This window comes from Lontra canadensis, unplaced genomic scaffold, assembly GCF_010015895.1.
Source record: "Lontra canadensis isolate GAN:19392208 unplaced genomic scaffold, GSC_riverotter_1.0 scaffold135, whole genome shotgun sequence".
Taxonomy (NCBI): Eukaryota; Metazoa; Chordata; class Mammalia; order Carnivora; family Mustelidae; genus Lontra; species Lontra canadensis.
In genome coordinates, this window is record NW_022631129.1 from 2,602,343 (window position 1) to 2,674,431 (window position 72,089).

Below are 72,089 nucleotides of genomic sequence, written 5' to 3' on the forward strand. Positions count from 1 at the left end.
TGATCACAGCTTTGTAGTAAAGCTTGAAATCAGGAAATGTGATGCCCCCAGTTTTGTTTTTCTTTTTTGACATTTCCTTAACAATTCCGGATCTCTTCTGGTTCCATACAAATTTTAGGATTGTTTGGTCCAGTACTTTGAAAAATGTTGGTGGAGTTTTGATCAGGATGACATTGAAAGTTGATATTGCTCTGGACAGTATAGACATTTTAACAATGTTTTTCTTCCGATCCATGAGCATGGAATGCTTTCCCATCTTTTTGTGTCTTCTTCAATTTCTTTCATGAGTGTCCGGTAGTTCCTCAAATATAGATCTTTTACCTGTTTGGTTAGGTTTATTCCCAGGCATCTTATGTTTCTTGGTGCTATAGTAAATGGAATCAATTCTCTAATTTCCCTTTCCATATTTTCATTATTAGTGTATAAGAAAGCAACTGATTTCTGTGCATTAATTTTGTATCCTGCCACGTTATTGAATTGTTGTATGAGTTTTAGTAGTTTGGGGGTGGAGTCTTTTGGGTTTTCCATATAAAGTATCATGTCATCTTAAAAGAGAGAGAGTTTGACTTCTTCTTTGCCAATTTTAATACCTTTTATTTTTTTGTTGTCTGAATGATATTGCTAGGACTTCTAGTATGTTGACAACATACTTCTAGTATGTTGTCCATTCTTTCCACTTCTAGTAGTGGAAAGAATGGACAACCTTGCTGTGTTCCTGATCTCAAAGAGGAGGCTGTCAGCTTTTTCCCATTAAGGATGATATTCACTGTGGGTTTTTGATAGATAGATTTTATGAAGTTGAGGAATGTTCCCTCTATCCCTATACTTTGAAGTATTTTAATCAGGAACCAATGCTATATTCTGTCAAATGCTATTTCTGCACCAATTGAGAGGAGTATGTGGTTCTTCTCTTTTCTCTTATTGATTTGTCCTATCACATTGATTGATTGACAAATATTGAACAACACTTGCATCACAGGGATAAATCCCACCTGGTCATGGTGGATAATCTTTTTAATGTACTGTTGGATCCTATTAGCTAGGATCTTGTTGAGAATCTTGGCATCCATATTCATCAGGGATATTGGTCTGAAATTCTCCTTTTTGGTGGGGTCTTTACCTGGTTTGGGGATCAAGGTAATGCTGGCTTCATAGAAAGAGTCTGGAAGTTTTCCTTCTGTTTCTATTTTTTTTTTAAGATTTTATTTATTTATTTGACAGAAAGAAATCACAAGTAGGCAGAGAGGCAGGCAGAGAGAAAGGAGGAAGCAGGCTCCCTGCTGAGCAGACAGCCCGATGTGGGGCTTGATCCCAGGACCCTGGGATCATGACCTGAGCTGAAGGCAGAGGCCTTAACCCACTGAGCCACCCAGGTGCCCCTGTTTCTATTTTTTGAAGCAGCTTCAGGAGAATAGGTATTATTTCTTCTTTGAATATTTGGTAGACTTCCCCAGGGAATCTGTCAAGTCCTGGGCTCTTGTTTTTTGTGAGGTTTCTGATCATTGCTTCAATCTCCTTACTAGATGTTGGTCTATTCAGGTCGTCAATTTCTTTCTGATTCAGTTTTGGCTATTTATATGTTTCCAGAAATGTGTCCATTTCTTCTAGGTTGTTTAATTTATTGGCATATAACTGTTGATAATAATTTCTGATGATTGTTTCTATTTCCTTGGTGTTAGTTGTGATCTCTCCCCTTTCATTCATAATTTTATTAATTTGGGTCCTCTCTCTATTCTTTTGGATTAGTTTGGCCAGTGGTTTATCAGTCTTATTGATTCTTTCAAAGAACTAGTTTCTAGGTTTGTTGATGTGTTCTACTCTATCTCTAGTTTCTAACTCATTGGTCTCTGCTCTAATCTTGATTATTTCTCTTCTTGTGCAGTTGTGAAGTTGGCTTAATTTGTTGTTGATTTTCGAGTTCTTTAAAGTGTAAAGAGAGTTGGTGTATACTGGATTTTTCCCTTTTTTTTTTTTTTTTTTTTTTTTTTTGAGGGAGTCTTGGATGGCTATGTATTTCCCCCTTAGGACTGCCTTTACTGTATCCCAAAGGTTTTGAACTAATATGTCTTCATTCTCATTGGTTTCCATTAATTGGTTAGGTTCTTCTTTGATTTCCTGGTTGATCCAACCATTCTTGAGCAGGATGGCCTTTAGCTTCCAAGTGTTTGAATTCCTTCCACACTTTTCTTGTGGTTGAGTTCCAGTTTCAAAGCATTGTGGTCTGAGAATATGCAGGGAATAATCTCAATCTTTTGGTATTGGTTGAGCCCTGATTTGTGACCCAGTATGTGGTCTATTCTGGAGAACGTTCCATGTGCACTAGAGAAGAAGGAGTATTCCATTATTTTAGAGTGGAATGTTCTGTATATATCTTTGAGGTCCATCTTGTCCAACGTGTCATTCAAAGGTCTTGTTTCTTTATTGATTTTCTGCTTGGATGATCTGTCTGTTGTTGAGAGTGGCATGTTAAGATCCCCTACAATTAATGTATTCATATCAATATGACTCTTTATTTTGATTAACAGTTCACTTCTATAGGTGGCTTCTCCCATATTGGAGTCATAAATATTTAGAATTGTTATATCTTCTTGGTGGATAGACACTTTAAGAATGATGTAGTGTCATTCTGTATCTCTGACTACAGTTTTTCACTTACAATCTAATTTATCTGATATAAGAATCACTACCCCAGCTTTCTTTTGAGGCCCATTGGCATGAAGGATGGCTCTCTATCCCTTTATTTTCAGTCTTGATTTATCTTTATGTTCCAAAAGTGTCTCTAGTAGACAGAATATGGATGGGTCCTGTCATTTTATCCAGTCTTCAACCCTGTGCCATTTTATGGGAGTATTTAGGCCATTCACATTGAGAATGATTATTGAAAGATAAGTTTTTATTGACATCATGCTGCCTGTGAAGTCCTTGTTTCTATAGATTGTCTCTGTAAATTTCTGTTCTATGTCACTCTTGGGTTCTTTCTTTTTTATAGAACCCCGCTTAATATTTCTTTTACTGCCAGCTTGTGATCACATACTCTTTTAAGCCTTGCTGGTCTTGGAAGCTCTTTATCTCTCCATCCATTTTAAATGTCAGCCTTGTTGGATAAAATATTCTTGGCTGCACGTTCTTCTCATTTAGTGCCCTGAATATGTCTTGCCAGCCCTTTCTGGCTTGCCAGGTTTCTGTGGACAGGTCTGACATTATTCTGATGGACCTTCCTCTGTACTTAAGGAATCTCTTCCCCCTAGCTGCCTTCAGGACCTCTTGTCTAAAATTATGATTTGGAAACTTCACAATAAACTCTGGAGGTCTTTCTAGATTAATTGGTCTTGAGGAGTATCCTTTCTGCCTCTAGGACATGAACACTTGTTCCATTCCCCAGACTGGGGAAATTTTCATCCAGAATTTCTTCAACTATATCTTCTAGTCTTCTCTCTTTCTCCACTCCCTTAGGGATCCCAATAATTCTGACATTGGAATGTTTCATGGCATCATTTATTTCCCTAATTCTGTTTTCATGGCTTCTAAGCTGTTTGTTACAGGACTCCTCCTGATCCTTCTTTTCTATCAGTTTGTTTTCTAGATCACTAATTCTATCCTCTGTCTCGATTGTCTTAACTGTTAGAGTATTTATATTAGATTGGATCTCATTGATAGCATTTTTAACTTCTGGCAGATTGGCTCTCATTTCCACACTTAGAGATTCTATGTTGTCACTAAGGTTTTCTCCAACCTAGCCATTACCTGAATAATTCTTACCCTGGAGTCCCTTTCTGATATGTCCATATCCAATAGTTCTGTGACAGAGAGCACAGTCTCTGAATTTTTCCTCCATTGAATATTCCTCCTCCTAGTCATTTTGGTGAGAGGTGGTTGAAGGGATATATATAGCTGAATATATCAACCATGACCCATGACCCAGGTGCACCCTCTCCACTGATGTCTTCTGCCCCCATAGAGATCCAGAAGTGTATAATCTTACATCTCAGGCTGATTTCATGGGTGTTGAAAGTGTTCTGATAGGTATTTAGCTTACTTTAGGGGACCAGCTGAAACAGGGTCTCCTACTTCTCCTCCATCTTGCCCCTCTCTCATTATTTCTTTTCGTTGTGCAAAGAATTTCTAAGATTCCTGCCCACTGCAACAGCAAGTATGTGAACTCACTTTACTTCCTACTTTCTCTACTTGTCAGCTATCCTGGCACAAGAAATTGGCAAAATCAGTCAAATGCAAGTGCTCTTCACTCAAAATGTTGATGACTGATATGTATTACCTTCATAGGACAGAATTATGTTACTAAGTCAGAGTTTCTGATATAAATACATAGATAGACATTGTGCTTTTAATGATTCAAGCTCGTATTTACCTATCACTCACTAACAGGTAAAAACAAACAAGAAAACACCAGAAACGTTTATACAATGATGGCTAATTTTATGTGTTAAGTTGACTAGATCATAGGGTGTTCAGATATTCAGCTAGTCATTATTTCTGGGTGTGCCTGTGAGTGTGTTTCTGGATGATATTAGCATTTGAATCAGTGTACTTAGTAAAGAAGACTGCCCTCCCCAGTGTACATGGGCATCCTCCAATCTGTTGCGGCATGAACAGAACAGAATGTGGAGGAAAGGAGAATTCACTTGTTCTCCTAACTGAGCTGGGACATCTCATCCTCTGCCTTCAGACTGAGACTTAACAGGGTCAACTGCCTTGGTTCTTAGACCTTCAGGCTTGGACTGAATCATGCCACTGACTTTCCCAGGTCTCAGCTTGCATATGGTAGATCTTTTCAGTTTCCATAATTGCATGAGCCAATTCCTCATAATAAATTTCTCTGTCTCTCTGAATATATATATATATATATATATATATATATATACATACACACACACACACACACACACACACACACACACACGTTCAAAACTGTTTTTCTTTTTAAAGCCTGCAGCTGTTGGTTAGTGATTCTAACTAAAATGTTACAAGCTGAGGGCTATGTCACCTTTCTCTTCAGGCATTCAATCAACAGAATCCCTACAAACAAGATTAGAGAGGGACTGGTACATTTCAGTGTGGGTAGGAGAAGAAACCTTCTTTCTTTCTTCCCCTGTTCCCCTATTCTGACATACTTTTTCTGACATGATTGTTTTATAGCTAAATACAACCCATACTCATAACACAGCAACTAATCATCTCCAAAATCAGATTCTCTTGCCACCCCCACAATAGGAAGCCAAGGTAAGAAGGATATATATGTATGTATATATTTACACCCCATTGGTTCTGTTTCTCTAGAGAACTCTGACTAACACAATACCATCTGTTTAACTTCATGTCAGTTTTTTAAAGGAAAGATACATATTATCACATTGCCTTTTATTTTTCTTCTTAAAAAAAAAAGATTTATTTATTTATTTGAGAGAGAGAGAGAGCAGAGGAAGGGGCAGAAGGAGAGAGAGAATCTTGAGCAGACACCCTGCTGAGCATAGAGCCTGACTCTGGGCTCAATCTCAGGACCTTGAGATCACCACCCAAGTTGAAAGCAAGAGTCAGACACTAAACCATCTGAGCCACCCAGGTTCCTTTCTTCTCTCTCTCTTATATTTATTCTTATATTGTGCATGATTGTGTGGTTTTTGTCAAGATTGCCTGTTTCAATATTCTATAATATAAGAAGTACAACTTCATGATAATTATTTTTCCTTACTGACTTTAATCACTTGAATGAGGAAGATCATCTTAAATTAAACAGTGTGGGTAAAGAATACTCAAGAATTTGAGGATTTAGATTGACTGTATACAGTTACAGAGGATATTTCCTGAAGAACCTTAAAATTATCACTTGGCTGCTCATAAATTTCTTCATAAGTTAACAAGTTTGTGCCTACTGAGTTATAAATCCTAAAAAATACACAGTGTTATATGAATAGCCAGACCCACTTATAATGAAAAGTGTGCTGGAGTTTTGTGGAAATTCAAATTATTGAACATTCTAAGAAATAGTCAAATGGAAATGGAAATTCTGAAGATATTAATATTTTAAGGAAATATTAATATTTTAAAGAAAACGTTTTTACCTTAGGGAGATGTTCAGCATCACACCAAAAAATAAGTAAGAATTTAGCAGATGTGTCACTGGCAATCTGGAGTATTCAAAAATGCCCGAAGTTCGGCAGAACCAAATAAACGTGTATCATGTCTTCTCAGTCTGGCTCTTATGGTATATGTGAAATGTAGAAGGAATGCTTTTCTCATTTCACTTCATAGGATTTTTAATTCAGTAGTCACATCATGATTCAAGTCCAACTCACTGTAACTTGTAGAAGAGTAGACCTCTTCCCTCCCGCACATCTGAGCCACCTTCAAGCTTCAGAAAGTGAAAATTATGTGTAGTTTTTATAGAATTCTTTCTTTACCAATTAATATTTTTAGAGCCATCAAACTATGTGTATTTAGTTTTATACATATATATGTATAATATGTAAAATATATATATGTAAAATATATATATGTAATATATATGTAAAATATATATATGCTTAGAATATATATATAGTTTCTAGTTCAATATTATTTTATAAAGGTTTGTACATTCATAATGTGTTTTCCTTCTTTATCTAGGCATTTAACTAATACTTTGCTTAGCCACCAACTTATTCCATTTATTCATCTATTTGGTGACAAAATATCTGTTCTTCTCAGTCTAATCAATCAGAAATGCTGTCTAACCTGTAAAATTATTTTGATAAGTTGTCAATAACTGACTCTATTTTAGACTGACAGTGATAACAGATTTACCCCAGGTTGAGTCTCTTAAAATTTCTTTATAGAATGTAATGTTTTCACACTTTTTCATGGATTTATTAAAAAGTTGAAAGAATTAGGGGTGCCTGGGTGGCTCATTCAGTTGTGTCTGCCTTCAGCTCAGGTCATGATCCCGGGGGGACTGAGCCCTGCATCGGGCTCCCTGATCAGGGGAGAGTCTGCTCTCTCTGCCTCTGCCTTTGCTGCTCCCCCTGCTTGTGCTCTCTCTCTCTCTCTCTCTCTCTCAAATAAATAAAATCTTTAAAAATAAATGAGAGAGGAGCGAAGGGGTGGCTCAGTGGGTTAAGCCTCTGCCTTCAGCTCAGGTCATGATCTCAGGGTCCTGGGATCAAGCCCTGTGTTTGACTCTCTGCTCAGCTGGGAGCCTGCTTCCCCCCTCTCTCTGCCTGCCTCTCTGCCTATTTGCGATCTCTGTCTGTCATCAGGTAAATGAATGGAATCTTTAAAATAAATAAATGAGAAAATAAATAAATGAGAGACTTCATTCAACTTCTTAATTTTAAAGATAAAATATTTTCATTTCAGTAATAACTTATGCATCTATTTTTAAAATGTTATTTTGAAATAATTTTAGACTTACAGAAAACTGCAAAGATAATACAGTGTGTTCCTGTATATCCTTCCCACAGCTTCCCTAAGTGTTATTCTATATGACAATAATAAATTTATCAAAACTAATATAGTATATCACTAATTTACTAAAATCTATACTTGATTCATGTTTCACCACTTTTGCACTAGCGTCCTTTTTCTGTTCTAAGATTAACCCAGGGCTTCACATCTGATCTGGCATTTAGTTGCCATGTCTCATTAGAGTCTTCTTCAGTCTGGGATAGTTTCTCAGACTTCCCTTGTCTTTCATGACCTCAGCAGTTTTAAAGAGTACTGATCACAATTTGGGTTTATCTGATGTTTTTCACTATTCAATTGAGGTCATCTTTTTTTGTTCAGTACATCATATTGTTGGGTCTGTTATCAATGGGTCCATTATCAAAGGAACGAGACTGAGACAAAGTGAAAGTTATGCAAAGCCTTATTCTATGCCAAGCATTAGAAGTTAGACTGACTGGCCAGGAGAACGAGGCTGAGACAAAGTGAAAGTTATGTAAAGCTTTATTCTATGCCAAGCATTAAAGGTCAGACTGACCAGCCAGGGCCACCTCCGAAGAGAGCAACCCCCCCTTTGGTCTTACAGGCTAGTTTTATAGGGCACAACCTCAGACCTCTACGTATGTGGCTTTGGCTGATTGGATGTCTCCTACCTGTGTGTTTTAGTAATGGTTACCCGGAACCGATATTAGTAACTGCTGAGGTGTTTATTAAACAACAAAATGGCCTTGTTTTAGGTATGTGTTTTAGCAACGGTTACCCAGAACTGGTATCAGTAACTGCTGAGGCATTTATTAAACAACAAAATGGCTACCTAGGCAACATGGAGTCACTATGGCTAAGTAGGCCCAGGCAGGCCGTAGGGGTTCAACAGGTTTTTAACGTGTAATCGGCCCCAACAATATCAGGTGATGTATGATGCCTTATTACATCTTGATCATTTTGTTAAGATGGTATCTTCTGGTTTCTTTACTAGAGAATTACTATTTTTCCCTTTGTAGTTAATAAATATTCTGGGAGAGATACTTCGAGATTATATAAATGTTAGGTCCATTATTAAATGAAACGAGACTGAGACAAAGTGAAAGTTATTTAAAGCTTTATTTTATGATAAGTATTAGAAATCAGATTGATTGGCCAGGGGAACAAGACTGAAACAAAGTTAAAGTTATGCAAAGCTCTATTCTATGCCAAGCATTAGAAGTCAGACTGACTGGCCAGGGCCGTCTCTGAAGACAGTGACCACCCCCAGCTTACAGGCTCAAGAATCAACTGACTGACCGGTCAGGGCGACCTTCAAAGAGGGCGACCCCTCCCAATCTTATAGGCTACCTTTTATTGGGTGAAACTGCAACCCATATCTTGGTATCTCAACCCGCCAGGTTTGTGTGTCTCTTGTTGATTGGCTAGTTCCATCTGGTCTGGTGATTCAAGATTACCCCATACCAGGAACCATTACAAACAGTACTTTTTGGGAAGGCTTAGTCAGTTAACATAGTCAGTGTGAATGGTAAGATTGTCGTCCTTCCCAAGATGGAGTCATTTAGGTTTGGGCAAGACCTTCTCACTGTTACAAACAGTACTTCATACTGATTAGATGTTTCCGTCTGGCCTGACTCGTCCTTGTATTCTGGGCTCTGTTATCAGGAACTAGCCGACTACAATTTACTGGTTTCCCGGACTTGTTTCTAAATAAGTTTCTCGGTGCGGGGGGGTGGGGGGAGTCAGTTTAAGTTTACTGCACAAACAACAAAGTGGCTTATTTACCCAAGATGGAGTCGCTCTGGCTAAATAGGTCCCTACACAAATATTTCTTTTTCCCACTGATTTTAGCTTCTATTAGTGGACATTGCCTGTAGTAATTTTACTGTAGTGTTTGCTTCATTCTATATGTCCTTCATTCCTTCTACATTCACTAATTGGAATTCTTCTGCAACAAAGAGCTGGTCTCTTGTTTATTTATTTGTTTGTTTCCTTGTTTAATCATTTGTGTATATCATAAATTAGCATATGTATTTATTTTATCTTATGACTTACTATTACTGTTTATTTTTTTAAGATTTTATGTATTTATTTGATAGAGAGAGAGAGACAGTGAGAGAGGGAACACAAGCAGGGGGAGTGGGAGAGGGAGAAAGAGGCTTCCTGCTGAGCAAGGAGCTCGATGCGAGGCTCAATCCCAGGACCCTATGATCATGACCTAAACTGAAGGCAGATGCTTAATGACCCAGGCACCTCTATTGTTTATTTTTGATCAAAATGTTTCAGCTTTGGCTACTGTGTGTTCCTTCAAATTGGCTTCTGTATCCAACATGTCACCATCACTTAAATATATTTTTTATTGAAATATAGTTGATATACAACATTACCTTAGTTTCAGGTGTACAGTCAACATCATTTTGTAAGCTCTTCCTTCTTTTCTGACACCACAAGATCCTCCAGTTTTACCTTGCATTTTATTGCCCCAGACTGCTTCAGGGAGCTCTCCAGTTCCTTCTATTAGAAAATAGTATTAGAAACCAAGATATAGATGCTAGAAGTGAGCACCTATTAGAAACTTGTTTTAGAAACTTAAAGAGTAATAGTAAACAAACAGATCAAAAATCTTAGCCCATTTGGGGTTTGCATTCCAATTGGGGAGCATAAATAGAAATCTTCTGAAAGAACATGCTAAATGCTAAGGGTAAAATTCAACAGGGAGAAAGGAAACAGAAGTGCTAGAGACAGTGGGGATTTGATAGAGATCAGAATGCCATATGAAATAGAATATTAGAATGACCCTTTACTGAAAAAGTGACATTTGAGCAAAGACTTGAGGAGGTAAGGAGGTTGTTTTAGTTGCTTTTCAGCTGCTATAATAAAACACCACAGACTGGATGACTTAAAATCCAGACATTTATTTCCCACAATTCTGGAGGCTGGGAAGTCCAAGATCAAGGTGCAAACAGATTCGGTTCTTGGTAAGGGCCCACTTCCTGGCTTGTAGATAGTTGCCATCTTGTTGTTTACCTGCATGGCCTTTCTCACCCAGTGCAGCTGAAGAGTTCTGTATTCCCTTTTTTATAAGGCACAAATCCTGTCAAGAGGATCCTATCTTCATGACCTATCTAAGCCTAATTAGCTCTCAAAGACCCTCTGCCCAATGTCACCCATTAGAGGTTATGGCTTCAATACATAAATTTTGGGAAGACACAAACCTTCAGTCCAAAACAGAAATTGACTACCAAGTATCTGGATAAGGTGCATTCAAGGAAGAGAAAGTCAGTGGAATGTTCTTAAGCATGAGGAAGACTGTTTTATCTAAGAATACCAGAAAGGCCAATGTAACTGAAGGGAAGGAACAGGAGAAGAATCCTAAGAGGAAAGCCAAGAGGATCACAAAACGCCAAATAACTTAGGGCTGTCTAGGTCACTGTAGGTCCAGAGGTTTTGAGCAGAGGGATGGCCAGATTAAGTGCAAAATTAAATAAAAAGGTTTGTTAGGTATGACATTGGTTGCTGCATTGAGAATGAGCTGTTAAGTGGTAGGAATAGAGGTATGTAGACCCTGCAGTTACTGAGGTGAAAGACGAGAGCAGCTTGGGTCAAGATGGTATCATGGGAGGTAATCGGAAGCAGCTGGATATTTTATACATTTTGATATAGAGTCAACACTTTCCTGTTGGGTTATATGTGTGATATATGAAAAAGAGAGTTAAGATTTTGGTTTGAGCAATTAGAAAGGTAGGACTGTCATCAGCTGAAATGCCAGGAGACTTTATGTAGAACAGGTTTAACAAAAGATCAGAGCCTCTATTTCCTTACCTTTTTTTTTTTTTTTTCTTAAATAGGCTCATGCTCAGCATGAAGCCCAACATGGAGCTTCAAACCTGAGATTAAGACAGTTGCCCCTATTTCCTTATTTCTTAAGAGTATTCACCTCACAATGTCACCTTCATGAGTAAGTGGCAAAAAGTTCTCCAAGGCACATAGTACAGTGTCTGGCATATGGTAAGAGCTAAATAGATTGTTAGAATTAATTCAATATTAATTGGTGACATGTTCATCATCACCATCAATTTCATCACCTATGAGATGTCCCAATCTATGGTAAAAGAAGAGGGGTTGATGAAAAGGCCTGGGTGTTTTTGGAAACCAGTCATCCCCTGATTTTGCAAAAGAGAAAATGTTTAACTGAAGTAATGAAAAACTTTCGTGATTCTCTAGTTTCTCTGTTTCCTTAGAGTAAACTCAGAGAAAAATAACATGTATGTGTTAAGGCCACTGAGATTGTGGGATAGTTTGTTAACAGCAGTGTAAACTTAACTCCTTTTGACTAACACAGTAAGCCATCATAGAAAGTGCTGTTCTCTAGATTTCTAGCTCAGAACACCTTCTACTAGTCCATGACATATGTAGTCTAAAATATCTCTTAATAACATGACATATGTAATCTAAAATATCTCTCAATAAGTTACGTGAAAATTAATAATATGGTGTAAATGAGAGAAGACAGAAGCTTGGGAGAAATGGGCATTGGAACCATTAATTTATTTTTGGTTGGGAGTAAAAAAAATTTGTCTGTGGCAGTCATAATTCATTACCCATGCAGTGGGTGTCCATTGTGAAAAATTACATGGGTAGAGCCATTTTTAAAGTAGAGTCAGAGAAGTCAAATGGAATTGCCTTGCAAGTCCTGTTTTCTAAACCTTTGAACTGGACCACACCTCCACATTCCAAGAGGTCAGCAAGAACAAGAAAATCGTGTTTGAAGAAACTGATCAAAGTAAACTTTTGCCTAGTGACCCCTTCACCTGACCAATCAATGAAGTACATACAAACCTAGCCCTCCTTGTCAGTACCAATGAACTCTTCTTAAAAACAACTTACCTAATCTTCCCTTTTTTCCCATGAAAACCCTGAATCTACCTCCAGTAATTGGAATACTGTTTGGGTTTCTACCTAAATCTGTGTGCCCCAAATTGCAGTTCCTTAAACCCAAATAAATGCTTTGCCTCTTGAACTGTTTTCTTATCTTTAGGTTGATACCACCCAGGAATTAAGATTTGGGATAACATTAAATATAAATACATAAGATTTGGGATAAACATTAAATATAAAACCTGGACTTCAGGTGGATTACTTCCGGGAAACCCAGCTTCATCTTTGCTTTGGACAACTGCAATTCTGGAGTGAGAAAATAAATAGGAACATTGTCTAAGAAATGTTACAAGAAGGGGAACCTGGGTGGCTCTGTCAGTCAGTTTAGTTTCTGAATCTTGGTTTCCACTCAGGTCCAGGATCTCGTGGTCCTGAGATCAAGCCCCACATTGGGCTCAGTGCCTAGCCTGGAGTCTGCTAGAGATTCTCTCTCTCTACATCTCCTTCCTCTTCTGCTCCCCCCTCCCCACCAAATAAATAAATAAACAAATTTTTTTTTTTTTTTTTTTTAAAGAAGGGTTGTCCTATTCCACGACCCCTTACCATTTTTTAAGTGTTTCTTCTGGTCTTTTATTTTTACAACTCTATATAGCATGGTTATACTGCCATTTCTTGATTTTTTAATTTTTGACAATATCTACGAGAACTCCTCCTGCTACCAACATACTCTCTCAGTCTCTCTTTCTCTCCATTTCTTCAGCTCCAATGCTCCTGATATGACTGTGACATATTGCAGTTAAATCAGTATTTATTGTTTACACCATTACTATTATGTAAATGCTATTCATAGATGAACCACCTGGCACAATACAATTACTTTTTCCTTTTTTGCATTTATTCTTGCCCTCAAAGTTAATTGTCTTATTTTCATTTGCTTAGTTTCCTATGAATTTATCACCATTCCAGCCCCAAATGTCTAAAAATCTGTAAAAACATCAATTCCATATTCTTAAAGAAAGCTTTCTAAGAGATTTCAGCCCCCACCACCCCCCGCAGCACCCTGAGGGCCTACAGAGCTGAGCCTGTGATCTCCCATCCTCAGTGTCCTTGGCTCTTTGCTGACATGTGTTCCTTATGTCCTGGAAGCTGATGCCTCACTACTGAATTATTCTGCTGGTTTGGTACAGCCTTGTTCAAGGAGCTTTCTGAGAAAATGGATGTACTTGGATTCCATTCTTATGCTTAATAGATAATTTTTCTAGGTTTAAGGTCAGAAACAGTTTCCCTTCCAAATTTTATTATTTTTTATTTTTTAAAGATATTTCTTAATTATTATTTTTTTTAATTTGAGAGAGAAAGAGCACAAGCAGAGGGAGTGGCAGAGGGAAGGGAAGAAGCAGGCTCCCCATTGAGCAGGAAGCTGAGCATGGGGCTGGATCGCAGGACCCTGGGATCATGTCCTGAGCCAAAGGCAGCTGCTTAACTAACTGAGCTACCCTGGTGCCCCACTTCTGAATTTTAAAAGGTTGGCTCCATTGTTTTCAATTTTCAGTTTCACTATTGATAAGACCAGACATTTTTAGTCTTAATCTTTTGTATCTGATGAAATTTTACCTCTAAAAACATATTTCCCAGGATTGTGATATATCATAATGTCAGGCTTGATTTTTTTTTTTTTTAATCTATTTCCTTGAGTACTTTATCAGTCTTTTCAATTTGAAATTCACATCTCTTAATTTTGGGAAATTTCCTTGAAAATTTAAAAACAATATTCTACTCTCTTTTAAAGGGTTTTGCTCTTTCTGAAACTCTTATTTGAGTGTTAGGTCTCCTTTTGTTTTTTTTTAAGATTTTATTTATTTATTTATTTATTTGACAGACAGAGAGAGAGAGCACAGGTAGGCAGAGCGGCAAGCAGAGGCAGTGGAAGAAGCAGGCTCTCTGCTGAGCTGGGAGTCCAATGAGGGGCTCGATCCCATGGTCCTGGAATCATGACCTGAGCTGAAGACAGCTGCTTAACTGACTGAGCCACTCAGGTGCCTCGAGTATTAGATCTTCTGAACTGATCCTCTAATTTTCTTTTCTCTCCTAATATCCATATATTTGACTTTTTGTACCACATTCAGGGAAATTTCCTCACATTATCTTCCAACATATATTTAATTTCCATTTATTTAATTTTAATTTATCAGAGTTCTCTCTTGCCTCTAAAAAATAATATATTTTAATCAACATTCTATTCTTATTTCATGGATGCAACTTCTTCCCTTTTCTTCCTAGGGATACTATAAAAGTATAGGATAGAGATTCTATAATAGTGGTTGTATTATTAAGACTTTATTGTCCTGTGTGGTTTCTGTTTTCTTTGAGTAGCTTTTCCCCTATTGATTGGTTTTCATAGTTGTCTTTGATATAAAAGGTTTCCATCAGATATCTAGTCATTTTTGCTGTTGGTTCATATTTAAGGATGGACCACCAAAATAATGATTGGAATATCTGCATTTAGAATGATCAACAGTGGACTTTACAAAGTACAAAATGGAATGGGCAATTTCATAGGGAAACCTCTGATCTTATGGTTTATAGGTTTCTCTCTTCAGGCTGTTCAGATTCCTTGCTGAAGACTTTTTAATCTCCTGCCTGGAGTTATTAGCCTATCTTATAAATTTTAAGGCAACAGTAGGGATGAGGGTTAGGGAACTCATTGTTCAAGTATATAATGATTACTTAATGCCCCTGTTTTCAGAACTATACCCTTCTCTCCCTGCTTCATCTGTTCCAGATGGCTTGGGGCAAGCAAGTATTCTGTGTTATTTTCCTGAGAGGGTAAACTGCTGGACTTCTGCTGGTATCATCTAGCTCGCGTGTGTGCGTGTGCGTGCGTGCGTGTGTGGGCAGGAGCACATGCATACACATGTACTCTATTATGGTATATGGAAGGGATATCTGGTAATATAACCCTTGTTTGTTTGTTTCTTAAAGTAGGCTCCATGCTGAGCATGGAGCCCAAGGCAGGGCTTGAACTCACCACCTTAAATCAAGACCTGAGCTGAGATCAAGAGTGGGATGCTTAACCAGCTGAGCCACCCAAGTCACCTTAGATGGGCTTTTTACCAATCTTTTGTATTATCTTCTTTCATTTCCAAAACCATTTATTAGTTAAGTGATTCTGAGCATACTTTGAGCCAGATATTTTTCTATTATCAAATGAAAATATTTCTCATTTCATGTAAAAGTTTCTAGCACAGAGTAAACACACAGTACCCACACTTAGTAAATACCCGAATGTTGCTTAATTTAAATGTAAGTCTAATACAAAATGGTATTCATTGACATTGGATCCCTATAGTCACAAAATGCTCCATATGAGTATGTATTTTAATTATCTCTTTATTTTCTTAGGGACTTAATGTCAATAAAGTCTCCTCAAACTTAGGAAAGTAAAACAAAGTACTCTAGGCATGTATACATGAAGCCTTTCAAGAGTGTGTACATTTGAGAATTATTCCCATTATGCAATGAGTGTCTCCTATTGGCTCACACACCAGTCTCTTCAGTACCTGCAAGGCAAACTATTCTAAACATGTTATTTGCTTTCTATCATTCCAAGCTTACCAAAGTCCTTTTGGAGAGTTATAATACCCCTGTTATAATGAGTGCTTAAAAGTAACCTAAACCAGGAATATTTACTCTACAAATGCCGGTAAATTACTCTGCAAAGTTATGCATAGTTGAAGGTTTTTCTCCTCAAATTCATTAGAATAAATATAATTATATGATTAGCATGAAGTGGATGCCAAGAATGAACTTAAGAAATTTATGAGGTGGGCATCTGGGTGGCTCGGTGGGTTAAAGCCTCTGCCTTCAGCTCAGGTCATAATCCCAGGGTCCTGGGATGGAGCCCCACATTGGGCTCTCTGCTCAGCAGGGAGCCTGCTTCCTCCTCTCTCTCTGCCTGCCTCTCTGCCTACTTATGATCTCTGTCAAATAAATAAATAAAATCTTAAAAAAAAAAAAAAGAAAAGAAATTTATGAGGCAAAAGCATTCTGAGGGGTGGCTAGGAAATGCTGGCCTAATGTCTCAGCTCCACTGAAAAGTGTCCATATTTTATTACACACATTCATTTTAAAGCATTATATTAAACCTGCATTGATGGTCTTTTATGTACCAAACATGGAGCTGTTTGTTGATTTAAAGCAGAAAGTTGGATAAAAATGGGCTTAAAGTATATTCTAGGAGGTTCAACTTCCTACCATACCATGGCTTGTCACATGAAAATTCCTAGGGAAGGCAAGCAAATGGGCTAAGCTACACCCACCTCTCTGCACCACTTACAAATTTATATAAATCCCTAGAAATTATATAACTGGCACCAAGAAAGACCATTTAGTCTTCTTTGAAGTATTAACTGAGTCAAAATGATCCAACCATTGTGTTCAGAATTTACTAGTTAGAATGGAACCCTCATTTACTGAAGCCCCAAGATGGGGCTCAGGCAGGTTCCACATCTTGATTCTCCATGCCCTTCAGGGTTGTGCCTACATTTGATAGCTTCAGTCAAGACTTGTCTATAAATACTGTGCACTCCAGCCTCTACCATTCCTGAAATCTTGAAAAAAATATGGCAATTTGAGTTGTTAAACATGTAGCATATGCAGCTTGTTCGGTAAACTGGCCCGCGGCCCCTCAGGCTCCCTAAGTGAGAGGTCTGAGAAAGGACCTGCTGTGTCAAGTGTCAGAAAGATGATTGACTGACTGAGTGGATATGTGACACCATTTATTTCCCATTATCTAGCACAGAATATACTCCAAAAATATTTGGCAATGATGATGATGATCATTGGTGTTAGCTTGACCCAGGCCCTAGAAAGGTGATTTTTTTCTTTTTTAAGTGGGCTCTGTGTCCAACTAGAGCTCAGTGTAGGGCTTAAACTTCCGACCCTGAGATTAAGACCTGAGCTGAACATGTTGTGATAAGCACTGGGTGTTATATGCAACTGATGAATTGTTGAACACTACATCAGAAACTAACGATGTACTAACTAGTTAGCTAGCTAATTAAAAACTAATGATGTTAGCTAACTGAACATTAAAAAAAAAAAAAAAAGAGAGAGATCAGAGTTGAGATCAAGAGTCCCATGCTCAACCAACTGAGCCATCCAGGAACCACATAGATGATTTAATAAATACTTGAGAAGAAGAAAGTTTCCTTTCTAAGAAATGTAATGGAATAAAACCTATTTTCCTTGGAAAGAAATTGCCCTTTTGTTTTCATGTCACATTCTTTATTACTTAATGATTTACCTTAATATAACACTTTAAAAAATGTATGCGACCCAGAGAATTAAAGAACAGAAACCATGCTAGGAGGATAGAAATTATTCTAAGTTAATATGAACCACCTTTCCTTTCTGTTAGGAACATGAAGCTTGAAGGAGTACTCATTTCTGAGTCTTTTTGTTTTTCACCTTTGTTAAAGAATATCACAGCATTTACCTACATAATGAATGTGCTGCTACTTTTTTCTTTCACAATCCAAATGGTCCCCATTATCATTACAACTAATTAGAGAAGTGATTCTCTTATTGTTTTTAGTCCTGAGAAATGACTCTCCTATCCTATTAGTTCTCAGTTGTAGATGAACTACAAACCAAACATACCAAGATATACAACCTTCCATATTATATGCTACAATTTGTTTGCAGAAATCTATCTGCAGGGATTCCTGGGTGGCTCAGTCGGCTGAGCCTCTGCCTTTGACTCAGGCCATGATTGGGATTGAGTCCAGCATTAGGCTCCTTGCTTAGCGGGGAGCCTGCTTCTCCCTCTCCCTGCCATTCCCCTGCTTGTGCTCCCTCTCTCTCCCCCGTTACAAAATAAATTAAAAAAAAAAAAAAAAGGAAAGGGAAAAGAAGTCTATCTGGAGTTTTGAAAAAATCAGTTGACTAGAAATTTTCAGCACATTTTAAAAACTGCAAGTCATATACTATGTCAAAATTATTTTAATATGGTATATTTCTTATTATTTACAGTTAATTCAGGGCCAGTTTTTTCCACTTTGAAGAGTTGTAATAGTTAATAAAATCAAAGAAGAAGTTAGTCATTGTAAATGCATGAAAAAATTAAAGCCAGGTTGCTGGTTGAATGGTTAAATGATGAACATAGCAATGGGTTTAAGCCCCTTGGCCCACACAGCACTGGGCATGCAGGGGCAGGAGGAGATGAAAAAGGTACCTATTATCTCCTTCCCCATTTCTCTAATTTGCCCCACCTACTTCCTTGCAGGAACTCCCTGTTATCAGTACCTTGTTCACTTTCACTCTATTTCTCTTATGAATCAAATCCTCACTTCTCCTTCACAGAGAATAAACTCATTCTCCTTAAAAAACAAACAAACAAACAAACAAACAAACAAACAAAAAATAAAAAACTTAGAGCTCCCTGGGTGGCCCTGAGGTGTGTGCTGCTTGTCAATGCAAATATGACAGATTAAGAAAAACTTTCACAGGTTTGAGGATTTACAAAACATCTATCTGAAATGCTGTTGTCAACAATCTTTTTTCCATGAGTCAAGACAAATGTACAAATTAGATCAAATTAGACGAGCAGAGTGGAGTTAGTTCTGTATTTCACTTGAGCTTAACAGCTGGTTCTTCCTTCAGCTTCTGTCAGGTCTAGTTACCACCAGCTCTGAGAGTCGTCTCTAATTTACTGTCTACTTTCACATCAGAACAAGAGGTTAGGTAACATAGCTAATTGGAGTAAGATAAAAACATATGTAAAATACCAAGCAGTGAGTGTGGTTATACTTCAGTTCAGATCTAGTTTCTCTTGTTCACACAGTAAAAATAGCACCTAGTAAATCTCTCTCATGTAAGCTTAAGAGGGCTTATAGTTTAGAAGGCCTTGGTGTTTTTATTACCTTTCCAATTTAAAAACATCCTGGTATGATTTAGCACATTTCAACAAAAATGCATATTCTCAAACATTTTCTCTTCTTTCCTTCTACTTCAAAAGAAAAAAAAAAAAAAAGCTAAATTAAAGGAATTTTGGCCATGTCAATGTCAGGAAATGGAACCCAGGAGCCTAGGGAGTTACCTCACTTTAGGCTCACTAGAAAATTTGCTGGAAATCTCATTCTATTCCTCAACAAAACTTAAGTGCCCAGCCCGGAAAATCTCTAAATATCGAAGATCATTTTCGAATCTCATTAGGGATAACTCTCTCACCGCTCGCCTGTAGATGACAGTAATCTCATGGCTGCTTCTGTGGAAAAGGAACAGGCAGACAGAGTATAGGTCGAAGGGTTAGGGGTAGTGAGCAGACAGGAGTACAGTAAGACTGTAATCCCTTATACATGGAACAAGACAACTCCCCTTCCCATGAGTGTTTCTCTCCTGTGTATAGAAAAGGGAAGGGAACAAGATAAATATTTCTAAGAACTGGGTTGTTTTGTGCTGGTCTCAGCCTATGAATTGAGAGACCAAAAGAACCCCCAGACTGAAAACGTATTCTATCTAGGGAATCGGGAAACCGAAAGCTAACCAACTAGTTTCGCTTCTGTACGAACGCTTGCTTAACGTGCGCGCGGGCCCCCTAAACCAATCAGCTAACACCAAATATGCCTTTTTCAAACGTTCAAAATGTCAACCAATCGGCTCAGCCCCACCCAAAACTTGTTTGTACCTGTCTATAAAAACCCTGAACCTACCCAGCCCGGGACTTCTAAGTGTCACCAGTAACGAGTGAGTGGAGGTCCGGGTTCGAACCTGCAATAAACGACCCCTGCCACTTGGCTTTGACTCACGTCTCTGGTGGTCTTTTAAGGTGGGCTATTACTCATCCGGCATTGCATTTGGGGGCTCGTCCAGGATACCCCCCCTTTTCAAGCCCACCAGACAACTAGTCAACAGGTCGTTGGAAACCGATTGGTAAGAAAGCCGGCTTTGTTCCTGTGTTCTGTTTTTTGTGCTTTGTTCTTGTGTTCTGTTTTTGCGCGTTGTCCTTTCTGCGTTCTGTATCTGGGTTCGAGTCCTAGATCGAGGACTGGCAAATAAGCCCCTGGCGGACGTGCTATAGGACTGCCGGTGGGCCGACAGAGACGTCCCTTGTTGCCCAGCAGGGGCCTCTCAGGGATCGTGGGTTCGAGTCCCACCTCGGGGGCCATCAAAAGTGTAGTATGTCTCCATGTTGTGTTGTTAATTATGTGTTCCGTGTCCCTTGTGCCAGTTAACTAAGTTACAACAGTAGATGTGAAGCCTTTATTCTATTAAAGGGGAGGGTGTCCAACCTGTTTGAAGCTGAAGAGTGCCTGACTGTGCGAGTGTGCCTGTAGGCCCAACCGCTTCGGCTACAGAGTCTGAGTAGGCTGCACCCTGAGTCTCGCGGGGCGTCATATGGCATAACCGTCATCTACTCCACGGAGTAGCCTGGTGCGGGGTTTATACGGACAGACCTTAGCTAAGACGCTCCTAAGTTCCCGTGAGGGACGCAAGCAGGACAGCATCTGAGAGATCCCCCTCCCTTTGTCTGTGACTTCGTGCACGATGGGAGGGAAGAAAGACACTGGTATCTAAAAGTTGCATTCAGACTAAACCAGATTTAGTAACATGGGACTAAATGAATGTTATGTCTCCTAATGTTTTGTCTTAAACATTGCTGGTTCTCTAACGTTTGCCCCTCCAGGTTGGAGGAAACTTTTTCCCAAATTATTCGTGTCTCCTAACCTGTTTCACTTTCAGATTCACCCTGGCAGATGAAGGAGAAGAATTCCTACTCCTGCTGTTCGAGGATGGAACTCGCCTAGCCCCTACCTTCAGCCTTCCGAAGGCCATTATCCATCCCTTCGGGCTGACTGATCGGGAGCGCTCATCCTCACCCCGCCCTTTCGAATTCCTCACTTGCTCGGTCCTCTCGCAACACTTGCACCGGTGCCTCTGTTGCTTCCTTTCTATTCTAGGCGCCTTTCTCCTCGTTTTAACTATTTTCTTAATCTGGGAGCTACCTGGTCAAATGGGGCAAACCCAGAGTACCCCACTCTCCCTCCTCTTGGCTAATTTCAGGGACATTTGGGTGAGAGGCAATGACCTGAGCCTGGATATCCGGAGATCTAGACTCATCACTTTTTGCCGCTCCGAATGGCCAACCTACGGGGTGGGATGGCCCACTGAAGGCACCTTCTGTCTACCTGTAATCCTCAAGATCAAGGCCCAAGTTCTCCTACCTGGGAAAGAGGGACACCCAGACCAAGCCCCCTACATCCAGGACTGGCAAGATTTAGTGGAAAATCCCCCTCCCTGGTTGGCCCACTTCCTGTCCTCAGGAAGTTGCAAGATCCTTGCAGCCCGACCCACAGAATCCCCCAGACCTCGAAACCCGTCTGCGCCCCCTCCACCTGTCCTCCCTGATAGCCAAGACTTACTCAGTTTAGACCCACCCCCTTACCTACCTCCTCCCACAAGGCCCCAGGTTGCCCCCATGCCAATGGCCGCACCCCCTCTACCCCAGGCAGGAACGGAGGGTCGAGAGGCGGTGGCCGCAGCCCCTGTCCCCCACGGAGGGACCGACGGGCCTGCCGGGCACACTAGAGGGCGCTCTCAAAGGGAGAACCCTCCCTGCCCGCCGGACTCAACTGTTGCTTTACCCCTCCGGGAGACTGGCGCCCCCCCCGATGATACTGGCAATCCCCGACTCCAGTATTGGCCCTTTTCAACCAGTGATCTGTATAATTGGAAAACTTTTCAGATTTTCAGATAACCCGAAAGATCTTATAGCTCTCCTAGACAGCATCATGTTCACACACCAGCCCACCTGGGATGACTGCCAGCAGCTCTTGCGTATTCTGTTTTCCACCGAGGAAAGAGAGAGGATCCAGGTGGAGGCAAGAAAGCTGGTCCCCAAGGACGATGGCCGGCCAACGGTCAATCCAGACCTCATTAATGCGGGTTTCCCCTTGACCAGGCCTGACTGGGACTACAATGCGGCAGAAGGTAGGAGACGACTGCTCATTTATCACCAGACTCTAATGGCGGGTCTCAGGGCTGCTGTTCTCAAGCCCACCAATTTGACCAAAGTGTATGCAGTGATGCAAGGTAAGACAGAGAGCCCGGCAGCATTCCTAGAGAGATTGATGGAAGCCTTTAGACAGTACACCCCCATGGATCCCGAGGCCCCTGAGAATCAGGCAGCAGTAGTTATGTCCTTTGTAAACCAGGCAGCCCCTGACATTAAAAGAAAACTCCAAAAATTAGAGGATCTAGAAGGCAAGCAGGTTCAGGATCTGCTCCGCATAGCACAGCGGGTCTACAACAACCGGGACACCCCGGAGGATAAACAGCTTAAAGTGACAAAGGAGATGACCAAAGTCCAGGCTACCTTCTTCCAAAAGGAGTCAACCCCTCAAGGGGAATCCCAAATAGCCCGACAACCCAGACGTTCCCTAGATAAAGACCAATGCGCAAATTGCAGGGAAAAGGGACATTGGGCACGTGACTGCCCTAAAAGGAACCCTCCGTGGGCTAGGCCGCAACCATGGGAGCCAAAGCCCAACCCCATTCTGTTTACCCGGAACTCTGACTAGGGCGGACAGGGTTCGGATCCCCTCCCCGAGCCCAGGGTAACCCTACGAGTGGAGGGGAACCCCATACAGTTCCTGGTTGACACCAAAGCCCAACACTTGGTGTTGACCAAACCCCATGGAAAGATCTCGGATAAGTCCTCCTGGGCCCAGGGAGCCACTGGGACTAAAAAATACCCCTGGACCACTCAACGGACAGTGGACTTGGGCACAGGGAAAGTGACTCACCCTTTCCTGGTCATCCCTGATAGCCCCTGCTCCTTATTGGGGAGATACTTGCTCACCAAAATGGGAGCGCACGTTTACTTCCAACCCGGCAGTCCCATGGTGACCGACTCTCAGAACCTGCCATTATCGATACTTACAGTGCATTTGGAAGATGAGTATCGGCTCCACCAAACAGCACCCCCTCAGGAACAAAATATCAAGTCCTGGCTTCTCCGGTTCCCTGAAGCCTGGGCAGAAACAGGAGGTGTGGGACTAGCTAAGCACCGACCGGCCCTCTTTATAGAACTTAAACCTGGGGCTGACCCCGTCCAGGTCAAACAGTACCCCATGTCCACTGAGGCTAAATCGGGTATCACCCCTCACATCCATCGCCTCCTGAACTCAGGGGTGCTACGCCCCTGCCACTCGGCTTGGAACACACCCCTGCTGCCGGTACGTAAGCCCAACGGTGGGGACTACTGGCCTGTACAAGACCTGAGGGAAGTTAACAAGTGGGTTATGGACATACACCCTACTGTCCCTAACCCCTACACTTTCCTCAGTGCCCTGAGGCCTAACAAGAAATGGTACACTGTTCTCGACCTGAAGGATGCCTTTTTCAGTTTGCCCTTGGAACCCAAAAGCCAAGATCTCTTTGCGTTTGAATGGACAGACCCTGAGAAAGGCATAAATGGGCAGTTGACATGGACTTGAATCCGCAAGGATTCAAGAACTCGCCCACTCTGTTTGATGAAGCCCTCCACGAGGATCTAAGCCTGCCTTCAAGGAACCGAAAACCTCCTTCGGACACTTGGTGACCTAGGGTACCGGGCCTCAGCAAAGAAGGCCCAGATCTGCAAGCCTGAGGTAGTGTACCTGGGATACCTGCTAAGAGGGGACAAAGATGGCTCACCGATGCCTGCAAAGACACTGTGCTCCGCATCCCCCGACCTACCTCTCGTCACGCCAGGTAAGGGAGTTCCTGGGGACAGCAGGATACTGCCGACTATGGATACTGGGCTTCGCCGAGATGGCCAAGCCCCTGTACATAGCCTCCAAGAACCAGCAGAACTTTGAATGGACAGAGGAGGCAAAGCGAGCCTTCCAACAGATAAAGGAGGCCCTCCTCTCAGCACCGGCTCTGGGACTGCCAGACATTTCCAAACCGTTCCACTTATATGTGGATGAGCGTAATGGGGTGGCAAAGGCAGTATTGACCCAACACTTAGGTCCCTGGCCTAGACCCATAGCATATCTCTCAAAGAAATTAGACCCAGTGGCAGCAGGGTGGCCCCCTTGCCTTCGAATGATAGCGGCCACCGCCTTGATGGTGAAAGACGCCGATAAGTTGTCAATGGGTCAGGAATTACATGTGACCACCCCTCACGCTATTGAGGGCATCCTTAAACAACCTCCGGGCCCGTGGATGAGTAATGCTCGCATGGTCCACTACCAAGGACTGCTGCTAAACCCCCTGAGAATAACTTATACTCCCCCTCGGGCTCTAAACCCCGCATCATGGTTACCTGACCCGGACCTAGACACCCCCCTCCATGACTGCGCCGACATATTGGCCCAGGTTCATGGGCTGAGGGAAGACCTGCAGGACTACCCCCTGACGGATGCTGAGGTCGTTTGTTTCACTGATGGCAGCAGTTTCGTCCAAGAAGGACAGAGGCACGCAGGGGCCGCGGTCACATCTGAAACAGAAGTTATCTGGGCGGAAGCATTGCCTCCGGGCACCTCAGCACAGAAGGCTGAGTTAATCGCCCTGACCCAGGCCCTTAAGTTGGGGCAAGGCCTCCGGATGACTGTATACACAGACAGCCGATATGCCTTTGCCACGGCCCACATTCATGGAGCAATTTACAGGGAGAGGGGGCTACTCACCACCGAAGGGAAAGACATCAAAAACGGGGACGGAATTTTGGCCCTACTAACAGCCATCTGGGCCCCCAAGAAGCTAGCCATAGTACATTGCCCTGGCCATCAGAAACCAAACAATCCGGTCTCCTGGGGAAAAATTTTGCTGACCAGACTGCTCGCCAGATAGCCTACGGGAACATTCCAGTGCTACCCATACAGCTACCCAACCCAGGGCCCCGAGAACTGCCGCCTCGCCCCAAGTACTCTGAGGAAGACATCACCTGAATGAGTAAACTCCCGATGCCTCAGGTCAAGGATGGTTGGTGGCGGGATGCTAAGGACAACATCATCCTCCCCGAGGCCCTGGGACAGGCAGTCTTAGAGCGGATTCATCAAACGACCCATTTGGGCTCCAGAAGACTCCAGGACCTTATGAGGCAATCCAGGTTGATCATCAAAAACATCACCGAAAAAGCCGAAAGAATTGCCTCAGGTTGTATAGTCTGCCGGCTTCAGAACGCTTACCCACGCCCGCTGTGATCGGATCCCAAGAAAGAGGGACCCTGCCGGGGGCCTACTGGGAGATAGATTTTACAGAGGTAAAGCCTGGAAAATATGGCTATAAGTACTTACTGGTGTTTGTAGATACCTTTTCAGGATGGACTGAGGCTTTCCCAACCAAGCATGAAACAGCGCAGGTTGTAGCGAAGAAACTACTCGAGGATATTCTGCCCAGGTATGGCTTTCCTGTTATGATGGGATCAGATAATGGGCCAGCCTTCGTCTCTAAGGTAAGTCAGGGCCTGGTTTCCGTACTTGGGGTTAATCGGAAATTACATTGTGCATATAGACCCCAGAGCTCAGGACAGGTAGAGAGGATGAATAGAACCTTAAAAGAGACCCTTGCTAAATTGACCATGGAGACTGGCGCTAACTGGGTGGCTCTACTCCCCTACGCTCTGTATCGGGTACGCAACACCCGGTACAAACTGGGGCTCACACCATATGAAATCATGTATGGCAGGCCTCCTCCTATCATACCCAAACTCAAAACCGATCTCGTTGAGTAGGACCAGGATAACTCCCTCTTATTTTTCCTCCAAGCCCTGCAGCGTGTCCACAAAAGAATTTGGCCTAAACTGAAGGATTTATACGAGACAGGCCCGCCACCTGCATCTCACCAACACTGCCCTGGGGATTGGGTCCTCGTCAAGCGACACCGGCCTGAGACTCTTGAGCCTAGATGGAAAGGGCCTTACCAGATCATCCTGACCACCCCTACAGCTGTTAAAGTAGACAACATAGCCGCCTGGATCCACCACACTCAAGTCAAACCAGTCGACCCCCTGTCGGATCTCGTCGGGAAAACTAACCTGGACGCCAATTGGACGGTTGACCACAGTAAGGACAATCCCCTAAAGCTCACCCTGCGCCGAAACCCTCCCCCTCAGTAACCAACATGGGGAACCTACTCTCAGTTCTGATCTTATTATCATTGCCTTGGACCCCCATGACAAATTCCCCGGGCCCCAGCCACTCTAACCTGGCAAATCATTAATAGTGTAGGACTAACAGTTTGGAATATATCACACACTGCCACTCCCTACACATGGTGGCCTAACTTATATCCTGACATTTGTAAAATAGCCTTGGGGGCCCAAGCAAACTGGAACATAGCGGACCAGTGGGACCTCCAAAAGCCACCCACAATACCTGCCAGCGGAGGGTTACATGGTCACGCAATCTACGGTTGCGGAAATCCTCAATACAGATATAAGTTAAGAAAACTAACCTTCTGTGTATGTCCCAGTCCCGGGAACCTTCAACAGAGGGGAAGAACATATAAATGTGGGGGGGTGAGCGATTTCTACTGTTATAGTTGGGGTTGCGAAACCACTGGTGACACTTATTGGAAACCCACTTCTACCTGGGATTTTATAACTGTGAAAGCAAATTACTCCCATGTAGTATCAAACAGAGTTGGAGCCGAGAGTCCTTGCCAGAACAAATGGTGCAACCCACTAAAAATTTCCTTCACCAAAACAGGAAAAAAACAATTAAATTGGGTTAGGGGATACTCATGGGGCCTCAGATTCTTTAAAGAACACTACGACGACGGCCTAACATTCACTATAAAACTGTCCATAGACACCCCTAGAGCCGCAATAGGGCCCAACCCTATTCTCGCCCCACCAGTTGTCACACAGGGCCCCCGCAAGAGCCCCGCCACTCCCAGGGCAACCTCAACAGACCTCACCCCATACCTCAAAAATCAGACCATAACCACCATAAACCCTAAGCCAATGGACACCCGCACTCGTCTAACCCAACTGGTTCAGTATGCCTTTCAAGTCTTAAACAATACTAATCCTAACACTACAGAATCCTGCTGCTTGTGCTCTGATGTGTCCCCCCCTTTTTATGAGGGTCTGGCCATTTCTGGAAGCTATAATAGCTCCAACTCGGCCTCTGTGTGCCGGTAGTTGAGCCACAACCATTGCCTAACACTGGGCGGCCATAAGAGGAAAGGGAACCTGTATAGGGCTGGTCCCGCCGGCACATTCACACCTCTACAACCAGACTGTAACTGTAAATGCCATAAATGAATACCTAATACCACCCCGAGATGCCTGGTGGGCCTGCGCTACTGGAATTACCCCATGCATTCATCCATCAGCGCTGAACCGAACCAATGACTATTGTGTTCTGGTTCACCTTGTCCCTCGCCTAATCTACCACCCTTATGAGGACATGATCTCATACTGGGAGGGAGGATCACATAGAACTAAGAGGGAACCTGTGAGCCTGACCCTTGCGTTAATACTGGGCCTAGGGCTAGGAACTGCCAGGGTGGCTACCGGAGCCTCAGCCTTAATCTCACAACACCACCATTATCAAGGCTTACGAGAAGCCATTGATGCAGACATACAAGAGCTAGAATTATCCATCTCTAAACTTCAGGAGTCTGTCAGCTCATTATCAGAGGTAGTCCTTCAAAATAGACAGGGACTAGACCTCCTGTTCCTCCAACAAGGAGGAACGCCCTTAAGGAAGAACGTTGTTTCTATGTTGATCATTCAGGGATAGTTAAAGACTCGATGGCTAAGGTATGGGAAGGATTAGCAAAGCGGAAAAAGGAGCGTGAATTAGGACAAGGCTGGTTTCAGTCATGGTTTAACTCATCCCCTTGGCTGACTACCTTGATATCCTCCCTGCTAGGACCTCTCTGTATCTTACTCCTCTTACTGACTTTTAGCCCATGTATCTTAAATCGTCTGGTAGCCTTCGTCAATCAACGCCTCCAGACGGTACAAGTCATGCTCTTAAGACAGCAGTATCAGCCCCTAGACCTGCGCTACAACAACGATTATACTAATGACCACTAAGGACCCAAGACTGGCTCCTCAGGTACTTGAGAAAGGGGGGAATGAGAGACCAAAAGAAACCCCAGATTTAAAACGTATTCTATCTAGGGAATCGGGAAACCGAAAGCTAACCAGCTAGTTTCGCTTCTGTATGAATGCTTGCTAAACGCGTGCGTGGGCCCCCTAAACCAATCAGCTAACACCAAATATGCCTTTTTCAAATGTTCAAAATGTCAACCAATCGGCTCAGCCCCACCCAAAACTTGTTTGTACCGGTCTATAAAAACCCTGAACCTACCCAGCCCGGGACCTCTAAGCGTCACCGCTAACGAGTGAGTGGAGGTCCGGTTCGAACCTGAAATAAACGACCCTTGCCACTTGGCTTTGATTCACGTCTCTGGTGGTCTTCTAAGGTGGGCGTATTACTCATCCGGCATTGCAGAATAATGATGCCGCTGGCTAGAAAGCCTGGGGGCAATCACCTAGGCCCACTTCCTCTTTCGGAATCAACATTGTGTCTGGATCTTCTGGTTCTTATTATGATTATATGACCTCCTCAGCAGCAACTATGAGGAAACTTTAAAAGAAACAAAGTTTATTACTCACAAGTCCTAGAGGGTATATAGCACACCTGGGGCCACATGTTGAGGTCTTGGAGAGAGAGAGAGCACCTGGGTCTCTGTTTTTATTGTATTGAGGGTGGGAGCCTAGGGTTCCAACAGTTCACACTTTATTGGTGAATTTTAAACAGAAAAATGGGAATTAAAGTGTGGGAAGAAAAGAAAAGAATGTGGCCAAGTGACCGGTTATTAAAACCAACCAAGACCTCTCAAACAAAAGAGGAGTTGGAGTGGTAGGGAGTTTACCTGGCTCCTTATTTGGTCATGTAGCTGGCAGTGTTGTTTATTTGACACAGCCATCTTTGAAGTGAATGCCTCAGCAATCAAAAGCTTAAGTCAGGCACTTACATTACAGAAAATTAAAAATTGCTGCCAGGGCTTACCTTACAGGGGTACAAAGGAAAGGTGGTGCATTCCACACACACTATCCACCAACACTGACATGCTTGAGAAAAGAAGACAACTCAGTCAAGAGAAGGTTTGTGTTCCCCCCAAATTCCTTGTTGAAACCTAATCTCTATTGTGATGGTGTTATAGGGGAGCCCTTTGGGAATGATTAGTTCATGAGTGTGAAGCCCTCACATATTGGATTACTTCTTTTATAAAAGAGACCCCAGAGGACTCTCTTGCCTTTTCCACCATGTAAGTATATAAGAAGAAGTCAGCAGTCTAGAAACAAACTGAGGGTTTTGGAGGGGAGAAGGGTGGGACGTTGGGTGAGCCTGCTGGTGGGTATTAAGGAGGGCACATATTGCATGGAGCACTGGGTGTGATACATAAACAATGAATTTTGGAACACTGAAAATTAAATTAAATTAAATTAAATTAAATTAAATTAAATTTTTTTTAAAAAGTCAGCAGTCTACAACTCAGATGAGAGAGCTCCCCAGAACCTAAGCATGCTGGCACCCCAATAGTGGACTTCCAACCTCTAGAACTGTAAGGAATAAATTGTTGTGTAAGCTACTGGCTTATACTTTGTTTTAACAGCCCAAATGAACTAAAACAGGAGTCCAGTGAGAACTTTACTCTCGGGATAGAATATATTATGCTATTTTTCAAACTCTGTATACAACCTGGACTTGTAGTTTACAGAGCGGGAGATTTTTATCTGGGCAGAAAGAGAACAATACAATATTCAATATATGAAGAGTTTTGAGGGGAAAGTTCCCTATTAATGAGAATCATTTTTGAGGAGAGCGGACCAGTTGCAAAATAAACCACGAGGATGAAGTGACATTCTTTCATGAAGCCTGCTGTTTCTTGACCACCTGACTGACCCAAGGGTGTCCCCAGGCCATGGGTACCTTGCAGCTCCCCTCGTCCTTCAGGTTGGTCTTTCTTTCAACATCTCTAGATCAGTGCTCAGAATAGCCAACAAAAGTCAGATTTTAAAGACTTAGGCCTCAATCTAGTCTTGAAATTTAGCAAAAACAATTCTCTCTTATTGCTTTTGGAATCAAGTGATAGAGTATTATGCATACTGGAAGGGGAGATAATCAACCAGCCTTTCCCTACAGAGTATGTAGGTCCTGTGCTTTTCTTCAACACATGATTCTACCATGACCTAAAAAAAATTCTGAAAATTCTAGGCTGCCTAAGAAATTTCTATATACAAAAAACTAAATTAGACACAAGACATGTAGCCAGAAACTCCTGTAGTTCATTTCTGGACATATTTTTACATGAAGGTGTTATTTACCAGTTTGTGTGTTACTATGAACATTCAATTGTGGAACTGTCATACTTCTTCATGCAACATATAAGAAAAACATTGCCGCTAATTTTTCCTAACACTGGACCTCAGGTAGGAAATGTGGATGATATCTAGGCACCCCTCTGACCTATCCATAAGGGTTTGTTCCCTGCAGAAAACAGAAAGTCACTCCAGATATTTTCATCTCTGATGAAAACAGTTTAATACAAAGAAGTAGATGCACATACAATAGGTTGAGTGGCTAAAGGAATGGAGTATAACCTGGGTCTCCAAGAAAGACTCCTTGCCTAACACAAATCTCACTACCAAAGGGAAGTTACTATGTCAAGGCTGTTAAATGCTGCCTGTGAGTTGCCACTGCAACTGCAAACCGAGTATTGCAAAGTTGTACGCCATTGGGGCTGCCTCTTTTTTACTCAGGAGTCGGGAGAAGTACCGCTAGAAGCCAGCTCTTGCCGAAAACCTCCTATTCCCATGACCTTGCAACCCCATAGGACTCCAGACTCTGCTGTAGTCTGTCTTTCAAATTGCAAATATGCAAGTTCATCTCGTTCGCTAAGACTAATTAACACTCAGAATCCTAGCTGCAAGGGAGTGTAGGAGATAGTTTTTCATTTTCCAACTCCCCAAATAGAAGTCAGGTAGTGTGCAAACTAGTTCATAGCATCTTCTATCTATTTCTCTCCCTGCTTGAGAAATGAAGAGGCAGCATCAGAAAGGAATGACAGATGTGAGATGCTCATAAGCTAACCACACAGCTCAGGATGGGCAGGATGTTGGTCCAAGTGCAGCAATAACAAATAAGCCAAGTGGATGTCCTTGGGTGCCTTGACCCAGCACTGCCCTGAGGGCCAGAACCATGGCCTGAGTGCAGCTCTATGTTGTGAGGTACAATGCTGGGACCATTGCTGAGACCCTGCCAAATTCTAATTGTCACCCACAGTGCCTCCCTGATGAGTCCCCCTGGGGGGCTAAGACCGCATTGAACTGGTAAATGTGGTATGCAGACACTACATTATAGACAAAACATACTGCCTGAAGTTTCTTTGCTGTTGCAGGGGCTCAGAGACAGACTAGTTACAAAGTAGCTTCCTATTAGTTAGTAAACAAAGGCAGCAGCAATGCCAGTGAATATCTAAAAATAGTTGAAAAGTAATGTTTGTCTTTCATACACTTTTAACTCACGTTTTCAGTTTACTATTTGCATTCAATTGTCTTCTCATATTCATTCCATCATTTTTTATAAGCAAAAAATTCCTCTCATATGGTATATTTTAATTGAGGGTTGACACAAGAGAGGTTGATTCTATGACATGGGTAAGCCAAAAATAGAGATGATAGGTGAAAAACTAAGAGGAAATTTCAGCATCTTTGACTAATAAGCTCCTGCTTTTCAACTGTTCTTTACGATGCATGATGCCATTTTCAATAGAGCAATAAATACTCAGAGAATGACTTCCCAAACAGCATAATTAAGTAAGAGCCTTGAAATTCCTGTCCAATTGAGTTATAACTAGGAAACTGTTTGATCTCTAGTTCTCCAAAGAATCCAGAATATTGCTTAGACAACCAACTAGTGCATAGGAGTAAATGTGCACCGCATGGGAAGGACCCTGAGTTCCACCCAGGTTCCCCTTAGCTGAGGATCTATTGCTTTAGTGACAAAGTATAGCAGAGTTCTTTCTGAAACATTTGCTTCAAAGATCAGAGTTCCTTCAGGCTGAGAACTGAATGTTTTCCCAGAGCCTTATTTCATTTCGAGAAAGTCACCATCGTTTGTGACCTAGGACCCTGTATGTGTCTGTCTACCTATTAACCCCACGTCATGTGGACTTCTTTCCCGAGTAGCAATTGCTTCCCTTGCCCTGGAGAGCACATTAGTATTTGAGAAAATGGGGCCCATATACAAAAATGACTTTTAATCCAGCTTGGTAATCAACCTACAAACGAAGAGCACGGAGCTTGACACTTGCGTAGGAATTGCAATCCAGCCAGATTAGAGGCAATTCAGCCAACAGTTGGCCAATCTTTTACATAGGGTATTTTCTGTTTTTACTCAAAATCTCTCCTCTTCGGGAAAAAAAAAAATCTCTCTTCTGCACATTACTGACTCCCCTGATGTCTTTTGCTTTTATTCAGGCCCTCACCCAATGCCTTACTTTCAAGCTTCTTTTCTGGAACCAGATGGTTCACAATGGTTGCCTGGCATTTGCACATTTTTCCTATGCATGGGGAATTCCTCACCTGATGCAAATTGGTGGTAGGTGGAATCTACTTCCAAATATATTCTGCAGAAGTTGGATACCCGTGGTGGTCTATTTGGATATTCTTTGTAGCAAGAGGCAGGTTCTGGCCATTGCAGACAACCAGACTCAATCAGGAGCTAGTAAGCAACATCAGTGGCTGGCAAAAGATGCAGAAACATCAAGCTTCTGAGAGTCTGTTGGGGCTGCCATAACGAAATACCACACACTGTGTGGCCTAAATAACAGACATTAATTTTTCACAGTTCTGAGAGTATGGAAATCCAAGATCAAGGTACTAAAAGGGTTGGTTCCTCATGAGGCTTATCTTCTTGACTTGCAGATAGCCTGTGTCCCTCTGTGTCTTCACAGGATCCCTCTCTCTGTGTACATCTCTGTTGTCTCCTTCTTCTTATAAGGCCACAGTCCTTTTGGCTTAGGGCCCTACCCCATGACCTCATTTAACTCTAATTGCCTCTTTAAAGGCCCTATTTTCAAAAACAGTCACATCGGGAGTTAGAGCTTCAACATGTACGTTTTAATTCCATAACCCTGGGCAACAATGCTGCTGTCTACATCCTGTGCCAAGGCCAAACAGCCCCAGGCCAGTACAGTGTCCACCATGCAGCCAGGTGAGTCATATCCCCACAGTCGTATGCCACATAGTTTGGGACACAGTCCTGGACAAGTAGCATCGAGATCTAGTTCTTTAGCCCTCCTGAAGAAAATTATTTTCAGTATGCTACCAAGGATGTTGAACAGGAATTAACTCTTCACTTCACCTTACTGCAAACTACAAAACCACGGCTAATATTTGAAGACCATCTTAAATTTCTCAGTTCCTGGACTTAACCATAAATGATCCTCCTTCAACTAAAAAAATACTAACTGATTGGAGTTCATGATTCTAGACTAATTGTGGAAATTTACACAAACCAAATCATACCTATTAGAAAACTGGTTTTCAAAGTGGGTCGCTGGGCAAGGTTATCACTTGGGCACCCATTAGAAATGCAAGTGCTTGGTCCCACTGAGACCTCAGAAACCCTGGGGATGGATCCCAGTAACCTGTTTCAATAGTCCCTCCAGGCAATGCTGATGCACAACAAAGTTTGAGAACCACAAGTTAAGAGAAACTTTAACTCAAGTATAAAACATGAGGGGCAAAAACCTTAATAAAAAACATCAGTGTTACAATTATCACCATGAACATGCTTGCCCCGTATTTCTCAACCCCTAAGCATGACATCTCAATGCCATCTATGCATCTAAAAATAAAACTTTTATACAATTCATGTGATTGGAAAATGTGTTCTCTACATATGTAGGACTATGCTGTTGACCAAAAGTTTGTCTATTAACACCTTTATATGCCAGCTGTATTTCAGCCATGTGGAAATGCCATTCCGGAACCCCTTTCTGCACAAAATCCTGAAGCATCTATCATGTGGTAGAGTGAGATTTTCAGTGTTCATCAAGGAAGGAGAGCTTGTTGCCATTGTCATGGCATCATGGCCATTGTCATGGCTACAGGCTACCTCTATTCATGAAGCCCCACACTCCCTTCTGATGTCCCTAATTAGTGGGATGTTTCCTATGGGAGCATGAATAAGATTCCAATAAACTTCTACAGCAGAAACATTTTTCCATTTTGAAAATGTGTCCCACTCTGAGCTTGGTTTGGAAACCACATATTGAGAAAAGCAAGCATTTCACACTTACAGATGAGATGGTTCACTTGAGGGCATCATCTCTGGGACCTAAGAGAATTACTAGGACACCCTAAGAATATTTTCTCCCAGTCTCATGTAATGCCACATAGTTATGTACAGCAATAAATGCTTGTTAATTCCAACTCTGGGAAATCATCATACAGCGATTAAGGTGGGCTCCAGGATCCAGTGCCCATTTTATCGCTTTGGAGAATTCAACTTTGAGCTGTGAAATTCTCTGGACTTCTGTGTCCTCATGTGTAAGATGGAAGTAATATATAGAAGTCAGTAGAAGTAACATATTTAAACTCTGGCATGCCCTAAATTGCAGCCACCATCTCCCATGAAGTAGCCCCTTAGAGTCACACCTGGTTAGAAGGACAGGTGGAAGATGCCAGAGTGAGGAATGGGGTGCTGGAGCCTCTGCTTATCCAGTTCTGCCTTCACACCCCTGCTTGCTGCTCAATAACTTTTATCTGTTTTACAGTAAAAAAAAAAAAAAAAAAAAAAGCTTAATTAAATAGATAAAAAGGATTTGCATTGGGGTCCAAATCAGGTAGGTGGGAACCTGGAGGGAAAAAACGCCGTGTGAGGAGGGCACCAGGCTGCAGCTCAAAACTCCTGATTCCTCTCAGTATAGGTCCAAAATAAGCTAGAAACTCCCTGTGAGCCTCCTTTCATTCATACACAAATATGAAGACAAGGTATATTTCTAAGATTATTTCCATAATACGATACTAATAATTTTAGGTATCCTAAACGTTTCTATGTGCTAATTAAAAATATTTTTGCCTAAAAACAAAGAAGCCTGAAGAAATTTTGGAGGTGAGATATGTTTATTACTATGATTATGGTGATGGTTTCATAGGTACATGAATATTGTCCAAACTCATCAAACTGTATATAATAAATATGTACAGTTTTTATATATCAAACATACCTGAATCAAGCTGTTAAAAATACTTTTTTTTTTTTTGCCTCTCCATTTAGACATATCTTTACTGATAAGACTTCATTGGTTGAGCCTTTGTTGTTATAAGCATTGGAAAGGAAAATATAACTATAAAATTGTATTTTAATATTTTTTAAAGATTTGTATTTATTTATTTGTCAAAGACAGAGAAAGTGAGCACAAGCAGGGAGAATGGCAGGCAGTGGGAGAAGCAGGCTCCCTGCTGAGCAAGGAGCTTGATTCAGGACTCCATCCCAGGACCCTGGGATCAAGACCTGAGCCAAAGCAGACGTTTAACAGACTGAGCCACCCAGGCATTCCTAACTATAAAATTTTTAAATAACACATTAATTTAGAACTCCTTTATTTTTTACCCTTTAATCCCAATTAATATGGTTTTACCACATTATTTGTAGCCATGACACTTTTTAAACAGAAAGTTTCAATCATTTTGTCATATTTAGAAAAATCAATGCTGAACTAGGATAGTTATTAATTATTTCAGTTTGGTTTAATGAAAGCCATAGCTCTTCAAAAGGAAGAAGTTAAATTCTCTTGTGAGCTGTTAAAAAAGTAATCATTTCAAAAAGCAAAATTTTTTACTATATGAGATGTGAAGTATAGTACAAGTTACATATTTAATTTAATAGAAAATGTTTTTTTTTTTCCCTGTAGGACAAGATGTTATGGAAACCAGACATTTCTTAATATTGAACCTCTATTTTAACAATGTGGTTTATAAGTAATAAAGCTTTAGAGTGCCTCATTTATGGAACATTTTTGTCAAACATAAAGGAACACTATATATGCTGTTATGGAAAATGATACTGCAGACTGATATGATGCTATCATCATGGAAGACAATGGCATTTTTAAAATGCTGACTTCCTCAAAATAAACAACTTCCCCTTAAGACACCTGCAGCAAGGGTTGTCTAAAGCACAAAGTAGAGTATTCTCCAGACCTCAAGAGAAAGATACAAACAAGTCAGCAATGGTAGGCAATTAGTGTTAATAGACATTAGAAGAAAGGCACGCAGTCTTCTGTGACTGCTTGTTAGGACTTCTTGTATTTGCTTTAGTCGTTGGCCATAGTTCTGGGAAGTATGACCCTCCAGCTTTGTTAGGGAATAGACAAAAAGTATACTACATCTAAGAAGAGAAAATCAGGATGGTTGGCCTTCTTCCTTAGAATGGCCTCAGGAAAAGGCAATCAAAAGAACCTACCTCTGTGCCAAAGTTTGTGGCAAACTTCTGGTTCCACTCTTGTTTGCCATCTACCCATTCACTTATGTCTTCATTTATTCCTTCCTTCCACAAAGTGCTACTGGGCACCTCTTATATTCTAGGCTCCTGGACCAGGGATATGCAGTGTACAAAACAAAATCACAGGGCTCCCATTCTAATCATTAAACAAACAAACAAACAACAACAAAAAAAAACACAACAACCAGTTGATAAACAAGAAAGGCATTGGAGCCATTAAGTCCTCTCCCAGGACTGAGTAGGGTGAACTACCAGAGAAACGCTGTGGTGACCTCTGGGTTGGCCTTTGGGTGGCTGTGAGCCCTCTGATGCCTGGCTCATCTGATGGTGCTCACCTGCACACCAGCCACCTACCCTTCCACAAAACTGAGCAAACTGGTGCCAAGAGAGCCTATTTATTTCTGGAGAATGAAATACCAAGACTGTTTGACAGGCAAACCCAGGGGGGATGTGGTATCTTTGAATAAAAATGAAAAATTTGATTCCTATCAGGGCCTGGCCAAGCTCCTTATTTGCAAAGAAGATTTTATAGGCCATTCAACATTCCTAAAAGACTACTGGAACTTCACAAGCTTATAAAACCCAAAGGACAGCTGGCTAATTTAATACAGATAATTATCAAACCATAGCACCTACAGGAGCCTTTTCTACTCTGCCAGTGCAAAATATGGCCCCATTTGGAAGCTCTGTCTGCACATTTCTGTCAGCCTCTGAGGAGCAGCACTTCTGCATGGCTGCCGTTGCCTGATCAAAGACCATCTTCTGCTGGTATGCTGCTGGTGCTCTACACAGGTGGACCTCCTTAACTCTCAGAACCAGCCTCCATTCTCCCACTGAGAATACCTGCCATGTCCAGTCTTCTCTAGGAGCTCTGCCAGATTGATTCAGTCCAGAAACTACTGGCCTCCTTAACATCATTGTATAAAAACAGCTTTTCTTGGTTTTCCATATTTAAAAGATACAAAAACCACCCCAATGGAAGGAAAGTATTCGAATGAGATCTTTGTGATTGCTGTGTGCTCTTCTGAACTTAATTTAAATATGTACAGGCCCATCTCTCCTCTGCAGAACTGAATCCATGACTGCAAATTGTCTATACTTGATACACATTGTGTACAATGAAGCATGCACTAATGGTCTCTGTCTTGCTTCAGACATGGGCTCTCTTCAGATAGTGCTGTAACAGTCAGACTCAATAGCAGGAGAAAGAGGCTACAGGGCCACAGCAGGGATTTTTGGGATCCTAGGTACAACAAATGAGAAAATATGATGATATATCAAAATCCAGTAAGGTTAGGTAATGAAACCACATAAATATATACATGCTCAGCACAGACTTTGAATGTCTTTGAATAAGTAATTGCTTTAGAATAGGTTAATCATTGAAACACATGGGTGGATCTTGAGGACATTATGCTAAGTGATATTAGTCAGGTAAAGAAAGACAAATACCGTATGATCTCACTCATGTGTGAAATTTAAAAAGAAAAACCAAACTCATAGAAAAGGAGACAAGATTAGTGGTTATCAGAGGTATAGATGGGGGCATTGGATGAAGGTGGTTACAAACTACCATTTATAAGAAAAATAAATCCTGGGGATGAAAATGTACAACATGATGACTATAGTTAACACTGCTGTGTAGCATATTTGAAACTTGTTAAGAGAATAAACCCTAAAATTTCTAATCACAAAGAAACAAACCTTTTTCTTTCTTTCTTCTTTGTTGTGTGTATATGAGATGATGGCTGTTAACCAAACTCATTGTGTTAATCATTTTGCAATGTATGTAAGTCAAGTCACTATGTTGTATACCTGAAACTTATACAATGCTTTATGTCAAGTAAATTTCTGTAAAATGTGTTAGGTCAGTGGCCCTGGGAATGCAGGAGGAACAATAAAATGGCCTCCAGACCACCATCTTCCCCCTACCCAGGACTTTCCCACCAGAAGGACATCTGTCAAGGAAACGTCACCTTGAGTAAACCAAAACTTATGTGAGAAAGAGAAACCAGTCACTTTGGGATTTTTCAACCCCAACCTCTAACCTTACCAAATATGGTTATGAGCCCCCCGCCCTGCCTTGGCCCAATAAAAGCTCACTCAACCCCTTCCCGGGCGCAACTTCCCAGACTCTCCTCTTCAGAATCATGGAAGGTCGCCTGAGAGTGCCTTTAATAAACTTTGCCTTGTGCCTATTTCACCTGGTGTCATGTGTATCTCGCCTGTAAAACCTTACAAAACGGAAAGAGAAAAAGAAGACTAAGTACTTCTGTGGATCTAATGTAAACATGATGACTGTAGTTGATAATACTGTATCATATAATTGAAATTTATTAAGAAAATAGATCTTAAACATACACACACAAGAAAGGTTAACTATTGAAATGATGGGTGTTTTAATCAACTTGATTGTAGGAATCCCTTCACGATGTATATCTACATCAAGTCATCCCATTGTACACTTTAGATACATTACAATTTTATTTGTCAAGTATACCTCAATAGTAGCTGGGGAAAAAAAAAAAAAGAATAGATTAATAATTGTGTTTGGTATCCCATGATTTGATTCCTCAAATAGATTATAAATTCCCTGAAGGTGATCTGACCTCAGGCCAGCTGGGCTTCTCTACTCAGTGCCTCAGTGCAAACCAGAAAGAGGAATGCAAGAAGTATAGATTCCCAAACCATTAAAATGAAGGATTCTTTAATTCTGGTCTCAAATTAAGATAGGTAGGAATGGAAGGTATTATGTGTGACATCCTTTAAGATTTGAATTTTGAGCCCAGCCATATTAATACCAGTGTTCCTCAGAAAGGTCCAAGGAACATCTGAATCAATGTACCTAAGTGGTCATTAAAAACATTGATTCCTGAACCACGTATATAGCTGTTGCCCTAGATTGTGTAGTCAGGCCTGGGGAAACTCCCTGTTTCAAAGGACACAGGGTGGGGTGATTTTTATGCACACTAGAGTTTGAGAAACCCATTGGGAAACTCAGGTGGCTGACATCAAATAAATGGATCAAAAAGATGGTGGTTGGGTTTTTCTCCCAACAACTGAGATGTGAAAAATGCCACAACTATACACGGGACAGAAAACCTGGTATATAAAATAATTGACCAAGAAATGGCCTGGATCCAACCAGAAAATAACTCTTTGACCCATGTGGTATCTAAAATAATTTGCATTTCTAAGGCTGTAGTTGGATCATGTTCTCTATTTTGCCAAGGTCTCCAGTGTTCCTTATTGTCTCATACTCAATCCATCTGGTGGACTATTATGAGAATTTAAAGCTACAACCCATGAAATGTGGACAATTGATAAAAGCACATGGGGCTACAGACATAACAAGTTCGAAAGAAATTGAAGTATAAGACAGAATGTTAACTTATTCAACCACAGTCAGAAATAGTTCACAGATGCATAAACATTGATGCAGTCTAATCCTGGACTTCTTGTCCCACAGGTAAGCCACCTGAAATCTTATTACCAAAGACTGCCCAGAAAGGAATGGGTTCTATAATTTAAATATTGAATAGAAGAATGTAAAAAAGCCTGCTACATTCCCTTCCGCAATGTCTACAATACAGAGAAGAAAAGTGGCCTGGGCAGTCTAGTGTAAAAGACTCTTCAATCATGGTGTTCTTTGTGAATTTAGGTATCCCTGTTTTAGTTTATTATATGTTGGTTCTATAATTTAACTCTCAAAGACAAGTCTTACTTCAGATCCCTAGCTGAAAATTGACACTTTCTGAGGGGCTGCTGTGTTCTGTATAGGATCTCATCAAAGTTCATGTCAGCTTGGTGATAAATGCAGCATTCATGTTAGTATGTGAGGGCACTGACCTTCAGGGTGGTTGGTGGCAGAACTGGAATTCAACACTGCGTGTATGGATTCCAAAGTCTAGGCTTCCATGAATCATGTGACCTCAGGATCCAGCCAAATGCTTTTCCAGCATAACAAAACAGCAGTGAATACTCAAGGGCCCACATCTAATACTTGCATGTATTTTGAGAGAAGGACAATTTAAAGCAATATTTATTGTAGTACTTAGGTACCAATTAGTCTATCTATAAGCATCTGTTGAACAATGAATATGTAAAATGAGCTGTTAGTGCCATAGGGAATATGGGAGTTTAACAATCTGATGTCCCAGAGTTAATTAAACAACTATTCCAAAGTAAAAATCCTAGAAATGCTGTAGAGTAGAACTTAAATAATAAGAATAAGATATTGAAACTCAAAACACTGTCCACCTGAAATGATGAAGGTAGCTTTCAAGGTCACCCAGGATGGGCCCTGGGCCCTGCAGAATTTAGGAGGCACAGGAAGGATGGTGGCATTATAGTACATCCAGATGAAATTCAGAGATCTTGGGATGTGGAACAAGGGCACAGTAGGGACAATAAGCAGCTCTTCTCCTTTGAGAGCCTGCTATTGTAGGTCACTTGCTTTTTGAATTCCCACCTGTAGGGTTCAATGCTTTTTAAGGAAGCCTCCAACTGTTCTGGCTCTGACTCTAGCAGAACTTTTGATTGAAATGCAAATGACCCAGCCCTGCCTGCTGCCACATCATTCCCATAAGAAAACAAGCTATTTGTAATCTGCTTCAGACCTTTGATCCCAAGTGATTTTTCCCTTTCTTTACCTTAAAAATAATTTTTAAAAATAGTTTTAGGTCTTTAAACTGAGATACAGCAGTTATCTCACAATGAGAAAAGTGTCTAATATTTAGTTTTTTTAAAACAACTTCCGATTTTGCCTTCTTTGGTCTCCCCTGAAACAGTAAGGACATTAAATCCAGCAACCTTCCTCACTACAGAGGAGGGGGAACCAAATCACGACCACTCCAAAGTAACTGATGAAGTCTATGTGAGCCATCCAGATCTATAGCATCAGGGCATAAAGAATACAGAGCTCATGCTGTTCAATGATGGCAACTGTTACCTACAAGATGGTACCCAGAAAGAGGGTTATGCAGTGACCACAACCACTTAAGTCCTAGAAGCTCAGGTACTACCAGCTGGATGTTCAGCTCAATGAGCTGAACTATATGCCTTAGTCCAGGCCCTCACCCTCAGTGAAGGCAAGGGAGTCAACATCTACACTGATTCTCAGTATGCCTTCACTACTGTACATATACATGGGGCCATCTACAAGGAAAGGGGCCGCCTTACCTTGGCAAGAAAAACAAGGAGGAGATACTGAAACTCCTCAAAGCCATCTGGTTTCCAAAGGAAGTAGTAATCCTGCACTGTAAGGGACACCAGAAAGGAGATGACCCCACAGCATGAGGAAATCATCTGGCATGTGAGGCAGCCAAGTCCTCATCCAGTGAGGACAAGAGAGAGTCACTTCCCTCACCATGGCCCTGACACCCCCAGAAGTCCCTCTGCCCAGTTACATTGAAAAAGAAAAAGAATGGGCCATGGCTGAGGGGGACACCCTGACTGACAAGCGATGGTGAGTGATGCCAGACAGGCATATCTTCATTCCAACAGCAATGGAAGGGCATCTAGTCAAGGAATACCACTGACTCATCATCCAGGAAAAAACAGCATTAGAGATTCTCCTCAAGAAGCACTACTATATCAGCCAACTGCCAAACAACCAGTGAGCAGTGCACAACGTGTGCTAAAAATAATGCTCATTCTCACCGCGGCCCCTGCCAGATGTCCAGAGAATAGGAGCAACCCTCTTCGAAGATCTAGAAATAGACTTCACAGACATGCAGCTGAGCAGGGGGGTTCAGATATCCCCTAGTAATAGTATGCATATACCCTGGGTGGGTCAAGACCTTCCCGACCAGGATGGAGCAAAGCTGGAAAGTAGCTAAATTCCTCTTGTGGTAGATCATGCCCCAGTTCAGCTTGCCATTAACAATCCATAGTGACAATGGAACTGTATTCTTAGCAGATGTGTATAGGTCTTGACCAAATCTCTCACCATCACCTAGAGATTATACACCACTTACTAGCCCCAAAGCTCAGGGAAAGTAGAAGAAAAGAATTGCAACCTCAAGGAAAACTTAGCAAAGTTTTGTCAGGAGACTAACCTCACATGGCCGGATCTGCTACCCCTCGCTCTTCTATGTGATTGCTGCACGCCTGGGACACTAGGTTTCTCCCCTTTCAAATTAGTATATAGACAGCCTCCCCCTGCCCAGAGAGCCTTCCAGGAAATTTACATCAGGTTGGAGATAAAGAAATAAAGGAGCGAGGCACCTGGGTGGTTCAGTGGGTTAAAGCCTCTGTCCTCAGCTCAGGTCATGATCTCGGGGTCCTGGGATTGAGTCCCGAGTTGGGCACTTTGCTGGGCAGGGAGCCTGCTTCCCGCTCTCTCTCTCTCTCTCTGCCTCCTTGTCTACCTACTTGTGATCTCTGTCTGTCAAATAAATAAATAATTAAAAAAAAAAAAAAAGAAACAAAGAAAGAGAGAAAGAAGGAAAGCAAGCAAGCAAGCAAGCAAGCAAGAAAGAAGAAAGCAGCTTCAGGCCCTGGGGGCCACCCTAAATAAATTTAAAAAATACACCATTGAGAGGGCAGCAATCTCTATAGGGTCTCAGGTACACTCCTTCCAGACAGGGGACTCAGTCTGGGTCAAAGATTGAAAGAAAGACCCCCTCAAACTGTAGTGAACAGAGCCACACACTTGTTCTAACCACCCTGACTGCCCTCAAGGTCTCAGGTGCCCCTGGATCCACCACTCCAGAGTGAAGAAAACTCATCATTCGGACAAGGAGTCACACCAGTGGAAAGTCCAGCCAGAACCCGTGGACCCATTCTGCCTTTGCCTTTGATGGAACCCCAATGACTAATGGATATCTGCTTGCCATGTTCCCTAGCTCTCATTGGCATGATATCCCTCATCTTAGGAGTTGGACTCTACACTGTTGTCCCTTCTGACTGGACTTTCCCTCAGAGACTTGCCATTGTTGTTGCTTATCAGGTTACCTTAGGATGTATTGCTACATTTACCTGCTTACAGGTTTCCTCACCCTCACTTTCCTCCCCATTGCCCCCAGAGAACCTCAACGTTCTTGCATAAAGTCAGACAGATGGGGCACTGTGTTCAGTGCTTACACCTACATGCCTGCCAAATGTCACCAACAAAATAAGGCCACCCTCTGCATGAATAATGGGAGAAAAATACTGGACCACACAAATAACTAGCACCTAATGGGATTGTAAAATTTGAGGTTACAAGGATGCCACTGTTTGTTGGACCTATCTAACCCACTATGGGATGTCAGATGGGGGTGGAGTTCAGGATCAGGTGCAAAGAGAAGAAGTCAAAAAGGCTAAACAGGTCTTAAAGGCACTAAATAAGGAGACAGCCTATCATGACATTGACTTTTTGGGGCTTCAGCAGTTAACCCAAGTCCTAGCCCCCTCCCACCAGGCTGGCCAGGTCCTTGAGGCAGCCTATGCATTGATCTGGAACACTAGTGAACATATACAGTCATGCTGGCTTTGCTTACCCTTAGTTCATAATGCCTATATTGAAATCCCAGTACTTGTATATCGGGAGCTGGGGCAGGAGACTGGGAATAGCATGGCCCAGAACTCAACTGAACTGACTGGCCTGGTAGCATTCAACATTCAGCTCCACCCCACCAAAGACAGCATTACCTGCCTGGCCCGATTCGAGACTGGTAACATTAACTATGGTTCAGTCCCAGCCCAACTGTGCTCCAGTAATCACACCACCACCACTTGGAGACTTACTGTGCCCCCTCTGGGGTCTTCCTCCTGTGCAGGAATACAGCCTTCTGGTGCCTCCAAGTAAACTGGACAGGCTTATACATGCCCATCTTCCTCACCCCTGGTATCTCTGTCCAGTCTAACTAAATGAGGACATGGAAAGAGTTGTAGACTCCCTCTTTTCACTACAGAGCCAGATAAACTCTCTAGCATCTGTCACCTTCCAGATCCAATGGGCCCTAGACCTACTCACAGCCGAGAAAAGAGGGACATGTGTATTCTTAGAAGAATGTTGTTACTATATAAATCAATCAGGAATAGTAACCACAAAAATTAAAGAATTAAAGGAAAGAATATTAAAAAGAAAGAGCTAGAAACATGGGGAGTTGGAGGATTTGGCCAATGGACTTCCTGGCTATTCCCTTTAGCTGGGCCTCTTATCTCCATCCTCCTCCTCATCACTGTTGGCCCCTACATACTAAATACCTCATAAAGTTCATAGAAAATACTGTCACCAGGTGAGCTGCTGCCCATGTATTAGCTTTGCAGAGTTACTGACCCATAGTAAATGAAAATGATGCCCTCTAAACTAGGTGTTTAAAGGGGCATCAAAGGGGGGAATGATAAGGAAAATCTGTGTTCTCAAGATGTCCTTCAACGGACAAATGGATAAGGAAGATGTGGTCCATATACACTATGGAGTATTATGCCTCCATCAGAAAGGATGAATACCCAACTTTTGTAGCAACATGGATGGGACTGGAAGAGATTATGCTGAGTGAAATAAGTCAAGCAGAGAGAGTCAATTATCATATGGTTTCACTTATTTGTGGAGCATAACAAATAGCATGGAGGACAAGGGGAGTTAGAGAGGAGAAGGGAGTTGAGGGAAATTGGAAGGGGAGGTGAACCATGAGAGACTATGGACTCTGAAAGACACTCTGAGGGTTTTGAAGGGGCGGGGGGGTGGGAGGTTGGGGGAACCAGGTGGTGGGTATTGGAGAGGGCACGGATTGCATGGAGCACTGGGTGTGATGCAAAAACAATGAATACTGTTACGCTGAAAATAAATTAAAAAAATAAAATAAAATAAATCTGTGTTCTAAGATGGCTGACAAAACCAGCAGGGTAATCCCAGTCCCTGCCCCAGGGCCCTTCCAGGTTCTTCTTCCTGCCCTGTTTGCTGCATGCACCAAAAATGCAATGATACAGAAGTAGAAGGGTATAAATTAACCCCCTTGCTTGTGCTCAGGGCTCAGAACTTTGGAGATCACTCTCCTCCGAGCCTGCCAGGATCAAATAAACCTTCTATCTTCCAAGATCTCTGAGTGGCACTTGCTTCTTCCATCAGGCAACCCAGTCCAGGTTCTGTAACAATAGCAGGCAGAAAATGGAATGGGTTGATTATTATAAGGTTGCTTTCCTTTAGGGGATGGTAGGAGTCTATTAACTAGAGCTGATTAGGTGATTCCTGATTGACTGGTTTTAAGATTCCATTTCTGGGAGAGCCAAAACTGTAATTAAACTGAATCTCAGTTGGTGACATAGTATTAGCTGGGATGCAATGGGAAGTTACTCAAATCAGAGGTCTAAAAGCTGAAAACTATCAGTAGAAGAGAGGAGGGGGAAGGGATAAAATTGGGGAAGGAATGTATTTTGTTTGTTGGTTGGTTGTTTTTTTAAGACTATTTATTTGAGAGAAAGTGTGTGTGCAATGGGGAGAGGGGCAGAGTGAGAGGGAGAAGCAGACTCCCTGCTGAGCAGGGAGCCTGACATGGGGCTTGATCCCACGACCCTGAGATTTTGACCTAGGCCTAAGGCAGATGCTTAGCTGACTGAGCCACCCAGATGCCCCAAGAAATGTATTTTGTTTTGGGACACCAACACTGCCTAGCAAGGAGTCACCAGGCTGGGTTGTTTCATCTGATAGTCCCTTGAATGAGCCAATGTGAGCCAGATGGGAGTTTAGGATCTGGCAGAATCCCCTGAGTTGTCCTGATGTTATCTTTAGCTCATAATAGAGCTAAGTTCTTCTCCTGACATGGGACACAAAGGAAAAACAAACAAACAAAAAATAATAAGGCAGAATGAAATGTAGGTAAAATAAAATTTCCTCATAACCTACAGTCCAGTGACAAATACTTGAGATAGGCAAAGTATAACATTCCTCCAGGAACCTCCCAGCTGCCTTAAGGTTAATGCTTTGCCAGAGGGAAAAACAACCTTAGCTTGACAATAATAGCTAGGTGTACAGGGTCCTGTGAGTCTTCTTTAGCATATGAAAGTCCTTTTGGAAAGCTTCTTTTGCCTTTACTTCCTAACTCCCAAAGTATATAATCACCCACTCTTTAGGACCCCAGTGCAGGAACTTTTTGCACCGAAGCCATCATAAGAATTCTTGCTTGGCCATAGACTCTGAACCCCTGCAGTCCAAACCAAATCACTTACTGCCTACAGCCTACTGACAAGTCCTTGAAAGAGGCAGAGTGACATTCCTCTATGAACTCAGCTGCCTTGCTGTTAATACTTTGCTAAGGGCAAAAAATAATCTTTTCCCAAACCCCAGGATCTTGTGAGTCTACTTTAACATATAAAAATTCCTTTGGAAACTTTTTCATCTCTACCCTCCCCTCAAGGTACATGTTGGTAATAATCTCCCAAGCATATGACCCACTGATACACATCTGAAGGTCTTATGACTAAGGTTTTATTAAACAGTAATAAATGATCTTTTCCTTTAAAAAAAAAAGATTTTATTTTTTTATGTGACAGAGAGAGAAATCACAAGTGGGCAGAGAGAAAGAGAGAAGCAGGCTCCCCACTGAGCAGAGAGCCTGATGTGGGGCTCAATCCCAGGACCCTGAGATCATGACCTGAGCTGAAGGCAGAGGCTTAACCCACTGAGCCACCCAGGTGCCCCTAAATGACCTTTTCCTAACAAGAGTTTGCCCCCTCAAGTTCCTGGACACCTTGCTTCCAAATTCCTTAGAGACTTATGCTATCCCTAATGCCCTCCCAACTTGAAAAATATAATGGGCTACTCCATCTGACCCCAGTGCAGCTCTTTTTGCCCATGGATCCTGTTCCTGTGCTTTAATAAAACCACATTTTTGGACCAAAGACATCTCAATAATTCTCTCTTGAGAAAGGTAGCCACTGGCTCTGAACCCCAACACTTCAAACCACATCAGTCCTATGGGTGGGGATTTCTTCCACTTTTTTGAACATACAACGTATGTGGTACCATGTTCATGGGCTAGGCATTGGCAATCGAACAGAAAGCCCTAAGAGATAGAATATGTGTAAATTCCTTAATGCATGCAAGCTCTCTGCCCCCAGCTCCTAATATACTAATAAAAGTTTCCGGGTACTAACCTCACAGGGGGACAGTGCTTTGATAACTACCTCCCTATCTCCTTAGTTGTAACAAATAATAAAAAGTTCTTTGCTTTCAACATTTCCTTGGGTTATATTCCATTTAATGCATCTGATGCAGTGAACTACTTGAGTTTGGTTAAAATGGGACTTAATTATAAGCAAGTCCATTTTAGGCCTGCTGTATTGTTTTCACATGGAATTGATAAAGGGTGGACATGTATGTTTCTCACTTTAAAAAAACCCAGGGTGGTGAATAAGGCAACCAGGGACCCTTGGTTCCTCCAGCACATGGTTCTTTTCAATCTTAGCTGTGTTCTCAATCTTGTGTTCCAAGGTGGCTGCTAGGACTCTGGTTATTGTAACCAAACAAACATTGGTGAGATACAGATAGAAATTATACCAGATGGAGTTGTCCCACAAAATAAATGTATTTGCAGCAAATAAGGAGATCAGGGGGAGTAACTCCCAAAGCCATGGCTCTTTGAGCAAGGGTGAATGGATTCCTTTTATTTACTGTTAGGATGAATATTTAGATAGAGCAGCGTTGTTTTCACCAGTTAGACCCCAAGACCTGACCTTTACTGCCCAACTGCTTGTACTCACTGAACTTTATCTTACATTTTTCCATAAGCTCTTATTTCTGGCTTATCTCTTAATTCAGGCAAATGAAACCCAGAACTGTTCCAGACCACCCAGACCTTTTGAGCTAAATCCCTGACTTATGCTTGCACAGATGGACCATGGAGTGACCTCTAGAATGACCTACAGCCATCTTTACCTCATTATAATTTGAAAATCTCTGTCCAAGGAGGAGCCACAGACTCATTTGCTAACATAAAGTATATGTATAGGCCTGTTTCCTTAAAGTGCATGCCAATTATACCTGCTCTAGATATGATGACAAGGCTTCCCTTGCATGCACCCATCATGCATGCACCTTAAGGAAACACACCTGTACATACATTATATGCCATATAAATGAGGCTAGTGCTCTACCTTGGGTGGAGACTTTAGTATTATAATGACATCAAGGTAATTGTTGATTGTTCCAGAGGTCACCCCATGGTCCATCTGTGCAGGTGCGAGTCAGGGGTTACACTCAAAACTTGTCTGGGTAGTCTGGACTGCTAGAGTTCTTGTCATGCCAGGCACCCTTGAAGGGTTTCCATTTGCCTTAATTAAGTGACAAACTGGAAAGAAGAGCTTAGGGAAAGTTCAGTGAATACAAACAGGTAGGCAGTGAAGGTTAGGTGTTGGGGGTCTAGCTGGTGACACTATCATAACCATTTTCTAAGCTGCAGGATGGGAAAGGAACAGAGAAGGACATCCAGTTTCTCTTTAAGGAGACTTCCTAGGGGCATCTGGGTGGCTCAGTGGATTAAAGCCTCTGCCTTTGGCTCAGGTCATGATCCCAGGGTCTTGGGATCAAGCCCCTCATTGGACTCTCTGTTCAGGGGGGAGCCTGCTTCCCTTCCTCTCTCTCTGCCTGCCTCTCTGCCTACTTGTGATCTCTGTCAAATAAATAAATAAAATCTTAATAAAAAAAAAAAAAAAGGAGACTTCCTAGAAGAGAACTTAAGATTTCCACTCACATAAACCTATAGATAAGGCCACACCAGCTTTGAGTAAGGCTGGGAAATGGAGATCTTTCCACATTTGTTTCTAACTCAGAATGGGAAAATGAGTATTGATGACAACCAGCAGCATATGCCTCTGTGCAAACACAATAGGCTGGAATACAGACATGTGCTTCCTTAGAAAAAGAAAAGCTTTACTTCTCATAAAGACCTATGTTCTTGACCCCAGTGTTAGAATGCTACAGGTCATAAGAATTCAAAATTATTTGTTACAGGATTTTTTTTTTCTTTGATGGTACCCAAAATTCTTGGTCTCGCCCCTTTGAAGAATGAAGAGGTAGACAAGACAGAGTGGTGGGCAGCAAAGCAAGGTTTATTAAGAAATAGGAAATTTTATTGAATGATAGAGAAGAAAGCTCTCAAAGAAGGAGGGGACCCAAAAGGTTTGCCACTGGAGTTTCTAAGTCTGGGGTTTTTACTGGCTTGTTAGCAGACTGATTTAATCTGATTAACCCTGCCTGTGGCTGCCAATCCAGTTTTTGTCACCTATCGGTCACGTGGGTAAGGGTGGAGGGCTCCTTCCAGGGTGGTGTAAAATCCTTTAAAGGGTGGTTTCCTCTTAGGGTGGGAGGGCCCCTTCTCCCTGCCTGCCTGCCTTCCAACTATCCTTCATCTCATTATCAGGTAACCTCAGGTGAGCACTTTTTTGGTCAGAGGACCCAGAAAATAAAGGCCTTTAAACAACCACATCATTTAACATATTCATTTACTGGATAACTATTGATTGAGTATAGGGAAAGTCTAGGGGAACCCAGAAGGAGTAATTATATCAGACCTCACGGGTAAGATATATTGTTTCTTCTACCTGCACTGTATGGAGAAGTAGTACTATAAGAAAAGAAGGCTATGGGGTTCAAGACATGCTACCTCAAAATATGGTTACCATGGCATATTTAACATCTTGAGCTAAAGGAATTTAGGAAAATGGTGGAATCAAAAAGTTGACTCTGACCTTCCCATCTTGACCTTTTCTGAAACAGGTCATAAATTTCCCATGTGAAAGGTACCCTCCTTAACCCGGAAGGAGGGAAGACGTTTTTATCACAAGAGACAGGGACCAGGGAAGGGGAGTGGGGAGCAGAAAATCTGTATAAACAAAGCTTGTTAAACTAACTGTTATCTTCCTAGTTTCTTTTTCACCATTTATTCTCCCTACCACAAATCCCTTTGTCTCATCAACTCTTCACAAATTTATGTTTCTTTGTCTAAAAGGTATGAAAGCTTCCTGCCCTGGTCACTTCTTTAGGTATTCATTTTCTTATGAAGTCTCCCATGTACATGCAAAAAATTCTATAAAATTTGTAAGTGTTTCTCCTATTTATTTTTGTTAGTATAATTTTCAAATATAACCAGAGACCTTAAGAGGGCCAAGGAAAAATTTTTCTCCCCTACAAAGGCTACAGCTATGCAAGTGCTGAAAAGCCTCTGGCATGGCATATTCGAAGCCTCTGCAGACATTCTGTAGGGTACACCTGCATAGATGCTGCTCTTTCACCATCTGCAGCACAGACCCTCCTGGATCTGTGATCTCTGTCACCAGCTCAGGCTCCTTGTGTCCCTACACTGAAGTTTCCCCTCCCCGCTTCTGATGAAGAGTGCTGTCTCTGATCCAACTTGGCCAGGCATTCCAGGTATGTAACTCAGCTCATGGTAACTCAGAAAGAGTATTTTTCCCAAATCATTACTTCCTCTCCTCTTGTTTTCTGAAAATCCTTCCAGGCAGGGTTAGTCCTAACCAGTCCACCAAAAGGGGTCTTGTCAGGGCCAATGATGACCTCCATGGTGCTAACCCCAGCAGTCTTCTTTCCTTTCTTTTTTTTTTAAATTTTTATTTATTTATTTATTTTTTGTAATTTAATATTTTTTTCAGTGTTCTAAGAGTCATTGTTCATGCACCACACGCAGTGCTCCTTGCAATATGTACATGCCCTCCTTAATACCCACCACCAGGCTCACCCAAACCCCCACCCCCCCCAAAACCCTCACTTTGTTTCTCAGAGTCCACAGTCTCTCGTGGTTTGTCTCCCCTCTGATTTCCCCCAACTCACTTCTCCTCTCCATCTCCCAATGCAGTCTTTATCCTATTTAATCTTTCCGGTGCACTTGACCCCACTAACTCCATGCTGCCTGGTCTCTAATCCATGTGGGTGTGGCTCTTTCCCTCATTGCCTTTATATCTCTGCCAATTGTCACTTGACCTGAGCTCCTCTGCCCACCTTCTCCACCTTGGCACTTAGGGCCCTTTTTTCCATTTATTCCCCTTTATGACTGTTATCACTGAGGCATATTATTTATTTCCTGTGTTGGGGAAGAAAGACTTTCTCTCTGCTCTCTTAGGTTTAAAAGTTGGGTCTGTAAAATAAACTGACAATAGGCAGATTAACAAGTAAAAAATTAAATTAAAAAATTAATAAACTGATTTTTAATATTACATGCACAGGGCATCACAGGAAAATAACTAAACATCCAAATGATATTGAGATTTGAGAGCTTGTATCCTGTCTTGATATAGGAAGGGGAAAGGGATATATAGGCCACTTAGGGGAGAGTAATTGATTTAGGGGAAAGGTGAATGGGCCTTTAGAAGGATAGAAGGGAGGAGAGAGTGATTGTGAAAAAATTTTTCCATTTCTAGTCTCCTCACTCGTGATAAGTCAATCTTCCCAAGTAGATGAAAATCCCGAGCAGTGGGCGGTGGTGGGGGGGGACTATAACAATTGGATTCCTACTGGGTTCCTTTTGGAAAACCTGTCTTTAGGCACATAAGAATAGTTCAGAAGAGCTTCTCCTTACATTTGCTGTTTTCCAAGTGCCTGTAGCTCAAAATAATGAATATATCCAAGCAGCATATTTTGGGGTGGCATGTCCTGAACTCCTTCAATTGTCTCCCCAACCAGACTTTGTTTTCCCTGCTCACTGCAGTACCCTTGAACTTGCCAGCACCCAGCAAGTGTCCAAGACCTATCTACTGGCTAGATGGAATCAGCAGGCTGTCACCAAGGGGACCATGGTTATGTCAGGCTGTTCCAGACTCCTGGATTCTTCTCTTCAATACAACCATGGCATTGCAGTTATCACTGCCAACATGTTTTAGACACCTCACTAAACATAATCCTCTAAATGAGGATTGCGTTCCTGAGGAGTCAGTTTGGTAAGACACATGTGCATTAACCCCACTGAGGCAGCCATTATCATAATGTTTGAAATTCCTTCCCACAGATTATTTTAGAACACTGAACACATTTCATAGTAGCAACAATCTAGATTTCTAAGAGCAAAGACAGGAAAATGAGTTTTGAAATTATGTCATTCAATCTGAATAATTTCTTCCTTTTTTTCTTTTTTTGGCTGAAATAATAGCTGAACACAAAGTAATGAGACCAATCATTTTATGTGTGTTGCACACACTGGATCAGCAATTAGTTACATACAAAAAAAATTTGCTAAATAGAGGGAGCAAACTTATTAAGCCCATGACCTTACCAGAAGACCACCTTGAAGGATTGTCAATATTGTTTACATCTAAAACTAGGTCATGAAATTATTAAAAAAAATCTATTGTTTCATCACAGAACCTAATGTAATTTTGCCATGACCTCCACTAACACAAACACACATATGATTTTCTCAATTTTCCCTATAATTTTTTTAATTTAAATTTAAATTTAAAATTTTTTAAATTTTTTTTTAAATTTCCCTATAATATATTTTGCTATAAAACTTTACATGATGTGAGTTATTAAAAGAAAATGTCCTCACAATAGGGTGAACATAAAACTGATAGGTGCCATTGCCATGAAAGAACAAGTTAAAGTGTTTATTAGTATGAGCAAAAAGATATCAAAAGATATTAAAAATCAACAATTTCAAAATAAGATTCATTATCTTATATACTTGATCTTTATCTCTATATTCTACCTTATCTATCTCCAGTGCTGCACATTTTTTTAAACATTACATTACATTTTAAACATTTAAGCATTACAATAGGGAAAAGAAAAAAAAAACACACAAAAAACCTTACTTTTTCTGTAGATAATAAAACTGTTTAGCTCTATTTTAAATATCATCCATAAAATACTTTTAAAAAGCAATCTTATTAATAATGAAAGGTCTCAAGTTAATCTGGAAGTCAAAGTTAGGTTATTTTATCAGTCTTATTTTAGAAAGTTAATAAAATAGTATCAGAGGAGGATCTCTCATCATTTGTTCTTTCTCAAGTGTAATGAGAATTGCCCAGTAAAACAAATCATCTTTACCAAATAGGAAATCCTGGTTAATATCCCTTCAGGTAAATCTATCAACCAGGAGATTCTCTCAGTAATCCCTCTTCGGTTTCAGATCCTTGTGCTATTTTTTCCCAAGAGATGACTGGAAAGGAGTTATTGTGACATCTTAAATTGCTAAAACAGCCTTGCCTGGACAAACTGACAGTGGTCCATGAAGTATTATCACGAACAATTTACAGTTTGCTACGGTGAAAGCAAATGTAGAAAGTACTCAGCAGGATTTGATGTCTTTCATTTCTGTTACAGTAGGAGGCTTATTTGCTTTTTAAACAATTAATTCCAAATTATACTTGGGTCTCTAATACATAATAACTGTATATGTAGATACCTTAAATGATAATTATTAACACTGAAATTTACAAATAAAAGGATATTTGATAAATGGCCCAGTAGGTAGTTTAGCAATCAAGGAATCTGATGCCCTTATTTTACAAACAAAACACAAAGGCCTGAGGAAGTCAGATGTCCAGCTGTACCACATAATTTATGTCAAGACTAAAATCATAGTCAGTTCTCTTGATGCATACACTAACTTGGCTGGTCAGTGAAGCAATAATGCCAGCTTACATGTTCTCTCATATGGAAAGACTTTTTAGGTTAAAATAAGTTTTACTTTAAAAGTGGGTAAATTTCAGGGCACCTGAGTGGCTCAGTTGGTTAAGCATCTGCCTTCAGCTCAGGTCCATGATCCCAGGGTCCTGGGATAGAGCCCCACAACAGGTTCTCTGCTCAGTGGCCCGCTTCTCCCTCTACTTCTGTCCCTCCCCTACTCATGCTCACTCTCTTTTGCTTTCTCTCAAATAAATAAATAAAATCTTAAAAAACAAACAAACGAAAAAACCCCAAAGCTCCAGAGGAAGGAGGGGACCCAAGAGGTTTGCCACTGGAGTTTATAAGTCTGGGGGTTTTTATGGGCTTGTTAGCAAGCTGTTTTACTCTAATTAACCCTCCCTGCACCTGCCATCCAATCAGGTTTTTGTCATCTATCTAATGCATGGGAAAAGGTGGAGGGCTCCTTCCAGTGTGGTGTAAAATCCTTTTGAAGATAGTTTCCTCTTTGGGCAGGGGCAACTTGTCCCTGCCTGCCTGCCTTCCAACTATCTTCATCAGTTGTACAGGCCTCAAAGGGGTTTCCCAGATGAAGAAGGTTTGGCTGGATATTAACTGTAGGAATTGGATCTACAGTGATGCAGTATATATATAGGGAACAGGAAGGCATTCTTATAGGAGGTAAATTACACTTTGGCAGCACAATGACAATATGGGGGATGTACAATAAAAATGTTGTGACAAGTGCTAGCTTTGTTTGCCAAAAAGAGGAGACAGAAGTTTAAGTAGAATAGTCTTTGGAAGATAATCTCTAATTGCTCTTTGTTCTCCAACTGAAAATTTTTCTATAATGCAAAATATATCCATTGTAATACAGAGCATTATCTAAAAATCTACATAAGAAACATGTTAAAGAGTAAGTATTTAACAAACTAACATATGACAATAATTGATATTCTAAATATTGCACTGGGATATGAAGCATGATCCTTGTGTATCAGAACCAGCTGAATCTTCAAAGTGTTTAAGTATAAATGCATTTCTTTCAACAATTAAATTTTTTTTGTTGTTAACCAATGTTTCCTTGTTATTCTTATTGATCAGTTAATTCTTTGTTAACAGGAACATAAAATTAAGCATATCTTAATTTCTTAAATTATGAATAATACATAATTTACCATACCTTACTATAAAAGAATATTATGAAAGAAATTTTCAAGTTTATCTAAGAGATATTCTTAGATCTCTTCTTACCTGTGATGTGGGAAGGGAAACAAAGGCAGACGCAAAGTTTTAAGTTTCCTTACTACCTATAGCCCATTGACAAGTCCTTGAAACAGGCAGAGTAACATTCCTCTAGGAACTTGGTTGCCTTGGATGTTAATATTTTGCTAAGGTCAAAAGGCAATCTTAGCCCAACCCCCACGATCTTGTGAGTCTCATTTAACATATGAAAATTCCTTTGGGAATTTCCTTTATCTCTAAACCCCCTAAGATATATGTTGACAATCATCTCCCAAGCATATGACCCACTGATATAAATCTAAAGGGTTTCATAACTAAGGTCTTACTACATAGTAATAAATGACCTTTCCTAACTGTAGCTAGCCTTCTCGAGATCCTAGAAACCTTGTTCCTAAGATATCCAGGAGGCAGGGGAATTCTACCATACATTTCAAGAAGAATTAATACCTATTCTCCTGAAACTCTTTCAAAAAATAGAAATGGAAGGAAAACTTCCAAACTCATTTTATGAGGCCAACATTACCTTGATCCCAAAACCAAATAAAGACCCCATCAAAAAAGAGAATTACAGACCAATATCCTTGATGAACACAGATGTGAAAATTCTCACCAAAATACTACCAATAGGATCCAACAGTACATTAAAATGGTTATTCACCATGACCAAGTGGGATTTATTCCTGGGCTGTAAGGTTGGTTCAACATCCACAAATCAATCAATGTGATACAATACATTAATAAAGGAAAGAACAGGGCACCTGGGTGGCTCACTGAGTTAAAGCCTCTGCTGTCAGTTCAGGTCATGATCCCAAGGTCCTGGGATTGAGTCCCACATCGGGCTGTCTGCTCAGCAGGAAGCCTGCTCCCCGCAGCCACCCCCACCTGTCTCTCTGCCTCAATATCATCAAAGCCATCAATAAAAACCCAAAGTGAATATCATTCTCAATGGAGAAAAACTGAGAACTTTTTCACTAAGGTCAGGAACATGGCAGGGATATCCATTATCACCACTGCTATTCAACATAGTACTAGAAGTCCTAGCCTTAGCAATCAGACAACAAAAAGAAATTAAAGGCATCTGAACCACCAGAGAAGGAGTCAAACTCAGGATATAAAATCAATGCATAGAAACCAGTTGCATTTCTATACACCAACAACAAGACAGAAGAAAGAGAAATTAAGGAGTTAATCCCATTTACAATTGTACCCAAAACCATAAGATTCCTAGGAATAAACCTAACCAAAGAGACAAAGAATCTGCACTCAGAAAACTATAAAGTACTCATGAAGGAAATTAAGGAAGACACAAAGAATTGGAAAAGCATTCCATGCTCAAGGATCAGAAGAACAAATATTGCAAAAATGTCTATGCTAACTAAAGCAATCTACACATTTAATGCAATCCTTATCAAAATACCATCTTTTTTTTTTTTTTTCAAAGAAATAACAAATCATCCTAAAATTTATATGGAACCAGAAAAGACCTCAAATAGCCAAAGGAATATTGAAAAAGAAAGCCAAAGTTGGTGGCATCATAATTCCAGACTTCAAGCTCTATTCCAAAGCTGTCATCATCAAGACAGTATGGTACTGGCACAAAAACAGACACATAGATCAATGGAACAGAATAGAAAGCCCAGAAATAGACCTGCAACTATATGGTCAACTAATCTTCAACAAAGCAGGGAAGAATGTCCAATGGAAAAAAGACAGTCTCTTCAACAAATGGTGTTGGGAAAATTGGATGGCCACATGCAGAAGAATGAAACTGGACCATTTCCTGACACCACACACAAAAACAGACTCAAAATGGATGAAAGACCTCAATGTGAGACAGGAATCCATCAAAATCCTTGAGGAGAACACAGGCAGCAACCTCTTCAACCTCAGCCTCAGCAACTTCTTCCTAGAAACATCACCAAAGGCAAGGGAAGCAAGGGCAAAAATGAACTCCTGGGACTTCATCAAGATCAAAAGCTTTTGCACAGCAAATGAAACAGTCAACAAAACTGAAAGACAACTGACAGAATGGGAGAAGATATTCCCAAAAGACTTATCAGATAAAGGACTAGTATCCAAAATCTATAAAGAACTTATCAAACTCAATACCCAAAAAACAAATAATCCAATCGAGAAATGGGCAGACACGGACAGACATTTCTGCAAAGAAGATATCCAGATGGCCAACAGACACATGAAAAAATGCTCAACATCACTTGGCATCAGGGAAATATAAATCAAAACCACAATGAGATACCACCTCACTCCAGTCAGAATGGCTAAAATTAACAAGTCAGGAAATGACAGATGCTGTCAAGGATGCAGAGAAAGGGGTACCCTTCTACACTGTTGGTGGAAATGCAAGCTGGTGCTGCCACTCTGGAAAACAGCATGGAGGTTCCTCAAAAGTTGAAAATAGAGCTACCCCATGACCCAGCAATTGCACTACTGGGTATTTACACTAATGATACAAATGTAGTGATCCGAAGGGGCACGTGCACCTGAAATGTTTATAGCAGCTTTGTCCACAATAGCCAAACTATGGAGAGAACCTAGATGTCCATCAATAGATGAATGGATAAAGAAGATGTGGTGTATATACATACAATGGAATACTTTGCAGCCATCAAAAGAAATGAAATCTTGCCATTTGCAACGATGTAGATGGAATGAGAGGGTATTATAGTGGGCAAAATAAGTCGATCAGAGAAAGACAATTATACGATCTCCCTGATATGAGAAATTTGAGAGGCAGAGTGGGGGGCTTGAGAGGAGGGAAGGAAAAATGAAACAAGATGGGATTGGGAGGGAGACAAACCCTAAGAGACTCTTAATCTCACAAAACAAACTGAGGGTTGCTGGGGGTAGGGAGGACATTGGGGAGGGTATATGATATGGTAAGTGCTGTGAAGTGTGTAAGCCTGACAAGTCACAAACTGTGCCCCTGGGGCAAATAATACATTATATGTTAATGAAAATAATTAATAAAAAAAAAAAAAAGAAAACCTGGAAGGCTTACACTATCCCTAACCCCTTCTGAACTTGAAACTACGTTATAGGCTACTCCTCATGACCCCAGGGCAGCTCTTTCAGCCCATGGTTCCTGTCCTGGTGCTTCAAGAAAGCCACCTTTTTGCACCAAAGACATCTTGATTTTTTTTCTTGGCCATTAACTTCGAACCCTAACGTCTTTTCCTACATCACCTACACTTGATGAAGGAAAATACATGGAATAATCAATGACAATAGAAGCCAGAGGTATAAATAACAGCTGATAAGGATTATTCCACAATAATTCTCCAAAATGAAGTCTCACTGAAGTTAGCTGTCATTTTTAATGAGCTGCAAATTATTACTGGCAAAAGGGAACAATTTAAAAGAGCTATTGAGATATGAAAAATAAAATCTGAATTGTGCTGAATATGATCATTTTCTTCCTGTGTCTGAGGTGAACCAGAGGTTAGCATTAACCTACCACCTGAGGACCTAAGCAGGCAACAGAGCAGAGGCAGACCTGGAGAACTCTGTGATGAGGCTAAAGTGCAGCAGAATATGCCTCTGGCATAAAGATTATTTAGTGGTGATTATTTTGAGAAATAGCAGAGGTGCCACAAGCTCTGAAAAAAGAGAAGTTACTCTTTTGTTAGAGAAATTTACATTTATAAAGAAAATCTCCATTTGGAAGGGTGTCTCCCTCTCTGCACCGGGAAGAAGGGGATGACTCAGCGGAGCAGGTTTGGATTTAAATCTGCATAGCAAACTTTACCCTTCTTTACCTTGCTCTTCCTGGTCACCTTCCCATAACCAGCCTCCTCATTCCTTTCTTTCTTTCAGTAAGCTGAAGAGGGTGCTTAAACTTGTGGCACACCTCAGGGGGTGCTCTGAGGGAGGGACACCTCATTACTGATGGACTGGGAGTTCTGGCTCCCCACTTCACTCTGCTGGCACTGCCTGGCAGGGAGAGTCCCGTCAGTGTTTTCCATGTGTCCTCCAATAGCAAGATGGCAAGAGGAATGAGGGTCCGTACTAGTGCTGGAAGTCACAACTTTCCTCTGAACTTTCTTGGACACAGGTGGGGAGGGAAGAAGAGATGGGGCTCCTTGGAAACACCAGGTGAGGATGGAAGTCCAGGTACCCTACTCAGCATTTTCTCCCTCCCTTCCTGACCCTCTTTCTTTCTTTATTTCTCTTTCTTTCTTAAATTAAAAAAAAAAAATCATTTGTCAGAGAGCACAAGCAGGGGAAAGGGCAGACAGAGGGAGAGGGAGAAGCAGGCTCCCTGCTAAGCAAGGAGACTGATGGGATGCGGGACTCATCCCAGGACCCTGGGATCCTGACCTATGCCAAAAGCTGATGCATAACCAACTGAGCCACCCAGGCATCCCTACTCAGCATTTTCTAACAATTCTGGCAGGAGAGGATGGCCATTATGTCTGAGTGAGATGGTAATATAGGCTTTCCCTTGAGCCTTTAATTTGAGGGAGGGAGACAGAGCTGTAATATTTTTCCATGGGTAGTTATTTTCTGAAAGGCTGCTCCTTTCCTGGTCCTTTAGCTAGAGAAAGCAGAGCTTTCTTGAAGCTTTACTTATTATCTTCCCCATTGATTTTCCAGTTTGCCTGCTTCTGTAGCACACTCCTGGTATGTATGAGGAAAAAGAAAGCACAGGACATTAATTGCAGTGTGGGTCCTCAAGTCTCAAAAGCTTAGATGGTCTTTATTTTCTCCACCTTTCAGAATCACCTTATGTTTATACTATGAACAATGTCCAGGCACGTAAGCTGCACTCCATGGGATGTTTCAATTTTCCATCTAGTACTATCTCTCTTCAATTTGAAGAATTTCCTTTAGCACCTTTCTTAGAGCAGATCTTTTGACTACAAATGCTATTAATTTCCCTTCATCTGAGAACATCTCTTTCCTGAAGGCTATTTTTAGTGAATATAGAATTCTGAGTTAATTCCTTTCTTTTCAGCACTTTAAGAATATTGTTCTACTTTCTTTTGGCCTCTATAACTCCTGATGAGAATTCTATAGTTATTTGTTGCTCCTCTGATGATAGCACACTACTTTTCCTGTATCTGCTTACACAACTTTTCTTTTGTCTTAAGATTTCTGCAGTTAGGGCACTTGGGTGGCTCAGTTGGTTAAGCCACTGCATTTGTCTCAGGTCATGATCCTGGAGTACTGGGATCAAGTGCCACATCAGGATCCCTGCTCAATGGGGAGTCTGCTTCTCCTTCTGACCTTCCCTCTTTCATTCTCTCTCTCATTCTCAAATAAATAAATAAATAAAATATTAAAAAGAAAAAAATAAAAAAAGACTTCAGCAGTTAATTATGATGTATCTGGTGTATCTGGGTGTGGATTTCCCTGGGCTTATTCTCATTGGAATTTACTCTGCCTCCTAAATCTAATTTCATGTTTTTTTGCCAATCTTGGGAAGTTTTCATCATTATTTCTTCAAAAAATTTTTATTTTTTTGGCTTCTACTTGTTCTCTTCTTTTGGGACCCTGAAGACATGAACATTGACTCCTTTATTGTTATTTCACAGGTCTCTAAGACTCTTCCATTTTTTCCCCAATCTTTTTTTCTCTCTATTGTTGAGACTGTGTAATTTTCCCAATTCCTGTGTCATCACATTGTTAGCTTATTTTAATTTTTTCCCATCTTGTAGAGGCCTTTTAGGCAACCAACTTGAGCAATGGAAGCCTAAAAAAGGTAGAAGGGCCCATGGTGACTATCACCCCCCTGCCTGGATATAAACAGGCCCATTAGGTGACCCATCTCAAAATATCTATAATAGCTGACCAATGGGTCACTTACACCAGGACACAGGTACCAAAAAAGGGAAATTCTATATGTTCCCATATCTCCTCCCTTCCACCTTAACTACAGCCCCCCATCACTGCCTCATTGCACAGTTTCCCTTATTGTCCTGCACACTGCTCCTTTCCAGTGTATTCAATAAAATTCTATCTCCTTTGTTCTGCTTGGGGTGAATTCTTTCACCAGGAGGGCTACTGGCCTCCATCTGATTGGGTTACTCCATGTTTGGTGGTCCCCATATGATTGGGAGACCCTACATTTATTGGCTTATATGGAGAGGTTTTGCTGGTTGGGGTTCTGTCTGGATTCTCTGGGAATTTCTTCAGACTTTCCCTGGATGAACCTGAGACTCCCGGTTCCAGCCCCTTTCAGACCCTGGCTCCCCTTTGCTCTGGCTAAGGCCAAGGAAAGACCAAATATCTATCCTGTTTGACTAAGATAAGATAACAAGTCATTGCTCCTGCTGAGACTGAAGAAAAAGACCAGAGGCCAGGTCCTGTTTGAATAAGAAAAGAAAGAGAAACAGCCCCCGGGGTAATTTAGCTCTCTCCTGAGACACCTCTGCATGGATTATACTTCTACATGAAAGGGTCATTTGGCCTTGAGAGAACCCTGTTACCATGCCCCATTGCCTGTAACCATTAACACTCCTAACCCTGTCGGGTTCTCAGTCTTTGGGAAGGAATCCCATGGAGCCTGCTGGCATTAATAAAGCTAAGTTTTCCCTGCACTCCTGTGTGGCATTTTGAGTTTCCTCAGTCACCTCAGATTATCTGCAACAGACCCATTCTTGTACTCTTTGGGGAACCATGACTTCCATCTGAGGTTACTCCTTGGTGAGAACTGGAAGCCTCAGGGGGAACCAGCCAGACCACCCTCCCTGAAAGAGTGAGAGATTTCCTCCATTGCCCTTTGGAAGGATCCTTCCCTTCCTCTCCTTTCTCTCCTCAGCCCTTTGGCAGCCTATCTCTAGTACTCCTCCAACAATTGAAGATGTCTGGTCAGGGCACCTCCTTGTGTGGTCTGAGAATGAATAGTCTGGGCAGTCTGTGCCTGTGAGGGTGAAGGACCCCTTCTCTCACTCTGTCCTCCTGAGAGTTTTTCCCAACCTGTAGTGCAATTAACAATGGCAGCTTGCTCAGGTTGAATCACACATTATGAAATCAGTTGGTACCCTTTCCTGACACTAGCTGACTCTCAGCCACCTTACTTCTCCCTCCACCTTATTCCTTTGTTCCCATGAGTCTAGCCACCACCTTGATCTATGGGCAAGCATGAACCCATGCATCTGAGCATTTGAGTGGTGAGTCCTCCCCCTTTTCTTTCTGACCCAGTTTGGCCACCCAGTGTCTGGCTTTTCCCATTGCAGGGAACACTCCAACAGGAAGTTGACCCTCTTCTTGGTGGAACACTACAGTAGAGTCAGTCACCCATAAGTGATAGATCGTGATCAAAGGAGTGAGACTGATACAAAGCAAAGGTCAAGCAAAGCTTTATTTCATGCCAAGCATCGAGAATCAACAACCTGCCAGGGCCGCCTCTTACAGAAAGGGTGACCCCTTCCAGCCTTACAGACTAACTTTTAAAGTGCAAAGGCCATGTGGTTGAGCCTGGCCACACACACAGGTGGCCAATGAGATTGTAACACACAGAGAAAGCTGCACAGTCATGCTGGGTCACACACGGGTAGCCAATTGAATTACAATTTACCTTATAGTAGATATTTGAACTAGTCTATCACCTTGGTCAGAATTGGTGCCCAAAAGGCACCCAAAAGGCGGGGCCCACACTCCTTGGTAGCTAGGGAGACTGACCCACTGATTGGATGTCTCCACCTGGCCTGACCTGCCCTTGTATTTGGGCTCTGTTACCTGTGACTGGTTGACCATATTTTACTGCATAAACAACAAAATGGCTGTTTAATCCAAGATGGAATCACTCTGGCTAAATAGACTCTTACAAGAAGGACTGGTCTTTTTTCAGGTCAGTGGGATGTCCCTGACTGAAATCATGATCATGAGTTGGAGCTCCATTCTCTTTGGTGGGAAACCACATTGGAAAACAGCAGCTGGTCTTTCCCACTATAGGACAAACCCTCTCTATTCCTTTGGACTCACACTTGGGCTGGATTCTTAAAAACTGAAACTCCTCCAAATGATCAGAGGTCTCATATGTGTAAGTCTTCACCACATCGTCCCCAAAACTTTGACCTTCACAAAACTGTAGAAAGTGTCTTTCTCAGTTACATGGCTGTCTGACCCTGTGGATAGCTATCAAACCTGAAACACTAAAGTTTTGCTAAGTTAAATGATAAGTTGGATTAAATTAATTTTATATTGATGTTTCTTTTTTTCCAAATAAGATAAAAATACTGAAACATGATTTTCTAAAGTTTATCTGCTTTTGGCTTCTTCTTGAAGGGAAATTAAAGATATCTGTGTGTGTTGGAAAATGTGCTTAATTGATTCATAAATTTGCCATCTAAAGAATTCTGGTATAACAGTTCACAATTATTTACTACTTAGTTTTCACTGGAGATTAAGATTTCTAAGAGTTAATATTTTGCTAACATAATTAAGACTGATAGAAATAAGGGAAGAAATTCTGTACGTAGGAAAGTAGGAGATACATGAGAAAGATATAAGGAACGGGAATATATTTTGTTGAGAGAAAAGAAAGTAATTTTACCCTAAAATGAAACTGTTATTTATATAGAAAAGTCTCTGGACAAAATCTGAATGCAAAAAAAAAAAGTTGTAGAAGTCTTGTGAAGGGAAATCTGGAAAAAATTATGTGTGGTCAAGGTGGACTAAGATCAAGATGAATGGATTTTAAAAGTACACTGGTATGAGATTGACTCTGTTAAAAAGGCAAAGTTTTCTTGGATTATTGGTCTCCTCTTGATAAGAAAATGTAAGCAACGTTTTTGTTGTTGTTGTTTTATGCCCAGAAAACTAAAGTTCTTATGTTTTGCCTTTATAGTTCACAGATAGTCCATAATCCTATTTAAGCATGCTTTATAAGGGTCTGAGGTTTTTAACAAAGTTCCCTGAAATTTAAATTGTAAATGAAGTTATTTTGAGTGATTAGGCCTTTTTATTTAGTATGCTAAGTTACTGGGAAGCACTAGTCAACAAATAATATTATGTTGTTTGGATAAATGGTAAACTATGCTAGAGATTATATGGAATTCCTTAAGTTTTAATATGTTTTGGTAAAAGGCCATCACTTGATATTCTGATGTGTTATGTGTCACAAAAATAACTGGATTTCCTTGTCAGCCATATTATAATGTACTCCCATAACCATTTTTTAGTCTTTTGTCATTTATAGTTATTATTCTTTTCTCTTGCAAAATGTGTTTCATCTTCAAGGAGATTCATAAAGACTTTTGACAAACACAGGTTTTTGATACCTTTAAAATCATAAAGCTAAAATGGATAGGAATTTATAGAACTAACTAAAAAAAAGCTGCATTCAAACTGGACAAGAATTAGTAACATGGAACTAAATTAATTGAGGAAGATGATTATAGTTTTTATGACTTTTGTTTGAAACATTGCTGGTTCTCTAATGATTATTCTTCCAGATTAAGTAAATTTTCTCAAGATATCCATGATATGTGATAAAAATCCTTTGTGAACAAATTGAAGCATTTAACTTTTATAGCTACCTGAACCCTTCAGGGTTCAGAAAAGTCTCAATGAGTATTCTTACTTTCATGGCAATTATTGTTATTTGCATAAATTCAATAAAAACCTCTTCTCCTATAACAGGACACCATGGGAAACATTGAATATTTTACCAAGGCTTTGACTGGCATGTCATATTTGACAGAGACATGCATAAATTCAGATATGAGCAGACAGCTTTAAGGAACTAAAGTTGACTTTATGGAATGAATGGAGCCCTTTGGAAGTGTTGAACTAATACCTTCCTTACACAGTCCCCAGCAGCCTTACCAGGTGACTAAAAGGAGTCACTTCCTGGCAGGTGCAGGAACCTCAGCATTTTGGAGGGATTTTAAGAAGAGGAATACACACCCAAATCTACAGGTATTACAGACATGTCTGATGGCAAGTATTTGGCTTGGCTTCTGGCCTTGATTCCTTATTAAAAAAAAAAAAAAAGAGTCCTTATAAAAAGTTCAGCAAAGCAGATTTTAAAGGATCTATATGATTAATCACTATTCTTGCTGAGCTTATGTAAATAGACCAAGTTTGTTAAAATTGGACAAAAATGAAGATGATTATAGAGAGAAAGTATGTTTCAATAACACCTTTGTAGATGTTAGATTTTAATACTATTTGATGAGGGAACAGAAGGCAAGCTAAGGACAAAGCAAAAGCTGACACCCTGCAACCTCCCTCAACCCCCCATTCCTGGATGGGACATGTGTGACACTCTTCCAGGAATCTCCCAACTATCTTAATGTTAATGCCTTGCTAGAAGGGAAAACAACCTGAACTTGACACTGTCAAGGCCTCCAGTATCTCTTAGGTCCCCTTTAGCATATGACCATTTTTTTAAAACCTCCCTTTTTCCTTACCTTCCCCAACTCCATAGCGTATAATTAGCCACCCCTCACAGCCCCAGTGCAGCAGTTCTTCCTGCCCATGGGTCCAGTCCCCAGGCTTTAATAAAGCACCATTTTGCACCAAAAATATCACAAGAATTCTTTCTTGCTCATCAGCTCCAGACTCCACCCCACTCAACCTCACCTATATTCCAAAACCACATCACTCTTTATCATAAACTAGACTGCATTCTGAATTCTTTGGTTTCTTCATATATCCAGCAATGGCCTTCCAGACTAGGATTTTCCATCTTCTTTCATTCTCTTAAAGCCATTGACAGCTAAAGCTGATTTTCCCCCCTAAAGCCCTGAAAACTGATGCTGGATGCCTTGAGGTCAGCTTCAGAGATACTGCTACAAAACTCATCTATAGACAGTCTCTGTGCCTATGGCTTTAAGGGCCATTCAAAAGGATCACTAGATATTTTGAATTACAAACTAGAAAAACCCATCTGATTCCTGGGGCCCATTCTCACTCCATCCAAGGATGCTTTAAGCCAGACATCTAAAAATTTTCTCATGGGCAGCACTCAAGACTCAAGACACTGAGTTTGTAATTTACTCCCGCCATTAACTTATATTTTTCTTTTGTTTCCATAAAAGTTCCTCTTATTAAGTACATGATTGCTTGCCAAACAAAACAGAATATATGATGGCTACACAATTAAGGTCTTAAATGACTCTCAAAATGGCATTACATTATTAAACACTGAAATAACTCAAATGCATAAAGCAGTCTTACAAAATAGAATGGTCCTGGATGTCTTGATAGCAGTAAAAGGAGGAACAGAATATGGTGGGACACTTGGGTGGTTCAGTCAGTTAAGTGTCTGCCTTCAACTCAGGTCATGATTCCAGAGTCCTGGGAAGAAGTCCTGCATCAGGCTCCTTGCTCAGGGGGGAGCCTGCTTCTCTCTCTGCTTGCTGCTCCCCCTGTTTATGCGTTTTATCGCGCTCTCTCTCTTTCTCTCTCTCTGACAAATAAATTCTTAAAAAAAAAAAAAAGACCCAGAATGTTATATACATATTCCAGATTACCACAAAAACGTAACAGATATTGCTAAAAGATACAAATATTCAAATTGGTGCTTCAATCTATCTTTCTCTCTCTTTTAGTGACTGGTTAACTCCTGGTTTGGAGAAAAATTTTGGTCAAATATTGATTTTTTTTTATGAGGCTTCCCCCACCCCCACAATAATACTAACATCATTTTGTGTCATTTTCAGTGTCTTCCTACCTGGTGTCAAGACTCCCTCACTGCCAAAACTTCAAACAGATAGATGATCCTCTCTGCTCAAGGAAACTCCCATATGTTATCAACTCTAGACACAGCAGCCTCAGCCTTCCATAACTCCTATTAAATTCTCAACTGACCAATGTTGACCCATAGGTAGGGACATCTCTACTCCCTTCATTCAGCATGAAACAGCTACTGAAGATCTCCATTCAAATGACAAAGATTTGTCATTGTAGATCTGTCAGGAGGTAATTTAAAGGCCACTTTTAGGCAATCTATTTGAATAATGGAGTAAAGTAGAAGGGCCCATAATGACTGGCAGTCCCCTGGCTGAATACAAACAGGCCCATTATGAAACAGGAGAGTGAGGTTCTTGTCTCCCAGAGTCAAGGAGTTGAAGAATGAATCTCTCGCACAAAGGAGAGTGAGTAAAGTGATTTTTATTAAGTGAGGGTACAGAAAAAGCTCTCAGGAGTGAGAGGGCTCCCAAAATTGTTGCCACTGGGGGCTTCTAGGGTTGGTCTTTTATGGAAAGCTAACCAGGGAACATAATTCTTTTTTACATCTCTATTGATAGCACCATTGACTAAGGACTAATAATAGCACCTTTAATGGCTTAATTCTTTTTTAGAGTCTGGCAATTCTTTTTTGATCACAAGTAGCTGTTCTAACAAGACCCCACCTCTGACACCTAGGACAGGATAGTTTGGTTTGTTGCCTTATCTCTGCTTTCCTTACATCTCCACATTTTGGGGATTTTATGAGACTGATCCTGTAGCCCCCTACCTAGCCCCACCCATCCCTTACTCAATTTGGTGACCCACCTCAAAATGCCCATAAGCCCTAACTGACCAATGAGTTACTTACACCAGGAAATAGGGACCAAAAAAGGAAAATTCTGTATGTTCCCATATCTCCTCACTTTCCCTTTTAACTACAGCCCCTCACCACTGCCTTGTGGCAGGCAGTCTCTCCTTCGCTGTCCTGCCTACTTCTCGTTTCCAGTGTATTCAATAAACTTATCTCCTTTGTTCTGCCTTGGGTGAATTCTTTCACCACCTGCACTCTGGCTTCCACCCAATTGGGCTACCCCATGCTTGGTGGCACCAATCTGATCAGGAGATCCCAAGCATCTGAGTTGAGATTTTCATGGCTCTTGATATGTCAAGTGGCTTCTGTTTGTATCATGGACATTTAGAGATTTAAATAGTGAAATTTTGGGTCTTATTTTTGTTTATTTTGCTTTGGTGGGCTTTTCCAACGTTAGTTCAGTTTTCAAAGCCTTTGCAGTATTCTTCAAGTCTGTCCTGCCTGTACAACATCTTGTGGTCAGTCTGGGACCTGGGTAGACATTCTCAAAGTCTTTGGTATACAAATTACCATCAGATTTGTGCATACTCAAGTCTTGGGTGGACTAGAGAATTCAAAACAATTTTATAGGGCAATTTTCCTGAGCTCTTCCATCTCCATTATCACCTAGTACTTTCAGTAAACTCTCTGTTTGGATCCTTTGGCCACAGACTATTCACTTCCTTGGTATGACACTTTCAAGGCCAGTGGCAGGAAGACAGAAACAAAAAAATTTTCAGGATCCCACCCTAATGATACCATATTTTCATTCAGTGAAAGGTCCTCTTCCATCACAGTTTTGTTCTTGGAAGCTATTGCATCTCTCCTTAACATCACTACTGGTACATTGATAACCCACTATGGGACCATTTAGACACTGGGAGAAGGAAGAAAAAGAATCCCCACCCCCTACTGCCCCTATGGATTGCTCTCTTTGCCTCTCACTTTTAGGGGTCCCTTTTCTGCCCCTTCAGGCAAAATTAGGGGATTTATTCTGTATCTCACAGTATATTTACCCCAGCGCTTACTGTTGGGTCAGTGGGTCTGGGAATGCAGGAAGAACAATAGAAATGACCACTGGGGCCACCATCTTTCAGCCCCCTCCCCCTCTTCCTCAACTCTTGACTCTCCCGCCAAAAGGATGTATGCCCAGGTCACGTCTCCATAAGTAACCCGATACCTATGCAGGAAACAGAAGTATCAGGAACCCCCACCCCATACCCTCTGATCACCAAATACCCTACCATATATGGATGTGAGCCCATGCCCTGCCTTGGCCTGATAAAAGACCCCCACCACCTCCCTCCCAGCGCGACTTCCCCGATTCCGCTTTCCAGAGTCGCGGAACCTCATCCGAGGGTGCCCACCTCCTCCTGGAGCAACTTTCCTGGCTCCCCTTCTCCTGAGCCCTGAAACTTCACCAGAGAGTGCCTTTAATAAATCTTGCCTTGTGCCTACCTCTCCTGGTGTCCTGCTTATCTCGCCTATAAAACCTTACACTTACTTCCAAGTTTTGGTGTGTAATGAGTTCAGGCTAAGGATAGCAGATCCAAAAATTGTTAAGTTTACTGTTTTTCTATGGTAGTTCATATTCTTGTGTTCTTCCTGGATCTGCCCACTTGTGTTTATTTTCTAGCATTGTCAAATACTTGTCCTTGTGTTCTCACCAGGCTTCATATCTGAGTTCAGAGGAAATAAAGGGAGCTGTGTTTTCTATCTCCAGCAGAGAATGTATTTATATTAAAAGAAGACAATGGTGGAGGGCACCTGGGTGGCCCAGTCTCCGTTAAGGATCTGCCTTTGGCTCAGATCATGATCTCAGGGTTCTGGGATGGGGCCTTGCATCAGGCTCCCTGCTCTGCTTTTCTCTCTCTATCTAGCTCTCTACCCCTCTCCCACTCATACGTGCTCTCTCTCTCTCTCAAATAATCAAAATCTTTAAAAAAGTAGAGGAATGGAAAAGAAGAAATTAAGCAGTTATCAATATATCAGTATATATCAACATATAAGGTTATCAAGCTCACTTGATACTCTACAACCTGGGTGGGTTTCCTGAACACACTGAACAATAAGAAGTAAGAATTTGGCAACTTTATGGTTTGTTAATTAGGTCACTATCCTTGTAAATTGTGAAAGTTCTCCCTACATGTGGACAGTGTTTGCTCTGATACAAAGTGAATGATGCCTCTAGTAAAATATGGCTCTTTTTCAATTCCCATATGAATGCATAGACTCAAGGATATATAGAACATATATTCATAATTCACAGCTGAACTTGGTATGTTCTCTTTAATTTTCTTTAATATGTTCAGAAGAGATCTTCCCATAGAGAAAATTCAGTGTGATTAATACTATTTTCATTGCTCCTGTTTCCTTACATTTTGTATTTTTATTGATATTAAGTAAGCTAGTACCCTGCAAAAGAATATAAACTAAGTTAAAAATACATAAAAATTAAATTGCTGAGGGTTATGGGTTGAATTTTGCCCCCCAAATTTATATGTTGAATTTATTTTATTTTATTTTATTTTATTTTTCAGTGTTCCAAAATTCATTGTTTATGCACATGCCCAGTGCTTTATGCAGTACGTGCCCTCCATAATAGCCACCACCAGGCTCACCCAACCCTTCACCCCCTCCCCTCCAAATTCCTCAGTTTGTTTCTCAGAGTCCACAGAATCTCATGGTTTGTCTCCCATTCTGATTTCCCCCAACTCACTTTTCCTCTCAATTTCCCAGTGTCTTCCTTGTTATTCCTTATGCTCCATGAGTAAGTGAAACCATATAACAATTGACTCTCTCTGCTTGACTTATTTCACTCAGCATAATCTCTTCCAGTACCCTCTATGTTGATACAAAAGTTGGGTATTCATCCTTTCTGATGGGGACATAATACTCCATTGTATATATGGATCATATCTTCTTTATCCATTTGTCGATTGAACAGCATCTTGGTTCTTTCCACAGTTTGGTGACTGTGGCCATTTCTGCTATGAACATTAGGGTACAGATGGCCCTTGTTTTCACTACATCTGTCTCTTTGGGGCAAATACCCAGTAGTGCAATTGAAGGGTCACAGAGTAGCTCTGATTTTTAACTTATTAAGGAATCTCCACATTATTTTCCCAAGTGGCTGCACCAACTTGCATTCCCACCAACAATGTAAGAGGGTTCCCCTTTCTCCACATTCTCTCCAACACATGTTGTTTACTGTCTTGTTAATTTTGGCCATTGTAACTGATATAAGGTGTTATCTCAATGTGGTTTTGATTTGCATCTCCCTGATGGCTAGTGATGATGAACATTTTTTCATGTATCTGTTAATGATATGTATGTCTTCTCTGGAGAAGTGTCTGTTCATGTCTTCTGCCCATTTTCTGATGTGATTATCTGCTTTGTGTGTCATTTGCAAATATCTTCTCCCATTCCATGGGTTGCCTCTGTTTTGTTCACTGTTTGGTGTGCAGAAGCTTTTGTTCTTGATGAAGTCTCAAAAGTTCATTTTTGCTTTTGTTTCCTTTGCCTTTGGAGACGTATCTTGAAAGAAGTTGCTGCGGCTGATGCCGAAGAGGTTACTGCCTATGTTCTCCTCTAGGATTTTGATAGATTCCTGCCTCACGTTGAGGTCTTTTATCCATTTCAAGTTTGCCTTTGTGTATGGTGTAAGAGAATGGTTGAGTCTCATGCTTCTACACATAGCTGTCCAATTTTCCCAGCACCATTTATTGAAGACACTATCTTTTATCCACTGTATTTTTTTCCTGCTTTGTTAAAGATTATTTGACCATAGCGTTGAGGGTCCATATCTGGGCTCTTTACTCTATTCCACTGGTCTATGTGTCTGTTTTTGTGTCAGTACAATGCTGTCTTGGTGATCACATTTTTGTAGTAAAGCTTGAAATCAGGCAACTGATAGCCCCCAGTTTTGTTTTTCTTTTTCAACATTTTATTAGAAATTCAGGATCTCTTCTGA

At 41.2% G+C, this 72,089-nt stretch overlaps 2 protein-coding genes across 2 annotated transcripts; both read left to right on the top strand.

The window, feature by feature from the left end:
* The first annotated feature begins 18,404 nt into the window (after positions 1 to 18,404).
* On the top strand, positions 18,405 to 21,746 carry LOC116858357. Its single transcript, XM_032843116.1, is given in 5 exon segments — positions 18,405 to 18,525; positions 20,123 to 20,226; positions 20,334 to 20,437; positions 21,037 to 21,590; positions 21,593 to 21,746. Coding segments are annotated over 5 exon segments (993 nt in total). The 3' UTR covers positions 21,703 to 21,746.
* Positions 21,747 to 21,772: 26 nt separating this feature from the next.
* Positions 21,773 to 26,109, top strand: LOC116858359. Its single transcript, XM_032843117.1, is given in 9 exon segments — positions 21,773 to 21,990; positions 22,040 to 23,787; positions 23,790 to 23,853; positions 23,855 to 23,970; positions 23,973 to 24,034; positions 24,037 to 25,090; positions 25,093 to 25,479; positions 25,482 to 25,912; positions 26,049 to 26,109. Coding segments are annotated over 9 exon segments (4,119 nt in total). The 3' UTR covers positions 26,088 to 26,109.
* The last annotated feature ends 45,980 nt before the right edge of the window (positions 26,110 to 72,089 follow it).